Here is a 72,089-nt window from a genome sequence, read left to right as displayed (position 1 = left end):
GTGTACTTAGTAAAAATGGGGGTGCAAATAGCACCCAGGCCCACTTGGGCCCTCCAGAATATTCCTCCAGAAGGCTGTTGCTTCTGGAGGAAGCAACCTGGCTCGCCTGGGCGAGCTGGGCGGCAACCACCTCCCCTATTTTGCTATAAATAGGGGAGGAAGTGAAGAAGAAAAGGGTTCAGCCCCTTTGGCACTTCTCTCTCTTTCGAATTTGCTTGGGAAAATTGTTTCCGTGAAGAAAATCTAGGCCGAGGCGCTTCCGAAACGTTTCCGTAACGTTTTCCGTGAGGAATCTCGCAAAGGTTTCAACCGTTCTTCGACGTTCTTCATTCGTTCTTCATCGTTCTTCGATCTTCAACGGGTAAGTACCTCGAACCAAGCTTTTCGATCCATTCTATGTACCCGTAGTGGTCCACATTGTGTTTCGTGCATTTTTATTCTCGTTTTGTTTACTTTTTATACCCCCTGTTGACGTGCTTAAGCCATTTTACTTAAGTCATTTCTCGCTTAACTTAAAAATAAAATCAATTTCCACCGAACGTTTGAATTGTATTATCCATTAACTTCGGTTAAAATGAATTCCGACCGTTCGGTCGTGCCGTAACCACGTTGGAAATAAAAAAAAAAGAGGTAAAATAATAATATAATAATCATAAAAACATCTTTTAGTAAAATAAAGCGGAAAATCAATCGGACGTTTTCTCTTTGGGATTTCTCATTCTTAATCGAATTGATTAATAACTAAAGTGAAACTAAGGCTAAAATCAACTCGCCTAGTCAAGCTCGTCCACAAAAATAGGCTTTTGAAGTTTGTCATTTCAATTTCTCACTAAGTAAAATGGATCATTTTTAAGGTCCAATGCCTTAAAATGATCACCACTTAAGTAAAAAAGAATCACTTGATAAGAAAGAACTACGTAGGTCTGAGTTCCTCATTGAGGATACGTAGGAGCAAAAGCCCCGCTTTTGTCGACCACCCCAAGAGATCGTTAATGGTCCAATGCCTTAACGTTTCTCTCCTTTCAAAAACAAGAGATCGTTAATGGTCCAACGCCTTAACGTTTCTCATCTTTCAAAATCAAAAGACCGTTTAATGGTCCAACACCTTAAATGACCTTTTGTTCAAATAAAAACATATTTTGCAAAAAAGACAAAAAACAACTTAACCAAACACTTTGTTCCAAAAGAACTACGTAGGTCTGATTTTCTCATCCCAATTGAGGAATACGTAGGAGCAAAGGGAAACACCCTTGTCGACCACAAAAAGAGAAAAAATATAAAAAGGGTATAAAGGATATAAGGACATAAAAGGGAACGTAAAAATCAAAGTCATGTTTGCACATTCGATTAAAGGTTGTCGTCCCTTGTGACGGACGTGTGGGGTGCTAATACCTTCCCCGCGCGTAAATTCAACTCCCGAACCTTTCACTTAAAAGTTCGTAGATCGCGTCTTTTCCGGTTTTTCCGACGTTTTCCTCAAATAAACGTTGGTGGCGACTCCGCGCGTATTCCTTTCGTGGAACACGCATCCCGCGAGTCACGCGTCGCCATCCCACCGAAGGGTAGGTTGCGACAGTTGGCGACTCCACTGGGGACTATTTTTAAAGAGTTAGGCCATTTAATCTTGTGCAATGTTTTATCATGACTTTCTCCTTTGTTGGTTTCCCTTTATTTGTCTTATGTTCTTGTGTATATAAACTATTTGTTGCTTTTAGTGTGTTTTAGAATGTATGCATGAGGTAAAATATTTATTCATTTGATGCACACAAACACTAACACTATTTGCACACACTCTGAGTGAAAAAGGGCCCTATACCCGGGTTCGTGGGAACATAAGGAGTGGAGGTGAATCTGTGATCATGCTAGGTCTCCGACTTGCTTGATTACAGTGAACCCTCATCTAGAGCTTTTCTCTTTGAAAACTTATTGTTGCTAGTAGTCCCTACTGCTGCAATATGTTCTTCGAAGGGGATGATACCTCTAGAAACCATCAAGAGAGATATGACTACCTTGGGGATTATTGCTAAAAGCCTAGTTAGTTCTCTCCCTTATAGGTCCCTTAAATAGGGGCACAGAGCAAACACGCTGCGTGCCATTTTTCACACTGCCATGCATAAGTATCATATACCCGTTTGCTTATGTTCAGTGAATATTATCATACTATGTACATCCCCGTATTGTACCTTTCGCATGTGCATCATGTGTGGGTTCCGTCTTAATCCCCTCTCTTGGGCAAACCAACTGAGGGTCCGTGTCACCTTCTTAAATACATACGTTGGGCACTTTGCTACCCCAAGACGTTGTATCTAAGAAGGAGACAATTTCCCGAGCTCCCGTATTCATAAATTGCATCCGTGTCATATGCATTCCTTCATGCATTCATCCATTCCACCCATGATAGATGTCGGAGTTTTGATTCGCACTAGATTTTATTTCACTTTAGTAAAACATGGGATCAAGTCAAAAGCCTTCGCTTAAAAAGAGGTTTTATCAAGTCAAAATCAAGAGCTTAGAGGTCACCAGTTTACGAAAGTTGGGGCAATTAATGGGTCAACTTCAACGGCAAGCCTTCCGCAAAGCCTATGGTAAGCATTTGGGACCTAGCTAGTGTAGAAGTCTCCATGGAACCAATTGCCTCCCTCGCCCAGTATTATGATCAGCCGTTGAGGTGCTTCATCTTTGGGGACTTCCAGCTATCACCAATGGTGGAAGAATTTGAAGAGATCCTAGGATGTCCTCTAGGGGGAAGGAAACCATACCTCTTCTCAGGGTTCTACCCCTCATTGGCCAGAATTTCTAAAAAAGTCCAAATCTCGGCGTAGGAATTAGACCGCCAAAGGCAAGTCGAAAATGGGGTGGTCGGAATACCGAGAAAATATTTGGAGGTAAAAGCAAGAATCTTGGCAGATAAAGGCGAGTGGACCCCATTCATAGATATTCTCACACTGTTGGATTTCGAGGGAGTCCTCTTTCCAAATGTGGATGGGTTGGTGGACCTGGCAGCGATCGACGTTTTTCTCGCCTATCATAAAAAAAAGAAAAAAAAAAAAGTCTGGTTGTCGCTATGCTAGCCGACCTATATGACACCTTCGACTGAAGATGTGAAGAAAGCAATGCAAGGATTGTTTGCTGTACTCCAGCTCTCTATGTGGGGCTGGTTTCACACCTTTTTCTCCAAGAAGGTAGGCCCGTCTATCCGCTACAAGGTTACCACTCGTGCGTCGAAAAAGGAAAGGCGAATTGGGACCAACTCTTGGCTAGCATGGGGGGGGCGTCTGTTAATTGGTTCCCTCGCTAGAAGGAAGGAAGAATCAAGATTCTATCTTCATGCGAAGGATGTCCAAATGTTCCCTTGATGGGAACAAGGGGTTGTATTAATTATAATCCTGTTCTCGCCATAAGACAGCTTGGCTACCCCATGAGAGGAGCGCCATTAGACGAAAGCATCACGCCTTTCATCGCACGGGGTTTTAGTGACCACAACGCGAGGGTACTCCAAGGAGTTCGCAAGGCATGGGATGCGGCGTGAAGAAAGGACAGAGAGCTTAGGGGAAGCAGTAATGGGATCATCGGCGGCTATCATAAGTGGCTGAGAGTCCAAACACAAGGATTGGATTGGCTCCCAAATCTAAAGACTGTGAGGGACGATGAGGTTAAAGCTTCGGAAGAAAGTGATGAGGTACAAGCCCTAAAGGCAGAGCTTGAAAGAGCCCGAGTAGTCGAAGAGAAGTTCAAGTCCATAGCCATCAAAGTCTGAAAAGAGTATGATGAACTAAGGGACGTCAATATGGCCACCGCTGAAGCCTTGGAACGAGAAACCAAGAAGGCCCGAAAGGAAGAACACGTGCCAGCAAAGTTTTGAGGGGCTTTATAGGGCAGCAATAGTAAGCTCAAGCTCCGAAGAGGTGAAAGGAATCATCACGGGTCAAAGGCATGATCTTGAAGGACGAGCTAAAGGCTTACCTTAGGTCGAAAAGAAATTTGTCCCAACAGTTAAGCGAGACTGAAGGGAATATGTGGGCCATCATCGATAAGTGCAAAGAGAAGCTAAATCTAGCGGCGACTCACGAGCAAAGGCTAGAGGATGAGTACGCCAAGATATCAGCAGAAAGGGAAGCAAGGGAAAGGGTAATTGATTCATTGCACCAAGAGGCAACAATGTGGACGGACCGATTTGCTCTTACTTTGAACAGGAGTCAAGAACTTCCCCCATTGCTAGCCAAGGCCAAAGCAGTGGCGGACACCTACTCCGCCCCCGAGGAGATCCACGGACTTCTCAGCTATTGTCAGCATATGATAGACTTAATGGACCATATGATTAGAAACCGCTAGAAAGTTTGTATTGTCGCTCAGATCTTGACTAGTTATAACTTTTTGAAAAAAATGAGTTTATCCCACGTTTTTACTCCAAAAATCAGTGCGAATCAAGTCACTCCCACATTTTATCTCTAGCATGCATTGTATGTTGGTCTCGTCCTTTGTCACGGGAAGCCGGAAGGTCCATATCACCTTCTTAATTGTACACATGGGGCACTGCGCCCCCAAATGCGCAAGTAAGAAGAGATAATTTTCCGGGCTCTCGTGTCCGTAAAATGCATTCATATCATGCATCGCATAAGCATCTCTTCATAACATCATAATGAACATATCGTTCCTGCATTTGTCCGTTATCATATTCCAGCCTCACATTTTGCATGAGTCATGGCATCATCATGCATATGCGTTCAACAAACTTTTTGATCTGCAAAATTGCATACCATTTGTTTTCATGTTTGCTCATCCTTGTGTTTTCCTCTACAAAAACAAAAAAGGGGAAGCGTGAAACTTCACACTACATTCTTAGTTGCATGTGTTAGGCACCATGAGCCAACCATGTTGGGATCATAAACCCATTTCTAAAAAAAAAAACACACAACAACAAAACAAAATAATTGAACATGGTACCTAATGCATGGTTAACTAGGAAATGGTGTTTCTTCGGGCATCTCAATTTCATAATTACATTTTCCATGCATAGCTTAAAGTATGCCCGAGTCATTCATCCCTATGAGATGTTGTTGAAGTATTGGCGATCAGAATTGCCATTCCTTGGATTATAGGGTTGAACCAAGCTCATGCTTTTATAAAAAGGTTCATCAAGTCAAAATATGGAAGTAACCGTCTTGCAAAATTGGGGCAAAAGATGAATCGAGTCACATCACTGCTTCGTCTACTGCCAAACATATTTAGGATTGTTGATGTCCTTGTTACTTCCAGTTTCACCTTGACAAAGATGTCATGGACCATGTTAAAAATCTAAATTGATTCAACCCCATATCCTGCGTAAAAATTCGCAATCTTCAACTGTACATCATTCGCATACATCCATGCTTTTCATTGGTTGCATTGCTCATTGCATTCTTTCCTTGAAAAATAAAATAAAATAAAATAAAATGAACTTAATCATTGTTATAAAAAAAAACATGCTTTACGGCGTCCTCACCGAACTTGTGCTAGAGCTAGAGTAATGGGTGAAGTAGAGGAGATACAAGAGAAGATGAAGGCCGACATGGAGGCCATTAAAGAGAAAATGGCCACAATGATGGAGGCCATGATGAGCGTGAAGAAGATAATGGAAGCCAATGCGGTTGCAATTGCCGCTACCAGCGTTGTTGCTAAGGTGAACCTGATGTCCCCATCCGGCATCAACCAAATGAATCATCCAACCTCATATATGGTAGGCAAAGATTTGGGAAGTACGGGCAGCCCCCATAATGTACAAATTCAAAACGAGCACGCCTTCCCGCCATATGGCTTGCCTCTCAACTATACGCCACCCAAAGTGGCGTACACTCCCAATAAGAATGTCAATAACTCCACTCCTATACCCATTGAGAGCCAACAACCCCAAACTGATCATGCACATGTCTCTTAAACCGTGGGGGGGACACATGAAATTCCCCACCACAATCTAGCCGACTTCGAGCCTTGCCTCGGATATGCCACGGAAGGGCAAGCAGTTGGTGGTATACCCCTACAAAACCCTTTGGAAGGCCCTCAGTATCACCCACAACTACACCTCTTGCATTCCACGACAAGTAAAAACCCTCATGCTATGGCAGAAATGGGAAAGTTGGATCATCTAGAGGAAAGGCTCAGGGCCATTGAAGGAGGTGAAGATTATGCCTTTGCTAACCTAAAAGAGTTGTTCCTAGAACCCAATATCATCACCCCTCCCAAGTTCAAGGTGCTGGACCTTGACAAGTACAAGGGGACTACTTGTCCCAAGAACCATCTAAAGATGTATTGTCAGAAGATGGGGGAATACGCAAAAGATGAGGAATTGCTAATACATTCCTTCCAAGAAAGTCTTACTGGGGTAGCTGTTACCTGGTACACTAACTTGGAATCTTCCCGAGTCCATTCTTGGAAGGACCTAATGGTTGCCTTTGTTAGGCAGTATCAGTACAATTTTGATATGGTTCCGGATAGGATGCAACTACAGAACATTTGCAAAAAGGGGGACGGATCTTTCAAAGAACACGCCCAAAAGGTGGAGGGATCTGGCGGCCCAGGTGGTACCCCCAATGATGGAAAGGGAGACGATGATCGTGATGGTAGACACATTATCGATACTCTACTATGAAAAGATGGTGGGCTATGAACCCTCAAAGCTTTGCGGATTTGGTCTTCGCCAGTGAAAGGATCGATGTGGGTCCGAAAAGAGGAAAATTTGATCATCCTACTAGGACGACTGAGAAAACTGGGGCAAATGAAGAGGGTGAGAAAGAGGGAGAAACCCATGCTGTGACTGCCATTCCTATACGGCCAAGTTTCCCACCAAACCCAACAATGTCATTACTCAGTCAATAACAAACCTCCTCCTTACCCACCACCCAGTTATCCACAAAGGCCATCCCTAAATCAACCACAAAGTCTGTCTACCGCACTTCCAATGACGAAGACCACCTTTAGCATAAACCAAAAAAAAAACACACCAACAAAAAGGAATTTTGCAGCAAAAAGCTTGTAGGGTTCACCCCAAATTCCGTTGTCATATGCTAAACTTGATCCCATATCTACTTGATAATTCAATGGTAGCCATAACCCTAGCCAAGGTTCATCAACCTCCATTTCTCTGAGAATACGACTCGAACGCAACGTGTGCTTGTCACGGAGAAGCCCCGGGGCGTTCCATTGAGCATTGTAGGGCTCTGAAGCGTAAGGTGCAAGGTCTAATTGATACGGGCTGGCTGAAATTTGAGGAGAATCGCTTGTTGAATCCTAACATTAACAAGCAACACCATACATGGGGCAATTCTGGAAGCTGTTGTTATGACTCATCAGGATTTTCAAGTTTATGCCATAAACCACAGTTACAATGTTAAATGATATAGATAAAATGGACATCCTCTCACGAACACATCTTGCTTATTCAACTTCCACCGGAATGTGAGTGTAAGCCATTGGTCTGTTTGCTCAAGCAACCTGCACTCCTGAGTGTTGACTTCCAAGACCGTTCAATCAGAGATTACTCATCTTGCACGTTGGTGGGGGTGCCGTAAAACAACGAGCAAAGTTCAAAACAAATAAGTTTCAAAATAAAAAATAAAAAGGCATTTGATTGACTGTGTTTTCAAGTAAAAATATAGACGTTCATGTGACCTCATTTTGTCTTTTTAGAGAGAAGTGAGTTATCAAGAATAGGATGTTGGACAAATGGCCTCAGTTACCTTGAGAAGAAGAGGGGATTGAATTAAGATACGAATATTATTCCCCAATTAAACTTTCACTCTCTCTTTTCGGATTAACAATGCACATAGGGACAACCCTTCCCTTGTGTTCAAGAATCCTCTACTACAAGAGACCCATGGTCTCTTAATCCCTTTTCAGAAATAAGAAGAAGAAATCTCTCTTAAAAGGGATAGATTGTACAATGAAGACCAATCAAAATTCATTATTGAATATGCAAGTGGTTGACCAAGGAATCTTTTTGAGAGGATAAGACATTTCAGTTCAGAAAAACTCTTGATCTTTCGAGAGGATAAAACTGTTTGGGCAATGAAAACTCTCTTTAAAACATTTGAATGGCCGTTCATAAAACATTTGAATAGATATGTCTCTTGGAAATTATTTTCTGAAAATCCTCTCTGGTAATCAATTACAAGACTTACGTAATCGATTACAGGTTTTAAAAATTTGAATAAAAACATTTTTAACTACTGGTAATCGATTACCAGAGAGCAAATCTCAAATTGAAATGATAGAATTCTTTGGTCAAACCTTTGTTTGTTTCAATTTGGAAACTTCTTCCTAAAGATTCTAAAGAGATCAAACTTGATCACATATCTTGATTTTCTTGGATAAGACTTAGAAGCACTTGATCCTTTAGCATCATCAAGACATCAAAACATCTTGCTTCTACATAGGAGTCATTTGACTTAATCCATCAACTGAAAGATCCTTCAATTATTTCTCGTCCTTGGAAAATTCTTTTTTGCAAGAATCAACTGCTTCTTTCATTCTTCCTCACTACGAGGTCGTGAAAACAAGACAACAATTGGTACCTCTAAGCCCTACACTGGGGCAACGAAAGGCACCATGCAAAAACTTCAAGCGAACCTAGGGGCAGATTAGAAGTTCTCACCCAATAGGTTCCCTCCTACAAGGTCATGACGAAAGGCAACGATTGATACCTCAAAGCCTTACACTGGGGCAATGAGGGGCACCATGCACGAGCCTCAAGTGAACATAGGGGCCGATCAAAAGTTCTCACCCATCGATGTTTTTAAAAAAAAAAAGGGGACAAACCCTAGGATTTCAATGGATTGATCAAACATCAAACGACTCCATTGCCGTCACTCCAAAATGGTCAAGTGACTAAATCAAACAGAACACACACTCTGAGGGAGTTCCCGGAGAGATTTGCAAAAAAGATAGGATGAGGTTGCATGAATTATCACCTCTTTCAAAAGGACAGTCAATCTGTGTTTTCCAAAAAAATTAAATCAAAATCAAAATCACAAAATAGGGAAAGAATGTCATGAACATTGTACAACTTTCCATTACATTGCATTGTTTCATATGAAGTCCGCATTTACCAAATTTCACGACAAAGGTTGCATGCATCTGCATCCCTAAAAATCATGTTAACTGCATAGATTTCCTACATCTAATGTCCAAATCTTGTGGATTTGGGATGACCAGCCCTCTAGATGAGTCGATCTCTTGCTTTCTCATAAGGGTGGACCCTTGGGTACTTGTACCTATCACCTTGAGAGGACTACATGTCCTCACCATCAGAGGGCTGAACGCCCTCACCTCCAGAGGACTACATGTCCTCGCCTTGAGAGGGCTACACGCCCTCACCTTGGGTACTAGTTACCCTCACCGTTGAGAGGACTACACGTCCTCGCCTTGAGAGGACTACACGTCCTCACCATCAGAGGGCTGCACGCCCTCACCTCCAGAGGACTACATGTCCTCGCCTTGAGAGGGCTACACGCCCTCACCTTGGGTACTAGTTACCCTCACCGTCAGAGGACTACACGTCCTCGCCTTGAGAGGACTACACGTCCTCACCATCAGAGGGCTGCACGCCCTTACCTCCAGAGGACTACATGTCCTCGCAATGAGAGGGTTACACGCCCTCACCTTGGGTACTAGTTACCCTCACCGTCAGAGGACTACACGTCCTCGCCTTGAGAGGACTACACGTCCTCACCACCAGAGGGCTGCACGCCCTCACCTCCAGAGGACTATAAGTCCTCGCCTTGAGAGGGCTACACGCCCTCACCTTGGGTACTAGTTACCTTCACCTTCAGAGGACTACACGTCCTCGCCTTCAAAGGGTCATGTACCTTCAACTTCAGAGGACTACACGTCCTCGCCGTCAAAGGGTCATGTGCCTTCACCTTTGTAGGGCTACACGCCCTCACCTTCAGAGGACTACACGTCCTCACCTTTAGAGGACTACACGTCCTCGCCATCAGAGGACTACATGTTCCCCATTTTCAAAGGGGGGCATGCCCTCACCTTTAGAGGATTGCACGTCCTCGCCAACAGAGGGCTCCACGCCCTCACCTTCAGAGGACTACATGTCCTCGCCTTGAGAGGGTTACACGCCCTCACCTTGGGTACTAGTTACCCTCACCATTGAGAGGACTACACGTCCTCGCCTTGAGAGGACTACACGTCCTCACCATCAGAGGGCTAAACGCCCTCACCTCCAGAGGACTACATGTCCTCGCCTTGAGAGGGCTACACGCCCTCACCTTGGGTACTAGTTACCCTCATCGTTGAGAGGACTACACGTCCTCGCCTTGAGAGGGCTACACGCCCTCACCTTGGGTACTAGTTACCCTCACCGTTGAGAGGACTACACGTCCTCGCCTTGAGAGGACTACACGTCCTCACCATCAGAGGGCTGAACGCCCTCACCTCCAGAGGACTACATGTCCTCGCCTTGAGAGGGCTACACGCCCTCACCTTGGGTACTAGTTACCCTCACCGTTGAGAGGACTACACGTCCTCGCCTTGAGAGGACTACACGTCCTCACCATCAGAGGGCTGCACGCCCTCACCTCCAGAGGACTACATGTCCTCGCCTTAAGAGGGCTACACGCCCTCACCTTGGGTACTAGTTACCCTCACCGTCAAAGGACTACACGTCCTCGCCTTGAGAGGACTACACGTCCTCACCATCAGAGGGCTGCACGCCCTTACCTCCAGAGGACTACATGTCCTCACCTTGAGAGGGCTACACGCCCTCACCTTGGGTACTAGTTACCCTCACCGTCAGAGGACTACACGTCCTCGCCTTGAGAGGACTACACGTCCTCACCACCAGAGGGCTGCACGCCCTCACCTCCAGAGGACTATAAGTCCTCGCCTTGAGAGGGCTACACGCCCTCACCTTGGGTACTAGTTACCTTCACCTTCAGAGGACTACACGTCCTCGCCTTCAAAGGGTCATGTACCTTCAACTTCAGAGGACTACACGTCCTCGCCGTCAAAGGGTCATGTGCCTTCACCTTTGTAGGGCTACACGCCCTCACCTTCAGAGGACTACACGTCCTTACCTTTAGAGGACTACACGTCCTCGCCATCAGAGGACTACATGTTCCCCATTTTCAAAGGGGGGCATGCCCTCACCTTTAGAGGATTGCACGTCCTTGCCATTAGAGGGCTGCACGCCCTCACCTCCAGAGGAGTACACATCCTCGCCTTGAGAGGGCTGCACGCCCTCACCTTTAGAGGCCTACGTGTCCTCATTTTCAGTGTGCTCCACATCCACACCTTAAGAGAATTTAAGGTCCTCTGCCCTTATATGCTTAACCGAGACTTGCACTCCCGGTTAAGGGGCCAGTAGTTTCCTTTTAACAGTTCCTGGGCCACCCCCTGATATTGGAGGAGGGCCAACTGTGCGAGCACAACCAGAGAGGGAGGCTATTACAGTGCTACTATGCATACTGGGGCAAGATTTCACCTGTGCCGCTGCAAAGAGAAGAGTGTGGACCATGCGCACCAACATGACCACTCTTACACAGATATAGATGACATTGCTACTTAGCAACATTCTGCCCAGCGACCGCAATGCCAATCTCCCCCTGCGGAAGTATCAGTTGGTATGTGCCGTCCCGACATGGGTAAGTATGCATATGGTTCAACTGATTTCTGATACCATTTATTTGTTTGCAGGGATCGCACCCACAAAGACACCCAGTGAACCTGAAGAAGTCCAACAGGGCCCTGGGGTTTCCAGCTCTGGTTACGGGCCTCTATCAGTCCTACAGGGTGCCCGTACCCCCCCGGCAAGGTCACGTCATCATAGGTAAGTATGCACATCGCTCAACTGATTTCTGATTTCATCTATTGTTTGCAGGGATCGCGACTGCAAGACACCTAGTGGACCCGAAGAAGTCCAACAGGGTCTTGGAATTGTCAAGCTCTAATTACGGGTCTCTGTCAGTTCTACGGAGTACTTGTCACCTCCAGCAAGGGCATCAGGCCCCCTACTAATCGAGCTTTCATCAAGAAGTACTGCGCCCCAGACAGGCACAGGGCGAAACACCACAGCAGCATTGGGATGGTCGGCAGCGGGAAACAGACGCACCGCCATCACCTCTAGAGTTCACCTCTGCTCATCCACAAAAAGGTTTGAGTATTGCCTACACAACATGGCCCACCAATAGGCGACCAAGTCCAAAGCCAAATGTAAGAAAGGTACTAGGTCAGTGACCGACAAGTCATAAGGCGTCCAGCTAAAGACGTTAAAGAAGCGCTACTAGGAGGCAACCTAGTACCTTTTGAATCTATGCTTGTTATTTGATCACTTTTTATAGTAGGATGCACCTAGTTGCTCATGATCCTGGGGATTTAAATAAAACAAGCGCAAGCTCGGAAGGTAGTCATACCTCACAAAATATATATATGTATGTTTAGGTAGTGAAAATACCTTAGATATGCATGTATGTAAACAAAAAAACACTTCACAAAATATATATATATGTATGTTTAGGTAGTGAAAATACCTTAGATATGCATGTATGTAAACAAAAAAACACTTCACAAAATATATATATGTATGTTTAGGTAGAAAGATACCTTAGATATGCATGTATGTAAACAAAAAAAATACTTCACAAAATATATATATGTATGTTTAGGTAGAGAGATACCTTAGATGTGCGTGTATGTAGCAAAAAATACCTCACAAAACATATATATGTATGTTTAGGTAGCAAGATACCTTGGATATGCATGTATATAGCAAAAATACCTCACAAAAATATACACATGTTTAGGTAGCAAAATACCTCATGAAAAAAAAAAAAACAAACAAGAAAAAGAAATAAACAAATGATAAAAAAGGAAAAGAAAAAATAAGTTATCTAGCTAAAAAACCAACATGCTTTTGAAAGAGATCACTTCCAACTTTTCTTTGAAAAAATTCGCTGATCATAGCTAGTTTTTAAAAAAAAAAATGTGTATACACCTGAAGGGTGAATGCTGTGAAGATTTTCCCGGACGCCCAAAATGGACTCGAATGAATGCACAAATTGATAAAAGAACATATTTTGGAAACATTGGGTTGATTTAAAATAGAGGAAATAAATCCTGAGCCCTAGCATCACATGACCATAAAAATTTGACACTTGAGTGTCCGCATAGGTGCATGCATAACCAGTTTTGCATAAAATTTCCAAATCATCATTTTTGCATTTGTGTCATGGAAATAATGTGGGGCATCCCTTTTTATCCTTGAACCAAACCAAACCCTGACATGCATCATGTCTAGCCATTCTACAAGCCTTGAGCCAAAATCCTGACTCACCATAAACCTTACCCTCGGAAGCAAAAAAAAAAGAAGGAAAGGAAATTTCCAATCAAAGAGAAAGCAAAAAAGGAAGGAAAGGAAATTCCCAATCAAAGAGAAAGCAAAAAAGGAAGGAAAGGAAATTCCCAATCAAAGAGTGGGAGAAAGAGAAAAAAGAAAAGAAAGGAAATTCCCAATCAAAGAGTGGGAGAAAGAAAAAAGAAAAGAAAGAAAATTCCCAACCAAAGAATGGGAGAAAGTAAAAAAGAAGGAAGCTCCTGGTCAAAGAAACCAGAAGGAATATGCAGAGAGGTCTTTGGACCAGACAATATCTGAACAGTACAGAATTGTCATCAAATGAACAAAAGAAAGAAAAGGAAACCATGACCTAAAGTGGTCTTCTCCCTTTGATTACCAACCAAAATCCTGTGCGTCGGTGACTTGTTCGCCTCGCGCAAAACCAAAACAGAAAAGGAAAAGGCAAAAAAATAATCAAAAGCCGAAAAACTCCCCAAAAGAACCCATTCCCAAGGGAAGTCCTATTTGATCCATGATCACGCATGTAATTTTTGATTTGATAGGAAATAATTTGCAAAGTCAAGTCATGACATATCTATGGTTCGGAATTAGGATGAAACACTTACCTGTGCGAGATTGATACACTTTGAGTGGATTTCTTCTATTTTTGTCGAACCCAGTGTTTCCTCTAAATGGTCATTTAGAAACGAAATGCTAACATCCAAAATCTCATTTATGGTTATGGGAGATTTCATCAGCAGACTCTCCTTCCCCGGTAGACGCATTGTTTTTCACTCAAAAAAGCATATGCTGCTCTAAATCAGTTGGAATATTTGTCTCTTTGCTAAAGCATGTTTGCATTTTAGTGGAGAAAACATCGAGACTTTTTCAAGTCTCACAAGTTATCCAGAACTACGTAGGTCTGAGTTCCTCATTGGAGGATACGTAGGAGCAAGAGCCTCGCTTTTGTCGACCACACCGCCTTTTGTTGCCATGACTCAAGAGCTGGTAGCCCGCGGAGACACCTTACGGTTATCCGCACCTCGTCATTCAGTGACCCCAAGTGTGATTCACGAGCAGAGACCAATATGGTCATCTGCGCCCTTTCCGGAGATGTCAGCATTTTCCGATGGAGACTTTTCAAGTCTCACAAGTTATCCAGAACTACGTAGGTCTGAGTTCCTCATTGGAGGATACGTAGGAGCAAGAGCCTTGCTTTTGTCGGCCGCCCCATAATCTTTGTCATACTGACCCTGAGGTCATGTGACGTGCACCCTTGTATCATCCAGAGGCGGCGGGCCCGATGATACGTGGAGATACCTTACGGTTATCCGCACCCTTTTGTCATCCAGAGGCGGCGGGCCCGATGGCAAGCAGAGACCAAGTTTGGTCATTCTGCACCCTTGTATCATCCAGAGGCGGCGGGCCCGATGATACGCGGAGATACCTTACGGTTATCCGCACCCTTTTGTCATCCAGAGGCGGCGGGCCCGATGACAAGCAGAGACCAAGTTTGGTCATTCTGCACCCTTGTATCATCCAGAGGTGGCGGGCCCGATGATACGCGGAGATACCTTACGGTTATCCGCACCCTTTTGTCATCCAGAGGCGGCGGGCCCGATGGCAAGCAGAGACCAAGTTTGGTCATTCTGCACCCTTGTATCATCCAGAGGCGGCGGGCCCGATGATACGCGGAGATACCTTACGGTTATCCGCACCCTTTTGTCATCCAGAGGCGGCGGGCCCGATGGCAAGCAGAGACCAAGTTTGGTCATTCTGCACCCTTGTATCATCCAGAGGCGGCGGGCCCGATGATACGCGGAGATACCTTACGGTTATCCGCACCCTTTTGTCATCCAGAGGCGGCGGGCCCGATGACAAGCAGAGACCAAGTTTGGTCATTCTGCACCCTTGTATCATCCAGAGGCGGCGGGCCCGATGATACGCGGAGATACCTTATGGTTATCCGCACCCTTTTGTCATCCAGAGGCGGCGGGCCCGATGACAAGCAAAGACCAAGTTTGGTCATTCTGCACCCTTGTATCATCCAGAGGCGGCGGGCCCGATGATACGCGGAGATACCTTACGGTTATCCGCATCCTTTTGTCATCCAAAGGCGGCGGGCCCGATGACAAGCAGAGACCAAGTTTGGTCATTCTGCACCCTTGTATCATCCAGAGGCGGCGGGCCCGATGATACGCGGAAATACCCGAGTGGTTATCCGTATAAACATTCTTTTGCTATCTGTAAGACAGAACGCTTGATAGCATGCAGAGGCTGACACAGTCTTCTGCACCTTTTGTTCCTCCGGGAACAACAAGTCATTTACATGCGGAAATTTCAGGGTCACCCGCGACTCTCGTCAACCGAGAGGAGCGAAATTAGTGTCATACACTGATTTTCGTCCGGGGACCTTTGCTTGATGACATGCGACCATTCTTTGGTCCTTGTGAGGTGCTTGGCATCCATCATTAGGCAATTTGTGAAAATCCGGGAACGACAAGTCATGGTCACCCGCGACTCTCGTCAACCGAGAGGAGCGAAATTAGTGTCGTACACTAATTTTCGTCCGGGTACCTTTGCTTGATGACATGCGACCATTCTTTGGTCCTTGTGAGGTGCTTGGCATCCATCATTAGGCAATTTGTGAAAATCCGGGAACGACAAGTCATGGTCACCCGCGACTCTCGTCAACCGAGAGGAGCGAAATTAGTGTCGTACACTAATTTTCGTCCGGGTACCTTTGCTTGATGACAGGCGACCTTTCTTTGGTCCTTGTGAGGTGCTTGGCACCCATCATTAGGCAATTTGTGAAATTCTGGGAACAACAAGTCATTTGCATGTGGAGATTTTATGGTCACCCGCGACTCTCGTCAAATCGAGAGGAACGAAATTAGTGTCTTATCTTTACTTTCCTTTTATCTCCAATAAAAGAAAAGTAAAGAGGGGCAACTGTAATACCCTAATTTCGTCCGGGGACCTTTGCTTGATGACATGCGACCTTTCTTTGGTCCTTGTGAGGTGCTTGGTACCCATCATTAGGCAATTTGTGAAATTCCAGGACATGCCGGAAAACCAAAAAAATATTGATGCACAATCCGTAAGTTTCCGTGACACACCGGAAATCAAATGGAAGCATCGTTGCATAATTAAGTGAGGTTCCGTAACATTCCGTAAGTCAAAAAGGGGATGATTATGTAATCCACAAGGTTCCGTAACATTACGGAAAGAAAACAAGTATCGTTACGAAATTCGTAAGTTTCCGTAACTTTACGAAAAAAGAATCACCAAAAAACAACAGAGGGGGTGTACTTAGTAAAAATGGGGGTGCAAATAGCACCCAGGCCCACTTGGGCCCTCCAGAATATTCCTCCAGAAGGCTGTTGCTTCTGGAGGAAGCAACCTGGCTCGCCTGGGCGAGCTGGGCGGCAACCACCTCCCCTATTTTGCTATAAATAGGGGAGGAAGTGAAGAAGAAAAGGGTTCAGCCCCTTTGGCACTTCTCTCTCTTTCGAATTTGCTTGGGAAAATTGTTTCCGTGAAGAAAATCTAGGCCGAGGCGCTTCCGAAACGTTTCCGTAACGTTTTCCGTGAGGAATCTCGCAAAGGTTTCAACCGTTCTTCGACGTTCTTCATTCGTTCTTCATCGTTCTTCGATCTTCAACGGGTAAGTACCTCGAACCAAGCTTTTCGATCCATTCTATGTACCCGTAGTGGTCCACATTGTGTTTCGTGCATTTTTATTCTCGTTTTGTTTACTTTTTATACCCCCTGTTGACGTGCTTAAGCCATTTTACTTAAGTCATTTCTCGCTTAACTTAAAAATAAAATCAATTTCCACCGAACGTTTGAATTGTATTATCCATTAACTTCGGTTAAAATGAATTCCGACCGTTCGGTCGTGCCGTAACCACGTTGGAAATAAAAAAAAAAGAGGTAAAATAATAATATAATAATCATAAAAACATCTTTTAGTAAAATAAAGCGGAAAATCAATCGGACGTTTTCTCTTTGGGATTTCTCATTCTTAATCGAATTGATTAATAACTAAAGTGAAACTAAGGCTAAAATCAACTCGCCTAGTCAAGCTCGTCCACAAAAATAGGCTTTTGAAGTTTGTCATTTCAATTTCTCACTAAGTAAAATGGATCATTTTTAAGGTCCAATGCCTTAAAATGATCACCACTTAAGTAAAAAAGAATCACTTGATAAGAAAGAACTACGTAGGTCTGAGTTCCTCATTGAGGATACGTAGGAGCAAAAGCCCCGCTTTTGTCGACCACCCCAAGAGATCGTTAATGGTCCAATGCCTTAACGTTTCTCTCCTTTCAAAAACAAGAGATCGTTAATGGTCCAACGCCTTAACGTTTCTCATCTTTCAAAATCAAAAGACCGTTTAATGGTCCAACACCTTAAATGACCTTTTGTTCAAATAAAAACATATTTTGCAAAAAAGACAAAAAACAACTTAACCAAACACTTTGTTCCGAAAGAACTATGTAGGTCTGATTTTCTCATCCCAATTGAGGAATACGTAGGAGCAAAGGGAAACACCCTTGTCGACCACAAAAAGAGAAAAAATATAAAAAGGGTATAAAGGATATGAGGACATAAAAGGGAACGTAAAAATCAAAGTCATGTTTGCACATTCGATTAAAGGCTGTCGTCCCTTGTGACGGACGTGTGGGGTGCTAATACCTTCCCCGCGCGTAAATTCAACTCCCGAACCTTTCACTTAAAAGTTCGTAGATCGCGTCTTTTCCGGTTTTTCCGACGTTTTCCTCAAATAAACGTTGGTGGCGACTCCGCGCGTATTCCTTTCGTGGAACACGCATCCCACGAGTCACGCGTCGCCTTCCCACCGAAGGGTAGGTTGCGACAAGTCTCAAACGGGAATCTATGGTTCACTCGGCATTAACAACAATTGTTTATATAGCAATTACATTGATGACGTACAAGAACGTACAAATATCAATATCAACAGTTGTGAGACTAGTCATAAAAACACAAGCAAAAGCAAGATGCTAACCAACATGTAAATATCATTATAAAGTTATAATAATACAAGCAAAAGCAACATGCTAACCAAGATCCAATGTTAGGATCCAACAGGGTATGACACTAGTCCTACATTAGAAGTATGGGATTCTAGTGTGAGTAGTAAAAGAGAAATCCTTCCCACTGGTAGTGAGAAGGTGGTCTTTGTGTTCCCTTAAACCACAATGATAGTATTTAATCAAGGTTATACATGCTCTAGGGGTTACAACCTGTGATGCTAGTAAATTATCTTGTTCAACCACTATTTTTTCTCTAACACTTTTGAAGCCATATCAACAACAAACTAAAACAAAACACCAAAGTTGGACAACTTGTCGTTACTCCCTCAAATGAATTTCTCTATGCATGAACAGACTGTAATAATTTTTAACTTGGGCAACTAGCCCTCACCCCCATGATCAACAAACTCTATGAATTTAACAAAGACTGAAATCATTACTGTGTTGTGCCACTTGCCCTCACTTCCTTGAACAAGCTCTGTGATTAAATCAAGCCACAGCCAAGGGAATACTATGTGACATGATGATACAATCATTTTCTTGTAATGATTTGAGGTGGATTATAGGCTTGTAGCATCATATTTTTAATTTCTGGTTTTTACTTCTATTTTATCTTTTAGTAGTTTATTCTTCTAACATTGATTAAAGGGATGATTGTGGTTACTCATTTCTCAGCTTTTTCTTTTAATCTTTGTCTAGTGTCATCACTTCTTCCACACCTTGCATCTTTGTGCATTTTCATATTATTCTAGTTTATATTGAATGAAAATTGCAAAATTATATTCTTGAAAATTTGCAAGAGCATGAGAAGAAGCAGGCTATTGTTGGAGGAGGCATGGTTGGCATGGCTTTATCTTGTTTCTTGGGTAGGTAATAATTATTTATGTCTGTACTTTGTATTCTGTAATTTGTCATGAAGCGGGCTAAGCATGATAATGGTGATGAAGGGAAGTATTAAAAAATGAATGAGAGAGAGAGAGAGAGAGAGAGAGAGTGTGGAAAATAGTAAAAAAATACATGATGTCTGGGAACACTTTTATCTAGAAAATCGTTTTTTTTTTCTTTCCTTTTTTCAAAACAACTCCCTAGAAGCTGTCAACAAAAGTGATTATTTCCTTATAATAAGCTTTTATCCGAACATGCATTAAGAGAAGCATACAATGAACACAAATAATAACCTAATTTATGATGCTGCTGTTGTAGAGTAATGTTATAACCTCTTAATCTGGCTAATATTTTTTTATTCCAGCAAGTAATCCAATGACAAAGCAGTTGAGTGTTGCAATTATTGATAGCAATCCAGCTCTTGGTAGTAGCTTGCACATCAAGAAGGAAGATCCCCCTGATCCAAGAGTCAGTACAGTAACTCTTGCTTCTATTTCTTTTCTCCAAGGTATCAAATCCTTAAGGTTTGTTAGTCATTAATTACTATCATTGTGGTTTCAATTTCAAATTCTCTTTTTCTGGGTTGTCTCTTTAGTAGAAAAGGAAAACTTTTCCAAGAGAAAAGGAGGAAAGTCCTACTATGAAGGATGAGTTATTATCCAAAATAGAGTAAACAAGGTACAGCAAGAATATAACATGGCTGCTAAGTTCTTCTACATAGTAGAAATGGAAACTCCCCTGAAACAACAATAAACAGAACTGCAACAATAAGCCACAATCATTATCCTTTCCAATTAAATTTTACAGGAATGGGGACATCCTCAAATATGAGGGTGTTTCACTAGCCAAATATAAATACACAAAAGAGCTGTATAAACTGCACATTTCCAGAAGCAATTGGAAGGAATAAGAAGATTCTATAGTGTTACAAACTACAACAGAAGAATTGGAGGCAACTAGGAAAAAATTAGCTTTGGTTAGAGAAGAAGGTTTCCAGTTTATGGCCTCTTTGGATGTCATAAGAAATGAGTTGAAGCATGTCACTGCTGAGACAGATAGGTTGAAGAAGAAGAAAGGGAAAGTAGACCCAACCGTTCAAAATCTCAATTTCAAGATTTTGAGAGCAAAGTCTAAATTAGAACCTGTGTCTGCTACTAAGGAAAAGGCCAAATCCATAGTCATGAGTCAATCTCATACTCTTGAAAAGCTGAAGACAGAAACAGAAGAAGCAAAAAAGGAAAATGAGGATGTAAGCCAGGAGGTTGTAAGGCAAGAGCTAGAAGTAGGCAAAGCATCTGAAGCTCTAGCCTTAGAGAAGCTGAAAACTCTTACTGAGAGTACCATGAGAGAATGAGCTTTAACAGCACAGCATAGTTCCATGATCACAATCTCAAAATTTGAGTATGAGTGTCATACCCTAATTTCGTCCGGGGACCATTCGTGGTTGGGATGCGACCCTCGTTTGACCACTTCGAGGTACTTGGCACCCATCGTTAGGCAATTCGTGAAGTTTTGTGACGTACCGGAAGTCAAAAAAAGGCATTGTAGCACAATCCGTGAAGTTTCGCGACATGTCGGAAATTAAAAGGAAGTGTTAGTGCGCAATCCACAAAGTTCCGTAACATTCCGAAAGGCAAAGAAGGGATGATTACGTAATCCGCAAGGTTTCGTAACATTACGGAAAGAAAACAAGCATCATTACGAAATTCGTAAAGTTTCGTAACGTTACGGAAAAAGAATCACCAAAAAAAAGGCAGGGGTGTACTTAGAAAAAATGGGGGTGCAAATAGCAACCAGGCCCACTTGGGCCTTCCAGAAAATTCCTCCAGAAGGTGGTTGCTTCTGGAGGAAGCAACCTAGCTCGCCTGGGCGAGCTGGGTGGCAAGCATCTCCCCCATTTTCCTATAAATAGGGGGAGAAGTGAAGAGGAAAGTTGTTCAGTCCTCCTGGTAATTCGAGAATCACTTGAAATTAGTGGAAAAAATTGGTTTCGTGAAGAATATCCGAGCCGAGGCGCTTCCGTAACGTTTCCGTGGGGATTTTCGCGAAGATTTTCAGCCGTTCTTCGACGTTCTTCATTCGTTCTTCACCGTTCTTCGGTCTTCAACCGATAAGTTCTCGAAATCGAACTTTTCAATTCATTCTATGTATCCTTAGTGGTCCTCATTTGTTTTCATTTACTTTTATTTTCATTTCATTTACTTTTCGTACCCCCTTTTGACATGTTTAAGTCATTTACTTAAGTCATTTTCTCGCCTAAATCAAAAATAAAATAAATTTCCACCGATCATTTGAATTGTAATATCCGTTAATTTCGTTTAAAATGAAATCCGACCGTTCGGTCATGCCGTAACCACGTTGGAAACCAAAAAGAGGTAAAATAATAATAATATAATAAAAAATATATTTTAGCAAAATAAAACAAAAAAATCAATCGGATGTTTCTCTTTGGGATTTTTCTTTCTTAATCGAATCGACTAATAACTAAAGTGAAATTAAGGCTAAAATCAATTCATAAACCAAACATTTGTCAAACGCCTAAAAAGCCATTTTTAAAAGGCCCAACGCCTTGAAATGGTCTTTTCCGCTTTTATTGGTTAAGGGTAGATTCCTAAAGGCCTAAAACCAACATGTAACTTTATTACCTCTTTCAAAAATAAATAGATCATTAATGGTCCAATGCCTTAATGTCTTCTCTCCTTCCAAAAGAATCGAAAGTTTGTTTAATGGTCCAACGCCTTAAATGACCTTTCATTTAATAAAAACATGTCTTGCAAAAAGGATAAAAACAACTTAACCAAACACTTTGTTCACAAAGAACTACGTAGGTCTTATTTCCTTATCGCAATTAAGGAATACGTAGGAGCAAGGGAAACACCCTCATCAACCGCAAAAAGATAAAAAAAATATAAAAAGTACAAAAAGAAATAAAAACGTAAAAGGGAACATAAAAATTGAAGTCATGTTTGCACATTTGATTAAAGGTTGTCGTCTCTTGTGATGGACGCGTGGGGTGCTAATACCTTCCCCGTGCGTAAATACAACTCCTGAACCTTTCGCTTTAAGTTCGTAGATCACGTCTTTTCCAGTTTTTCCGACGTTTTCCTCAAATAAATGTTGGTGGCAACTCCGCGCGTATTCCTTTCTTGGAACACGCACCCGCGAGTCATGCGTCGCCCTCCCTCCGAAGGGTAGGTTGCGACAATGAGTATCTAAGAAATCATGCAGCCTCAGCAGAAGGTAAGTTAAGAAACTGGCTGATTGATCATGAACAAGTCAGGTGTCTTAGCTTGAGTGAGCAAGAGCTTGAAGATATCGCCAAAAATCATGAAACTGACATTGTCAGGTGATTTCAATATTTTTCTTAGACATACTGAACCTAAGTATTTTTTTTTGTGGTAGAATTTAAGCTCATACATGTTTTTTTGTTAGCTTAAAATTAAACTTAAGTAGCTCTCTTTTACTCTGGCGCCAAGACATGTAGAAAACACTAAACATGATTTTCTAAAATTACATGGATTACATGTTAGTCTTTTAATTTAAAAGTATAATGATGGTACTCAAATCTCGCTCACATTTATCTACTAATGAAGTCACTTGAAAGTGGATATGTAAGTTGGAATAGCGTCTTTTCGATTAACATTTTTATTTTCCATATTGGTGCATGCTACTATGCTGGTATCTACCGGTGCTAGCAATTTTCCCTCGTTCTGACCGATTCTTGCATGTGATCTGGTGGAACAGGTCATAGTGACTCCGCTGTCTATTTCTCCTCATATTGAGACTGTTATTCAAATGGCAGCTTCTGATTGGATTTCTGTTGTGCTTCCTGGTGAACAATAAATTTGGTATGATTGTGTACATTTGAGATTTATGATGATTCTTTTTTATTTTTTTCTTAAAGCAATGATGGAGCAGAAGCGTTAGTCACACCAATTCAATAGTGGATTTCCACTTGTAGTATTTTTCTTTTTCTATATTTTTTGTTCCCTTCTTCATTGTTTCAATTCCTTTTGGTGACTTAGTTGTTTCTTATTTGAAGCAAATGCTTCTTGTAATTTCTGGGGCATATCTTGTGAAAAATGAGGACATTTGGAAAACAAAGAATCTTGGGCATATTTTAGAATCCTGTGGCTGTCCTATAAATTCTAGTGCAGATCCTGTGGCAACAATAGAACGAGAGTAATTGAAGTTTGTTTAACTTTTGAAGGGAAGAATTTGGAAAAGGAAGGAAGAGTTTTCAGAATTGCTTGGAGCAAAGTTTGCTTAAAGGGAAGAATTGGTTGAAACCTAAGTGCTGAGCAAAATAATAAAGCTCCAAAAAGAGCTATTCTGAGGTGGAAATTGTAGTTGAGAAGGAGAGGGACAAAAATAGCCACCTAGGGACACCAAAATAGGTGATTTGACAAATGGAACCACTTCATGTCCAGAAATCTTCTTTTTTTTTTGGCATTTCATGTCCAATAACCAATTCTTTATTTGGAAAGTGCCAAAATCCTTAATGTAACATAATCAAACACACTTCAAAAACTATAACATGCCTAATTCAATCCACAACATTTATGGATGACAACCCAGAAACAACAGCTAATGTAAATAAACAGTTACAACTTGCATTTGAAATTACCTAGATGATTGTCTTTGATACAACAAATGATTCAATCTTTTTCCAGTCACTGTCAAATCTGATACAGAATGAAGAAACAAAAAAAAAAATGAGATAATGCAAAAAGGATGGTACTAAGGCAATAAAAGGGAAAAACAAACAAATAACTTACATATCCTAAAATATCAATTAGATATCCTAAAGCTTCTTAGATATAGGCAAACATGGAATAAGCTTTACTTCTTGGATATGTTTTATGTTATTGTGAGATGTTCAAGCAGGTTAAATACAGCACATCCACAAAGTTGTTAATCTTGTGACCTGTTAAAGAGCCTGTACTTTGAGGATCATTATAGTTGTAGTTTATTTAGTTTGATAGCAACTATAGGATACTTGGGAATTGTTTAGTTGTGCTCATTTAGGTTGGGGGTGGTTCTTTTTAATTTATGGGATGTAAGTGTTTTTTATTTGCTTAACTTCGAGGTTGAAGCTGTATGATGTCCTTTTTGATTTGCTTAACCTCTCAAAAATCAATTTCCAGAATTATATCAAATTTCTTCCCAAAGATAACATATTGTGGCAGACATGGGCTCTTTCTCTAAAAATGGATGGGAATGGAATCTCTCTTGGAGATGAAATTTGTTTGACAATGAGATGGGGATAGCTTCAAAATTTATTGATCAAATTACAGCAATCAGCCTAAGTGCTAATCTGAAGGACACTTGGGTGTGGAGAGCTGAATCTAATGGGATCTTTTCTACCAAATCTGCATACCACTTTATTAAAGTTGAGCAGTCTTCTGAAGTCTAGTGTCTGGGTTTCCAACAACTGTGGGATATTAAAATCCCTCCTAGAGACTTATCATTTGCCTGGAGATTGCTTTGGGATAGACTTTCTACTAAGGATAACTTATCTAGGAGACAAATTGAGACTGATAATGATCTATGTCCATTCTGCCAAAGCCAACCTGAGTCTGCCTCTCACCTGTTCTTCACATGTGATAAAGTTTTGCCTTTGTGGTGGGATTTCAATTCATGGATTAGGGAAGACAGAGTCCTCCACTGTAGGGCGATGGATAACTTTCTCCAGCATTCAACTACAGCAGAAAGGATGGCTACTAATAGAAGATGGAAAATTTGGTGGTTGGCAGCTACAAAGTCAACCTGGAAGCTTAGAAATGACATGGTCTTTCATAATCAGCCTTTTGATATCTCTAAGCTGGTAGACAGTACAATTTTCCTCACGTGGTCTTCGCTGAAGGGTTGGGAAAGGGATTTCAATGTTCCTTTTCACCAATGGTCCTCAGTAATGTCTATAGCTTTTATATAGAGTTTGCTTTGTAGGGTTGGGTTTGTGGTGGTTTTGTTGGGCTGCTGTTCTTTTGTTATTTTACATGAGAGCTACTATCCTGTGTCGTTATGTAGTACCCCTGGTACTCTTTATCTATTAATATAATATATCTTTGCAGTTCAAAAAAAATATAGGAGAATAAAATAAGAAGGAAAAAAGTTTCTTCAGAAAACTAAAATTAACTTATGCATTAGTTAAAATCAGCTTTTTTTTCAAAAAGTTGATTTTAACTTATGTTAAGTTAATTGTAGGTTATGGGAGAAAATTTATTTCATCTTTTTTCTTTTTATTTTCTTCTCTTATAAGTGCTTATGGAGAAACTTATCCAAACATGGTCTTAATCAATGACATTTCGTTTGATTGGAAGACAATATTAGATGTACATGATCTGATTAAAATTGGGTAGTTAATAGGATGGTTGGTAATTGCAATCACTATCCTCTCTCTCTCTCTCTCTCTTATATATATGTGTGTGTGTGTGTGTGTTTTCTTGTTTTTGATCTTGAAGAGGTGTCTACCCACTACTCAATGACCATTCTCAATTCCTATGGCTGAGTCTTGGGTGAAATCAAGTTAACATGAAATATGTTCAAATTTGGTTGGATTTGGTTTGCTTGAAGGGTTGATCCTGCACTAAAGGAGCTCTGTCCAAAATGGGTGACCTGATATTGAACTTCATTTGTTGCCTTGAATGAAATCTACGATCTATAAATTGTAAATAAACTATGTTTGTAATACAAATTTGGGCATAAAATGTTGGCCATAACAAGATAAGGAAGAAAGTGTAGAGATTTTTTGACAAACATCTAGAGCTAATATTGATAACGTATTCAACACTAAAAATGTTAACACTGCAATGAGAACTGACTGATGTTTGCACTTTCAGTTGTCCAGCCTTATAACATAACTGGCATCAGCAGCAACAAGTGAAAAGGGGTTAACATTTGAAGAAGCCATGGAAGAGCGCTTATGTGCATATTCTCGAGCTGTAGCCCACTTTCCCATGACAGTTAAGGAGGTAAATGATAGGGTTAGTGGAATAAATATTGGATTCACTAGATATATAAGTTCTTATCTTGGTTATACTTGAACTTGCAGTTCAAATGGAGAAATGGTTGGTTTTGTTCTCTCTCTAAGAAGGCTACTGCCCAAGGCAAGCCAGACCCATGCCCTTTGCATTCCCCATGGCTAAAAGAGTTGAGAATTGTATGAAGCTTGAACTCTAGTGTGTGTGTGTGTGTGTGTGTGGGGTAGGTTAACAGCTTCTAAGAGTTATGTAGACTTAGGGTGTGTTTGACCTATTCAACTCTCCCCTTCCTTTTATTTTATTGCTTTGAAATGTGTAAAACCTCCGTCCAGTCATGCTGAAACGGGTTTCCATACACACACTTAGCCACTAACAAGTGATATAGTTTCCTGAGTGTAAGTTTAATTTAGTTAATAAAGTTCAAATTTCACTTCCTTCCATTATATCGCTTCAAAACAATTTTGTTGATGTACACACTTGAATCCAAAAACAATTGTATTGACACATTTTTACATGTCTCTTTGAAAGGGAAATAAAGAGATCTTTCAACACTAAGGACGCGTTTGGTTGGGATAAATTTTTTTATATTCGAAAAATACGATTCGTGAGAAAGTCTATTTATGGGAATCTTACAATAAATTGTTTACATTATATTAGTACTTAGAATAACTAAAAGGATAATAAATTGTGTCTTAATTAGTTTAATAAAATAGTGTTGTTACTAGTAAAAGTGGCCTGTCATACATAAGTGGCTTAGATTAAATATAGAATTGAACCAAAGTGACTCTAGTTTAATTAGTTGGGGGTTTCTAGTCTCACCCCCAAATCTCATCCCCCAGCATTGGTAATATTACCTACCTACCATCTTCCCTCACAATCTTCTCTAACGACACTCCCACCATCTCTTCTCTCCTTTTTTTACAGCACATCCTAGGGGCAGGAGGTTAACATCTGTAAAGGAAAAGCCCTTCGTCCTCTCCTCTCCCCAATTTCATTCACTACTCTACCATTAGGGTTTTCCTACTACTACTGCTACTACCTTCATGATGGATACATAGACTTCTCTCTTTCTCTCTAATTGATTATGCTAGAGTGGACAACAAGTAAGAAAATAATGATCAAATTAGTTATTTTGGGAGCCTCGAGCAAATGCTTTACTTCCCTCATGCTTGGGTGGATATGAACATGATCAGAGGAACCAAAAATTAATGTGTCATATCTAGTCTTAAAAGTAAAAAATAAAAAAATATTGTTACACTACTTTACTGATCATTTGTTCTATAAAATTACGAAAACAGAACAAATAAATATTATCGTCTCAAGCTACAAATGCTATCCATTTTGATATAAAAGTTTTAGATTCTTTCAATTTGAACAAGAAAAAATAATGATACACAAATCATTTTTTATTTTAAACACCCAAGATAAAGAGAAATGAAAAATATTTGTAGGATGTTTTGAAATAAAATAATAATAATTTGTATATTATTACTCTTGAAAGAATTTCAAACTTGAAAACAAAGAAAAGAAAACTTACCATTTTGGTCTGTTTGATTTTGTTAAACTATTTTGTAAAACAAGTTTAAAGAATAATATAAACAAAAGAAATTTTTTTTTGGTAATACTAATTTCAAAACAGTTTTAAAAATGAGAAAACAGTCTGAATCTAACAAATCATCCACCACCCCCACCTACTAGTTCAGCAGACCCATGGACCTCGTCTCTTTCAGCAAGAGACACTCAGAACCTTAAGACTAAAGAAAGAAGCGAAAACGAGACACTACATGAAAAGTCGAAGGATATATATTTCAAGTACATCTGGATTCAAGTCATCACTTATCATACCTATATTTCAAGTAATTTTTTACTTGCTATATAAGACTAGATATGACACAGTACTTTGCTACCACTTACTTAATAAAGAAAAGGAAAATGATATATCTTTGGGTACAATAATTTATTAAACAATAATTATTTATCAAAATTTGTGGTTCTAAATAATAAGGAGTTAAATAGGTTTAAATTCAACATAAATAATACAAATATTGAGAAAATTTTAGGTCCATTATTTATTCAAGTTTTAGGTTAGTTAGAAGAAGTTGAGCAAAATAAAAATAATAAGGAGTTCAACATAGCCTTATATTATTAGGTTAGTTAAAAGAAGTTGAGCAAAATAAAAATTAGGTTAATAAGAATATTAGCTGGGTTAATTTAATGACTCAATAATTACTTATTAATTTATTATCTTTTCCTAGTATGTAAGTCACTTATATACCTACCTTCTCTAGTCTTTGGCTTGTTTGCCAAATTTTATAAAGTTACACTTTTAATTAGTTTTTATAAAATGTAAATTTTATCAATTTAGTGATTAAAATAAATCAAGGATTTTACCTCTTATGGACCAACGCTTGTTATGGACCAATTCTTAAGGCCTCACCTAGCCTATTTCAAAGCCCAGGCTGGTCTGATAAGCCAAAAATTAACTTTGTCACCTCATTCTCAGTCTCGCCAATGAACGAATAACAGTCCCAAATTTTCCATCAATCTAATTCTATTTTAATTTTTTTTTATTTCTAGCCATGATTGTTTTTGTTTGTTTGGATTCAGCTCTAGTCTTTTGTGTTGGAAATAGTTTCTTGTTCCGATTCAGCTCTAGTTTTGTGTTTGACAGTAAATTAAAAAGACAAAAGAAATCACAAAGTGCATACAATGGGGGAACACATGAATGCATCATATAAAAAGTCATCAATGACATAAGAAGAAAAAGGGCTTCAGGCTTGATATAACTCTTGTGCTAATCAATGTTATTTGGGTGCTTTTAATTCAGAGGAGTTGCTGTTAAGGATCCATCTGCTCCCCATGGAGTTAGACTTTTGATCGAGGACTATCCTTATGCTTCTGATGGGCTAGAGATATGGGATGCTATCAAGTCTTGGGTGGAAGAATATGTCTCATTCTACTACAAGTCAGCTGAGGAACTTCAGAAAGACCCCGAGCTCCAAGCTTGGTGGAAAGAACTTGTAGAGGTGGGTCATGGGGATTTGAAGGATAAGCCATGGTGGCAAAAGATACTAACTCGTGAAGAGTTGGTTGAAGCTTCCACTACCCTCATATGGATTGCTTCAGCTCTTCATGCTGATGTTAAATTAGGACAGTATCCATACGGAGGTTTAATCCTGAGAAGGAATTTTTTAAGACTATTACTGGCAAGAAAAAGACCCTCATTGACCTTACAGTTATAGAAATTTTATCAAGGCACGAATCTGATGAGTTTTACCTTGGGCAGAGAGATGGTGGTGACTACTGGACTTCTGATGCCGGGCCATTAGAGGCCTTTAAGAGGTTTGGAAAGAATCTTGAAGAGATTGAAAAGAAGCTTATAGAGAAGAACAATGATGAGACATTGAGAAACTGCTATGGGCCGACTAAAATGCCTTAGACTTTACTCTATCCTTCTAGTGAGGAGGGATTGACTTTCAGAGGAATTCCCAATAGTATCTCTATTTAAGGGCTCTATGGTTGCTGAAGTACTGTCCCTGGCTTTAAATAAATGTGAAATAGAAGGAATTTGATTCCTTCATCACTTGTGTATGTTTAAGTTATGTATTTGGAGTGGCTGAATGTACTTTACTTGCCATATATCTTATTTTGGGATAACTGAAGGACCCTAATTAGTAAAACCAACACTATTCAATGACATATAAAACAACAACAACCAAGCTTTTCCCCACTAGGTTGAGTTCACTACATGAATCAGACAATGCCATAATGTTCCATTGTATCTCTAAATGTTTTTTAATTCTTTTGCTTATGGTTTTTCTTACTCTCCCTCTGCCTCTAGTGACTAGGCTATCCTCCATCTGATCTACTCTCCTTACTAAGGCTTATAAGATCATCCTCACACATGCTTAACCCTCTAAGGCAAGAATCTACCATCTTTCTTACAACAGGTGCTACCCTAACTTTTTACCCAATGCATTCATTTGTGTGTGTGTGTGTGTGTGTGTGTGTGTGTGTGTGTGTGTGTGTGTGTGTGTGTGTCTATGTGTGTGTGTGTGTCTGTGTGTGTGTGTGTGTGCGTGTCTCTGTGTATCAGCTATCGACTTTACGCCATATAGAGGGCAGTAGTGTGTCAAATAGTGGTGAGGACAAAAGATGGCAGAGAGAGACAGAAAGACAGAGAGAGAGTAGCAGTGTGTCACACAACATTTTAGTCGTCTTTCTAAAAGCTATACTTCAGGTGAACATGCTTCTATTTTTTTAACAATTGAATTCTATTTGAATGTAAATGTTTCCACTTAAAATACGTATCTCTACATGCAGCAGATAGTTGGACTTCTAAAGGATATTGAACCTACAAACTAGTTAGTCAACATGATGACAAAGAGTCAAGCATTTTCTTTGCATTTCTTTAGTATTCATCAATTGACTACAACTCTAATATACACAATTGACCAAAAGACTCAAGCAATTGACCAGACGAACAAAAGCAGCAAAGTAGGTAGCCTTACCGGAGTTATTGCTATCCTAGAAATTACATCAAAACATTCAAACATTGCAGCAACACCAACGATCAATGCATTGCCGTTCACACACGTAAACTAGTATCAAAGATTCAAAAATTGAAGAAATGGGATACCTGAAAATTGTCGAAGAAACTAGAAAAAACAACGCAGACAATATATGGACCAGCTTTCTGCTTAGACCCTGCCCAATCAATTTTCATTAACCCAATTAGTCACATCATACATAACCACTATTTACAACATTGAACAAAAAAGTACAGGACAAATTAGTAAACTATATTACTTTTACACACAGTGACAATGGCAGTGACAATGAAAAAGAGTGAACACCCACTGAAATAGAGACAATGGCAGTGAAAAAGAGTAAACTATACTACAAATGAAAAAGAGACCAAGCTTACCTCGAACCCAAACAGTAGCAATGGCAGTGAGATCTAACAAAATGGCACGAAACTTAAAGCTTTCCTCGTACCTCAATCAACAATACTGCAATTGAAGACGTATTATTATTATTATGATCAATAAAACATGAACACCCACTCAAACTTAGCATACACGAAGTTGACCTACGTACCTCGCGGAGAAAGCTTTGACCACCCACGAGTGTTTCAGCACCCTAGTACCTAACGGAGGAGTGTATGTAGGGTTTTCTTCGAGCCACAGTTCCAAGAGCACTATAGGGGGTTCTATGGGTTTGAGCGAGGGGTTTCCGAGAGTATTCAAAACAATGTGGGACAATGTGGGTGTCGAGGGAGCGATTTTCGGCAGATTTCAGGCAAGAGGAGAAAGAGAAGAGGGAGTGCAAGGTTTTCGAGCACGCGGGTTGTGAAATGTCAAGTTTTAACTTATAAACATAACAAAATCGGTTTTTTAAGGATAATCGATGTTAACTGAATATAGTTAACATCAGTTTTGTAAAAACCGATGTTAACATCAAATAGATTACATTGGTTTTTTAAAAAACCGATGTTATGATCAACTCCTTAACATCGGCTTTCTCAAAACCGATGTTAACTCTATGAAGTTAACATCAGTTTTGCCTAAATCGATGTTACCATATTCATCTTAACATCATGTTAACATCGGTTTTTTAAATAACCGATGTTAACATGAAGTAGTGAACATCGGTTTTGCTAAAACCGATGTTAAGTAACTCCATTTAATTACAAAAATGTCACCGCGCTTTCATTAACATCGGTTTTCGCAATAACCGATGTTAATGGAGTGATGTAGAAAGCCTTTTTTTTAGTAGTGTTCCAATTATACAAGGCACTGAGTGTTAGAGATAAAGGGAGCAACATGAACATTAAGCTTTGGAGCTTGAAGAAGTTTTGTCTTTTTACATGTCCAACTCTTTGAGTGGTATTTGTATTGATTGTTGCATCTTAGTCTCTAACTTTTCATATGTACATCATGCATCATCATGTAGAGGTAGGAAGATTGTTTCTTAAGATAGAAACTTCTTCAATGCATAAAACTCTATTTTAATCGATTACGAGGTTGATCATAATCGATTACACAAGTATTTATAGCTTGTAGAGAGATTCTAGTTTCGGTTTAAGTTAATCGTAATTGATTACATAGTTCGGTTGAGACCATGTCCGATTTTTCATGAGTCTCTGCTTTAATCGATTACCAGGTGATCAAAATCGATTACTTTGCTCTTAAAGGTTTTCCCATAAGTGATCGAGAACACTTTAATTTATTACATCAAGAATTTAATCGATTACATTATTCTTGAAAATTTTCCAGATGTTGGGAATAACACTTTAATTGATTGAAGTGATAATATAATCGATTACTTCTTCGAAATAATTGATTACATTGGATATTTAATCGATTACAAGCGGTTATAACTATTTTCTCTATAATTCAGTTTGGATTAGATGACTAGAGTAGCTTCTCTAGAGATAGAGAGTGAACTAATATAAAAATTGGTGTACATCTTCTCTTGATCTTATTTTTCTTTCTCATTGTATTATTGATCAATTTGCTGAAGTTTAAATAAAAACATCTTCTTGAATAAGAACTTTAACAAAAGGATTTTGTGTTAAGGGTGATTGGTTTTAACAAAAGTTTGTGATACGATCCTTGAAAAATAAAGTTTTTCAAAACTCTATGTTTTTTTTGTTTGATTTGATTTAGAACCAATTCACCCCCCCCCCCCCCCCCATCTTGGTTTGTGAGTTCCATCATCTTTTTTCACTGAGAAACTATCTGAGTCCTTAAGCTTAGTGGGAAGCTTTTGTTGGACTAGGGTCACAGTTTCTTTCTCCTTTACTTTCCTTCTATTAGCCAAGATAACTTTCAAGAATTTTTCATAGTTAGGCATTTGTTGCAAAGCCTTAACAAAAGGAATATTCACATACAATTGCTTAATCATATCAAGAAATTTTGCAAACTGTTAATCCAATTTAAACCTAGCTAAACTTTGAGGGAAAGGAATAGGAGGTTGATAAGTAGTCAAGGAAGCTAGTGAAACAAGCTTTCCTTTTTCTAAAACAACTAAATTTTATTTTTCAACATCAATGGTGTTTCCACTTCCACTTCCTCACTACTCACCTGATCCTTCTTAGACACATGCTTAGGCATAGGGTTATCTAATTCCTTACCATTCCTTAGTGTAAAAGCATTCACATGTTCAATAGGGTTAGTTTCATTTTACCTCGAAACTTACCTGGATTCCGGCTTGGAGTCGGAAGGAATTAAGCTATCTAAGAAATCTAGTTCTCCAAATTTTTGTTGTGTAATGCCATGTCATCCATATGAGTTGTCAACTCCTTGATGGAATTACCAACTGTCAAGTTCACTTGCTTTTGGCTATCCAACCCCCCCTCCCCCCCCCCCATTAGGTTTTCTAATTATGACATTCATTGTTGGGAGCCTTAGGGTTGTTGTTAGTTTTGTGTTGACACACTTTGATGATTCAATCCTTCAAAGAAAAAATGGATTGTCAATGGTTCACTCAACCCATGTTGTTGACATTCTTCCAAGTAACCTTTGTATTGCTCTTATGCTTCATATATTGATTCGACATCTTGTTGGAAGTTGGTGATCTTCTTCCTCAACCTTTTAGTCCATGATAGATTTAGATTTTTTGTTATTCCATAATTGAAGCTTTGGGCAACTTTATGAAAAGCATTTGTAGTAGCCACCAAATCTCATGGGAGACACGATAGTGGGAAATAGAAAAGGAGCTTTTGTGTTATTCCATAATTTACATTTTTTAAATAAAATAAAATTATACAAGTATCCTTTAATACATGCTAATCTACATAGAAAAAAAAGGTAATTTTTTTGTCCAACATAAAAGGTGTTGAATGCTAACATACGTCTTCTGATTTTTGTTAGCTAATATACACCTTTTGATTTTTAAGTGTGTGTATGTGTTTGTGTTAAAGCATTTTCATTTCTACTCTGTATTGAATTCCAAGTTGCAAAGATTTTACTGGCTCAAAACAAGCTTTAATCAGGCCAACCACTTGAACACTTTCCATAACTGTTAGTGTCTCAAAATTCTAGCTTGTTTTGCTTCTGGGATAAAGAACAAGATTGAGAAGAGAGAATTATGCTATTGTTGCAGTGGAGCTCAAATGATGATGAATCGAATGACAAAAGTTACATTTGTTTTGTTTAATTATAAGTGAAAACTTAAAACGATGGGGAGATCGAGTTATCATTAAAGAGGGCTAGGGAAACATAATGTTCTCCCACACCCATAGAACTGTGAATTGGTTTGTGTGTACCAATTCGAGGTTCGTTTTCGAATCGATTCGCCAGAATTCCTCAATGAATTCGTGGAGAAGAAGAACCGAATGAAAAAAAAATCAAAGGTAGAAACTACAACGAAATAGATCACTTGGGAAATAAGGAGGAAAATAGTGAAAACAAAAAAGAAAATGCTAAAATTTGCAGAATGAAGACATAAGATTGGAAAAGAATAGTTAAATTAGAACTCCAAAAATTAAAAGAATGAAATAGGCTGAAGACTTGAAATGGAAAAACCAAAGAGACAAACGTTTTTTTTTCTTTTATAGTGGAGGTTTTGAGAAGTGTTCGAGCTGATTTATATATATTATTAATTTATTTGTATAAATTATTGCCCTCTTGACTTTTTCAACTCATGTTTCATCCCCCTTCTCCTTTTGCCTGCCACTTTTCTTGGGAAAAGTCACATAGGTAATTGAAATTTTAATTAAGAAATACCAAATCACCTATAAAAATATGTAATGTATCTATAGAAACTTTAAAAAAATAATAAATCAAACTAAAAATAAATTTATATTAGTTAACAGATTTTAATAAAAAAATATATCATAAATTCAATTAAACAATATTAAACTCAATTTCCAATAAAAATTAATTAATTGCTTCAATATTTTATGAGAATTAAAATTTTATTGGTAGCATAGAACCTACTATAAATTTAATCAACGTACCGAAATGTATCACATAAGTGTACCCCCCATGTACCAATTTTTTTGTAAGATCGAGTACCACGTACCCGAACTCGTACCACGTACCGAGATGAATTGTGAATTATGTGACTACGGATTTTAGAGTTTGGTAGAATTCTAAATTCTATTTTTGATAATGAAATACCTATTAAAATTCTATAGAATTTACAAAATGATTATGTCAAATATCCAAACAGAGAGAGAATTTAAATCCTTGTCAAAAAAAGTTCCATTTGTAAATTCCAGTATCCAAACATACTAATGTTGGGGGAGTGTGCAGCTGGCAACCTAGTTTTTTTTTAATTTATATTTGAGTCAATTTTTAGGGAAATATGGCATTCGAAACATAATTTCCACTAAATTTAAGGTTTTGTTTTTTAATTTTCACTTATCTAGTAATTAGAATATTACATATGGAATTATTCTAATTTAGAAAGGAAAAAAAATCTGATTTTGAGGATGTTACCTCTAGTCTAGAAAGGAGGTTTATATGAAGTAGTTGGGGGCATGATCCTGGTCACACCCATGATAAAAAGCTAAACAAAAGGATATACGACAATCGAAAAAGATCATGTCAAGAGAGGGGTGATTCTGGTCATGCCCATGAACATGACCTGCGAGTTTAATTATTATTTTATCTGATTTTTTTATTAGGTTTGAAAACTCTTTTTGATCCACTTCTTTAAATAGACATTTTAGGCTCTAGCCTAGGGTTTGAGCTTTAGTTTTATGACGACTTAGAAAGAGAATAAGATCTTGATTTGTCTTTCTCTTTGTTATTTTTGTTGATTTTCCATGACTACATGTGAGTAGTCCTCTTTATTTTGGAATTGGGGCTAGCCCTTGACAACTATTGATGATAATCCATTTATTTTGATGTTCTTTTATTTCTTCTCTCGATTTTTCTTTTATTGCTTTACATATGCGAAATGCTTAGCTACCATTTTTCATAATCTGAAACGGTTAGGGAATTATTGAAAGGTGAACCTAACGTGTTGGACATATAGGAGAAAAACTTAGTCTTTTAGTCATGAAAATGGAATTAATCCTAAGAGGGTAAAGCGAATTAGCAGAGAACTCAATAGATATGTTTCTATATCTTGAAAGAAAGTAGAATTGCCTATGGTTAATTTGCCTTCGTTAAAATGTAGGATGGATATTGAAATAAAGGATTAGGTCAATAAGAAGTCGTGGAGAGAAAATCTCAATCCTAGAAGTTTGTAGACAATTAAAAGAAATGCAAAAACATAAACAAAAGTGCATAATCTAAAATAGAAATAGAGTTTTGAAAGCATAATATGAAACATATTTAATAACATCAATCTAGTTCACCAAATCCAAGCAATTCGAATTATCATAGTTACTACAAATAATGATCATATTGTGAAAGTTCAGTCAATGTCATTAGAGATAGTTCAATCAAAGTAATCCCTAAATTCATTGAGATCACAAATCAGATTGAAATATCATCCTATCAATCTCTGATTAAATATGAAAATTAAGAAATTAATCCATAACCTAATTTTTTCCAATCCTAAACACATTCATAATCATGAAAATCAAAAATAGAATTGGAGAAGAAGATGAACACTCACATAGAATTTGAAACACTTGACCATAACTCAAATTATTTAATGCTTTGACTGGATCCTTGGATTGATTAGTTGTTTAGCCTTCCATGATCATCACTAGTGGAAGACCAATGAAATTTGTGCGAGAAAAAAGAAGAACAGAGTTAAAGAGAGGAAGAAAAATGAAGAGCAGTTTGGAGCAAAAGAGATATAAGAGTTTGATCTTAAAACTTGCACAAGAAAAATCTAAATTCTATTTTGTACAAAATGAAACTAACTAACTAACTACACTAATATATGATATGACTAATAGAAGGAATGGATAGGCCTTGATTAGGCCCAACTAATCTATCTAATTAAACTAAGAGTACTACTAGGTGCACCCAGCATTTTTGCTGGTACACCCAGCAAAATTTCTAAATGCCTAAAATGCCCCTGGGTTTTTTTTCCTTATAAAAGCTTGTTTTTTTTCCAGCGCTTCACAGCCCCTATTTTTGTTCTCTTTTTTTCTCTGTTTTTGTGGTTTTCGTGCGGCATTGTCTTCGGTTCGTTGGTTCATTGTGAACGGTTAGGTGCGGTGAAGGTGAAGGTGCGTTGCGGTGGTCAGCGGCGGCAAACAAGGTACGCAGAAGGTGGTTCCTTTGTCGCGGACGTACGGATCAACTTGATCTGTAAGTTGGTGTGTCACTGTTACGGATCAAGTTGATCCGTAAGTCTCTTACGGATCAACTTGATCCGTAAAAGTGACACACCAACTTATGGATAAAGTTGATCCATAAGAGACTTATTTTTTGTATTTGATGTTTTTTGAATTTAGTTTCCTTTTTTCTTTTAAATTACTATTTTTTTGTATGGCCATTTTTTGTTTGATTTGGTTAGATGGACGAAGATGAGTGGATGTATGAAATAATGTCTGAACGAGCGGATATGGATTATGAAAATGCAAAAGCATGTGGTGCGAATGAATCACATGTTGATTGTTCATATTCGTTCAACACTTCTCAGGTTATAATGTTAATGTTTGTCGCAGATTTAATAAAATGAATACTGGTAGAAAACTTAAATTATATGGATTTCTTTGTAGGTGTTTGAGTGCCGAGAGGATGTTTTGCGGTGGGCTCGATCCGTGGCTCGTGAAAATGGATTTGTGGTGGTGATTTTAAGGTCGGACACAAACACAGGTAGTAGAGGAAGGACTAAGTTTGTGTTAATTGGCTGTGAAAGGAGTGGCGAGTATAGGTGAAGGAAAAAAAATTTATTAGAAGAGACTTTCGGACTAGGAAATGTAGGTGTCCCTTCAAGCTTCGTTGCAAGCTAGTGGTTGGAGGAGAAGGCTGGATGGTGAAGTTGATTTGTGGAGTGCATAATCATGAATTGGCCAAGTCCATATGCGGGGCGATTGACTAAAGCTGAAAAAACACTTATTGATGATATGACGAAGTCCATGGTGAAGCCAAGAAACATGCTGCTAACTCTGAAGGAACACAATGCCAATAGTTGTACGACCATTAAACAGATATACAATGCAAGAAGTGCATTCCGTTCTTCCATAAGAGGAAGTGATCTTGAAATGTAACATCTGATGAAGCTTTCTGAACGTAATCAGTATATTCATTGGCACAGAATAAAGGATGAAGACGTGGTTCGTGATATCTTTTGGTGTCACCCTGATTCAGTGAAGTTAGTCAACGCATGTAATTTGGTGTTTTTGATAGACAACACCTACAAAACAAACCGGTATAGACTCCCACTACTCAATTTTGTTGGGGTGACACTGACTGGGATGACATTCTCTGCCGATTTTGCATATGTGGAGGGTGAACGCATTAATAATTTGGTCTGGGCTTTACAACGCTTCCGAGGCCTTTTTTTAAAGCATGATGCCCTCCCTGGAGTTATTGTCACTGACAGAGACCAAACATTGATGAATGCAGTGAAGGATGTATTCCCTGAATGCACAAATTTGTTGTGCAGCTTTCACATAAAGAACAATGTGAAGGCCAAATGTAAATCACTAATTGCGCAAAAAGATGCTTGGGATTATGTCATGGATTGCTGGGGATGTTTGACTGATTGTCCTTCAGAACAGCAGTTTGATGAATGCCTGAAGAAGTTTGAAATGGCTTGCACACCTTGGCCAATGTTTGTTGACTATGTCAAGGAAACATGGATAATACCACACAAGGAAAAATTTGTTTCCGCCTGGACTAATAAGGTGATGCACTTAGGAAACACAACAACAAACAGGTATGAAACTGTTCAACTATTTCTATTAACGTTGATGAATTTATGGAATTGTATTATTGTATATGTTTATTTTTATTTGTGTATTTGAAATGTAGGGTTGAATCTGCCCACTCGTCTTTAAAAAGACTGTTACAAAATAGTATTGGAGACTTATGCAGTGTGTGAGATGCCATAAAAAACATGATTACATTGCAGCACACGCAGATTAAAGAATCATTTGAAACAAGTACACATGTCGTTGGACATGTGTTCAAAAAAACCTTATACAGAAGGCTGCTTGGAATGGTTTCAAGGTATGCTTTAAATCAGATTGCTACTGAATTAGAGTGTGTTGACTATGCTGGCAAGAATCCCTCAAGTTGTGGTTACGTGGTGAGAACCACACTTGGTCTTCCTTGTGCTTGTGAGCTATCCAAATATGTTGGTGGTTGCATCCCACTGGATTCAATCCATATGTTCTGGAGGAGACTCAGTTTTTCAGACCAAGGGTTATCTGAGCCCGGGGTGAGCATCAAGGACGTAATGGAAATAATATCCAAAAGATTCAGAGAACTTGATGTTTGTGGTAAGTTTACTCTAAGGACTAAACATTGGGAAATTGCATACCCTGATCAGAATTCGATGTGTCCTCCTCCAGCAAAGGTTAACACAAAGGGGGCATCGAAGAAAGCTATGAGCAGGAACCCAAGGTCAACAAAGCGCGATCCATCTTACTGGGAGTATGTAGATGCCTTTGAATCTATGCAAAATAGCAATTCGTCGGTGAGGCGTACTGCATCATCCTCTGAGCAACCAAATTGAAGAACGATGATGCCCATGTTGGACCAGTTTCAGCCATTTATGCACGACTTCATTGATAAGATTGTTGATGTCAAAGCTAATAGTAACTGTGGATATCGGTCGGTTGCCGGTTTATTAGGTATGGGTCAAGACTCTTGGTCGGTGGTCCGCAACCATCTACTTAAAGAACTTGCCAAATTCTCAGAAGACTATATCAAGCTCTTTGGTGGCATGGAGAGATTTGAGGAATTAAGGATGTCACTACTTGTTGATGGGTTAACCAAGGTATGTAATTTATGTATTTGATTTTTAAGACTTTACTTTGAAATTAAGTTTGACGTGTATATATTTGTTTCATTCAGGTGAATACGGATTAGTGGATGGATATAACGGACATGGGACATGTCATTGCAACAAGGTATAACGTAATCGTTGTATCCTTGTCTAAACAACAAAGCACGACATTCTTTCCTCTTAGAAGTCAACCATTGGCAAATTCTTCATTGCATCGTATAATTTGTATCAGTCATGTGTATGACAATCATTTTGTTGAGGTATAATGTAGATATGAAGTGTTTATTTTTATATTTATGCAATGAGTTTTGTAGGATTGAGTTAACACTTTTTTCGCATATACAACAGGTTTATTTAAAAGAACGTTGTCCCTTATCACCTGTAGCATTGTTATGGTCTAGCAATTGTCATCCACAGGCAAAGTCGTGGCCAAATCCAAATATTAGCAGAATGCAACATTACAAGAGCTTCGTGATGTTCAAGAGAGACTATGTTGACATAAATGATGATTGAACATGTAATTTATAATGACTGATCGCTTTGAATTGGATATTCACATTTATTTGTTATGTCCTCAACAAAATTATTACTTAATTCTAAAAAAGCATGTATGATATATTGTTGTCTAAGTTGACAACGCTCTGTGAAAAAACGTGTATGATAAATTGTTGTCTGCATTAACATAAAGAGCGTGAAAGGACCCTGCACAGCATGACTACACATGCAGATCTGATGCAAGCTAAAGCATGTCACGTCATTAGTGTAGTTGACAACACATACAGAAAGCATGTGCATGCGTATTTTTAATCTTTAAAAAATGCAGTACTGATATTAAAACCCATCTATATATATGACACAGCCTAACACTGTAAGAAAGCACAAGTTTCAGTCTCAACCCAACTCTTACAAAAAACTATTGCATTCTTGGGAGAGACAAGCAGTCAGACAGTTGTGAACTCCACATTAGGTTTTATTTTTCCAAATGGATCCATTGTTCACAACGACAGTGGTGTTTCCTTTCAAGCTTCCACTCCAGTTCACATTCGAGTACCTAACGGGTGTGATTTTCAAACGTTAAAAACCAGAATACACAATACCCTTAAGCTAACTGACAAGCAATTTTTGGATGAAATTTACTACCGGCAGTCTTTCACGTATGCAGGTAATCAATTTCGGTTTCAATGTATGCAACTAAAAGATGATGCTGATGTTAACACAATGTTAATGTGTAATCATGAATTTTCATTTTTTGGTCCGATTGAGTTATTATGTAGCATTGCTAGAATCCCAGATGGTATTTTAAACTTACTTGAAGCTACTATGACCCCTACTCATGATGCCCTGCTATATTACAATAGGAGGTGAAACATGTCACGCCAAAATGAGTTTGTTGGTTACTCGTTCACAGGAAAAAATCCCAAAAACTTTGACATTCCCACCGGATGTACCATGGATGAACTGAAGGATTTGATCAAACAAGTTGCGCCTCATGGGATTCCCCCTTATGGTATTAATGAAACACAAATGGTAAGGCGATTATTTTTTCGGAAACCAAGTCACCATGAGTATTCATAAAAAGTTATACAATTTGAAATAATTGAACTCAAAACCAACGACGACGTGATGAAGGTGGTGATTGAGTCTAACTACTGGAAAAATATTGGACCAATAGAAATTTTAGCTGTTTTTAGTAAACCTGTACCAGAAATGGAAGACGAGTTGTCTTGTCGCAAAATTAGCATGAGTTACTTATAGTATTTGATGCAAATTTAATTTCGTTCGACTATGTTGAAGTTAATGTACTGTTTGAATTCATGTATCACATAATCGTTTTTTTTTTCTGGAAATGGAAGACCCCTCGAGTCAAGATATGGAGGAATTTCAGTCAAAATACACATATGGAGGAATTTTTAATTTACTGTTTGAAATAAAGAAGTTGAAAAGGGTGTAGACATATGGAGGAATTTCAGTCAAAATACACATATGTAACGATAATAAATAGGCCCATCAAGTCAATCCAAAGCCCCCTATTTCTTACTTTGCTCAAAATAATCTAAATAACTTGCAATTACTAACCCACCACCACTTTCCAATCAAACCCTACAACACACCCCTTCTTGACTTTCAAACCCCCCACCCCATATTTATTCCTCCAACAACCTATTCCGTTAGAATAATCCAACACTTATTTCCTTCCCCTCTCTTCACCCTCCCATTAATTCACTGTTGGCAAATACAAAGTCACCAAGAAATTCCCCCTTTCTCTTTCCCTTGTCTTTTCTCTATACAAATCTGGATATATATAGAAACTGATCATAACTCACCTTATGCCCCTATACTTTGTGACTCTTCAAAGACCTAGCATCCATATTCCCATTGCGTTTAAAGAACCTCAACACTCATATGCACACAAATATTTATTTGGCTACTGATGCAAAAGTAAGTGTAAGCAAAAGCTAGCTATATACATATAGTGCTTCAAAAGGCTATATAAGAAGAAATATGTTGAAGCCCAAACAACAAAAAGCAACAAAAGGGTTTCTTCTCTGATTGTCTATTTCTCGAGGGGCCTATTTGTTTAATTTATTCTTTTCTACACCCTTTTCAACTTCTTTATTTCAATTATATTTAAAGTTATATTAAAAATTACTTTTTATTAGTTGGTAAATTAAGTTAACTACACCATTTATAATAATTTACATATTCTATAACTAAATTAACTAGACCATTTTAATAACACGTGTGTCACAAATGTAAAATATGAGATACGATTCTAGGTTTTTAGGCAAAGGGAATACACAATCAATGAAAATAAATAAAACTAACATTACTAATGGAAATAAATAAAACCAACATTACTAATGAAATGGGTTCATGTACAATATCTGTATATACATCAAATATCAATATAAAATATGTAAATAAACTAAGCCTAATCCGTGCGCCGCCTGCGTCGAGACCTAACATATACTAGCTAGTCTTGTGTGACACTCCTGGCCATCCTGAGACATTCTTCGATCACCTCATGTGTCGATGAGCCTGGTGTGACCACCCCTAGGCTCAAATGGCGCTCCAACCTCTCAGCAATCCCATGGCAAACTTTCTGTTAAATACAAAACAAACAGATTACACAAATTATTATGAAAATATTGATGTAAATGACGTAAATTATTAGTATTACTTACCACTGCATGTCTAGGCTCCTCAGCGAGCCTCGCAGATGTCGACGGTGCTCCTGGCTCCGACACGTGAGGGATATCTGTCTGTGGGGCCTGAGGGATGACTCGGGGCTGCGGAGGATCTGATGTGTGGCTTGGTGTCTTGAAAGGATGCGAGATGCGGAAGAACCAATCTATGTAGTCACTAGCACACTGACCTGGCACAGTGCACACCTCACCTACTGGAACGATATGATTCGAGTAGTGCATCCACCTGTCGTGTATATCATCATACATGAATCGACAACCAAAGCAAGAATGGTCTGTGTGTATCCAAACTGCCGCACGACCCTCTCTGGTTGGTAATAAACAGCAACAAGCCCCCAGCGCAGGAGACCGGAATAGCATGAAATCAAATGGAAGTCCTGGACCGGTCGGTGCTCCCCATACAGGATCCAACAGACATCTGGAATCCAGAGTCGGTCTAGGCGCTCCCTGTACGCCTGTGTACGTATGCTCTTCATGGTCTTCTTCGTCGCAATCCAGCTACATGCACGCGAGGAATCCTCGTCGTAGTCCTGATCAGCAGTGGACTCCGCGACTGAGGGAAAGTGCTCGTAAATCTAGCACTACAAAGGTAACATCAAAATGAGAAACATTAATAATGAAGGTCTAACAAAATTTAAAGTTGAACATTGTTGAACCTCAACGAATGAAAAACATGTTTGTTACCTGCAGCAGTGTGATGTAACCGCCAAGCTGTTAGCTGCTACTGATAGAGACATCGTTTAGCTGGTCATACATATGCACCAGAGCAGCCACTCCCCAGGCATACCTCCCGGTCTAACTGAGGTCACGAAGGGCCTCCAAATACACAACATGCACATTGGTTGCACTCTTCTTAGCAAACAGAGTGCAACCCAGAAGATATGCACGAGCCGAAGCTGTCCAATGACCTGCCTAGCATCAGCGCTCGTATATATCACGTACCAATTGCAGGCGTACGTACGGTCCACGACACTGCCCTGTCTCAGCCCTGGCAGCCTCTACAGAGACCATCAATAAGTCCACCAGCATCTGAACCGCATCATCCACGTGCAAGGGCTGAAAGGCGTGCAAGTCGCCAACCACGGGCAGATGTAGAATCGAGGAGATGTCGTCCAGCGTGATCGTGAGCTCTCCCACAGGGAGATGGAAACTAGACGTCTCTCAGTGCCACCACTCGACAAACGAGGACAACAGTCCCCGATCGTCGGTGTCTACCGAACACACGATCAGAGGACTTAGTCCTGTCCTAGCAATTAGTCCCTCAATGGCAGGGACAGGCCTGCCTAAACTATGGGCCTTCCTCCCATGAAAGGATAACTTCAACTCAGGACGCTCCTGAATTGAAGTATAAAGGAACACAAAATTCGTTAAAATCATCATTTAAAGGAAAACTAATTTCAATCATAAAGTATAATTAACAAGTAACTAAAAATAAATATTATAAATACCTCTCCCGTACATACACTGCAAGCAACGTGATCCGCATACTGGGTCAGCACGGATGGGTCGCTTGGAGCACCCGGAAATCCCTCATGCTCATCCTCAGCAGCCTGCGCGCCTGTGTCTGCAGGAATGTCTGCCCCAGTGTCCTCTACATCAGCTGGTGCCATCGGGACCTCCGGAAATACGTCAACCTCTACATCGGGCGCAGGGACCACTGGCTTATTGTGTGCCGCAGTCTCTGCCAGTAATGTGACCTAAGGCACGACCTAATCCTCTGGTCCTAACCATGATCTGGAAATGAGTACCGCAAATTCCATCACTGATTTCATTCACTAAAATTTCATTGGTCTAACGCAAATTTCATTGACTCAAAGTCACGCAAGTTGTCAGGCTTTCATTGATTGTAGGGCTGTCATTCAGTCTATTATTTATTTGCAAAGTTGTCGGGATTACAATTATATACAGATTTAAAATGTATTTGTTAAAATTTGTTTAAGCTCATTAGAAGAATGTTTCGGCTCGGAAAGCCAAATTGTTGGCTTAAGCGAAGCAGAAGGAGAAAGATTCTCCTAGATCACAACATCAAAATGGTGAAGATCTGAGTTGTAACACTTGTTGGACTGATGCAGAATGTGATGATACTCAAGGTTCTATGGAAGGGGTTAAGGTTAAGCAAGAAACCAATTCAATTGGTGAGATTGTTAGGACCGATGAGAGTAATTTGGAGGAGGATGTTGCAGTTTCAAGAGATTATCAAGGTTCATCTGTTGAAGGAGAGAAAGACAATGAAGAGCTAGAAAGCAGATCACGTAGTTCCCAGATAGAGAAACTTCAAGAAGTTGTTTGTGTTGAACGAGGGGGAAGTAAAGAAGAAAGTCCTAACGTTGAAGCTGAAGATGTTAAAGAAATTCCACGCAATGTAAACAAAGAGCCTGCACAGGCTTCATAAATTGAAGCAAAATATGTGACATTGGATCATCCAAAGGTATCTAAGAAGGTATGGTTTAATTCATGTATTCAACAAATTTTGATCACTGGATCATCCTCTAATATTATTTACCTATAATTGAGGGTAATCAGATAAATACGAAGGCTTACTTACATGTGACTATAGCTTGTGAGCTTCTTTATACTGTTTTCAGGTATCAATAAATCTAACAAGGAATGCATTTCACATGGATAGGGATTTGTAACAGCTTTTGGGTACCCATGGTACCATGATAATATATATTTTGTTTGCTGTTTTTTTATATAAAAAATATCTATTTATCCACATTTCACTAAAAATGTTTTATGCATACATGTTTGTCCTAATCATGTTACTTTTGAACTTAATTTGCTGAGGTTGTCTGGACATTTGATACAGTTTTTCGATACAACATTCAGTTCTAAGTGGCAATTACATAAAAGACAATTACATATTTGCATTAAATCAAATTGAAACAATTGATATTCTCCAAAATGACACTATTTATCAAATATTTAGCATACACTCAGAGGTGATCCTAATAACCAAAATTCCTAATTTAAAAAAAAAAACTCACAATGTATCAAAATATTTGGCAATTTTTAAAATGAAGTTGTGAGTGTTACGAATCAAGTGATCCGTAACATGCTTACGGATCAAGTTGATCCGGAATATGCTTACGGATCAAGTGATCCGTAACTATGTTTGAGTAGTTTCCGGATCAACTTAATCCGTAACATGCTTACGGATCACTTGATCCGTAAACTACTCAAAGCTTCCCTACTCCGACAACAATGGCGGAAACATGGTTACAGCGCTTACCTCGACGGTGGACGGTGGCGTAGCTCTTCACGGAAACCTCCTCAATGCACCTCGCAACCTCTTCGCAGCAAGCTCCTCTTCACAGCAACAATGGTTCGTGGCTGAATACGAAAATGGTGAACTAGAGTTAGCAAGAGGGAGAGAGGTCGGAGAGGTCAGCAACAAAATACAAAAATGGCTGAGGTGAGGAAGAAGAAGAATGAAACGGTCTGAGGAAGAAGAAGAAGCTGTGTGAGGAAGAAGAAATTGAAACAGAGAGACAGAGTAGCGGGAGAGAGAGAGTCATGCGTTTTTTTTTTAAATTAAGCCTGGGGTATTACGGACTTTTCACCTCAAGTGCTGGGTGCACCAGCAAAAATGCTGGGTGCACCTAGCAGCACTCTTAAACTAATTATACAGTTGCAAAACCCAATTTCACAGCCCAAAATCTAAGTGCAGAGGCTCTAACTTCCAAGTCTAAATGACCCTAGAAACGGCAAAATTGGCCCACACTTATTTCTGACAAAAATTGTAGCTTTTTTCCTTGGCTTTCCATGGACTACTCATATGCTCCATTTGGAATTCTGTAGCGTCATATAGGTCCTGCACGAGGCAGGTAGGTCAAGTAAGCACAAAATCTGAAAATAAGCAACAATTATCAATTAAGCAACAATTATCAATTAAGCCCAATTATCTAAGACCAAAACTGAGTTAAGGTGAAAAAATAAGAGTCAAAGAAAGGTCAAATAAGCTAAGAAGAATAGGAAAATACTAAACTAAAAAAAGGTTCAATCATCCATGTTTAATCATTTTCCAATTGTTTAATTTCTATTAAATGTGATAACCACAAATCCAAAAACGCAGTCCCTGGAAGAGAACAATAATTTTATTACTAGAATGATACAGTGCACTCGGGCTAACCTATCAAGTTTTTGACACCATTGTCGGGGACTGTTGTCTCTTAGCTTGGTGCTTATTTGCATTTTTTAAATAAAGATTAAATAATTTTTCTCATCTTATTTCTTCTTTTATTTTATTTTCCTTTTTAAACAACACAGTTTTAACTTTTCTCATCTTATTTCTTCTCTTTTGTTGGAATCTCTTCCTTTCTATGCCCAAACTGCTATGACTTGGAGGACCAGTTAAAGGAGATCCTAAGATAGAAAAAAACAACCTTCCACAAAAGGAAGAACAAGCAAAGAAAAAGAGTAGTAGAACCTGTAGAAGAGACAACCGCCATGGTTGATGATTATAGAAATATACCCTTGAAGGAATATTTTGTGCCTATAGCATGCAAGTTTATGCAGCTCAAAATGCAAGAGTTGGAACTGTAACATTGTGATTTTCATAATACTTAATTAACTGTTTTAATTAAATTACAAAAGTAATTAAATTAAATTAAGTGTTTCTCATCTTATTTATAATGATTTTTTATTTATGATATCGAATTTAAATAATTTTTTTTTAAAAATAATTATATTTTTTATTTGAGATTAATAAAATTAAATAACATTAATTAATTTTTTTATAAATGTATACTCATCTTATCTTTCAAAACATTTTTACTCAAGTCATATGACAATTAAGCTTACAATAGATTTTTTTTTTTTTTGTGCTGAATAGCTTACAATAGATGTTACCTAACTAAAATTAATCTTGGTGCTGGCATGGGTACACTTCCCCCCGCCCCCAAGTATATATTAATCTTCATATAATATGCAATCAAGTATTATTATTTTTTTCCTCATAAATTTAAAAACTTGAATATAATATATATATATCTTATAAAAAGTGATGATCATCAACAAGTGATAGTCCTAGTCCTGTGGCACCTAAAAAAGCATGGAGATCCTCTCCTCCTTGTCCTACTCTCTCCTCTGCATTTTTCGCTTTCTCCTCGTAAAGCTTATCCTCCAAGCCAGAAAGTTCCAAAACCTCCCACCAGGTCCACCCTCTCTCGCCATAATCGGCAACCTCCACTGCGCCCCCTCCATCGCACCTTCAAAGCCCTCTCCAACAAGTACGGCCACGTCATCTCCCTATGGTTCAGCTCCCGCCTCGTCGTCGTCATCTCCTCCCAAACCCTATTCCAAGAATGCTTCACCAAAAATGACGTCGTCCTCGCCAACCGCCCTCGCTTCCTCTCCGGAAAACACATCTTCTACAACTACACAACCTTAGGGTCCTCCCCCTATGGCAAGCACTAGCGCGTGAGGGGGAGGAGGACGGAGGGTGGCGAAGGAGGAGGGAAAAGGGGAGGCTTCGAAGTAGCGGCGCGAAAAACTGCTCCAAAACCCGTGCCACCGCGATAGCGGCCGCTCCAAACGCGACACGAAACTGCTCTGCTACAGAGGTGCCCGTCGTGGATGGGGGCCGCTCCACCGCTATAGCGGCCACTGTTGACAACTATGCTTATGACCATCCATATGAAGGATTAGCTATGGCCTTTGAGAAGGTATTTGTTGAAATGAAAATGCTATACTTGGGAGGGTGAGCTCCATGCTAAAACTTCACCTCACTAAAGCAACCCAAGGTCTCGCTTAGTGAGGTATCTTTCCAAGTACCACTCTTAGGTTATGACTTTGAATGACGTGTCGAAGTGGTGAGAACTACTTCCCAAGATGTTTAGTGACTTTTCAATGTATGTGGGATGAATTGTTGTTAATGGTAAAACTTGGATACTCAAGACCAACAATGAGTGAGATGGTGGGTATGGATGTGTTGTACCAAAAACTCTCAAGTAATCTAAGTGTAGTTGTCGTTGTGAGTAGGCACGTAAGTTGGAAGTGCTTAGTGGGTCCTCAACCTAATGTTGGAGGTTATCAACGATGGCTAATGGGAATGAGCCTATAGATAGGGGTGGGTAAACGGGCCTAGGTCCATGGACTAGCCCGCGGGGTCCGCAGTCCGCGCGAGTTACTAACCAATTTTTTTAAATGGTCCATAGTTATGTCATATTTTTGGGCCCACCCCGATTAACCCGCAAACTACGCGGGTTTGGCCCACGAGATCCGCGGGTTGCCCGCAACCCGCATTATGTTTGATTTGTGTGATCCTGACCCAATTATATTAGGTTTGATTTTCTCTTTTTCACTTTAAACTTTTCTTTTAAAATAACAGATAAAGAAATATATTAGATAAGATAAAGATTTAAAGATAAAATAAAAGATTTAAATTAAAAGATGATAAAGATAAAAGATTTAAATTAAAAGATGATAACAGAAATAAAAAATTAAGATAAAAAAGATAAGTGATAACATGTTAAAAAATTTTCTTTTTGATATTTTCTCGATCTTTTTTTCTTTTTATCTATCCTTTTCATATTTGCAAGCCATAAATAATAAAAATATCAATTCTTATCATTTAAGTTAAAAATAATTGTTAAATAAATATTTTTAAAGATATTTCAATATATTTTTATTATAAAAAATAGCTCACAATCACATCATATTTAGCAGTTATTATTGTAGCAGGCTAAGAACACTTTTTTCTCCACCACGCAGTCACGCACGCGCACAAGTCATCCGACTCTTCCCCTTACAAGGAAAACAAAACGCGACTTACATTCGCGCAATCACGCGACACACCACAGCGGCACAGCCTCGGCCCACCACCGCACCACCACGCAAAGTACATCTCTTCTCTCTCTAGAATTTGTTTTTATCCTATTTTTGTTGGGACTGATTCATTGTTGTTGTACTCATAAATGTGGAGATGGAGAAGGCTCAAGCTACTTCAAATATGAAATCATTTGTTGTTGGAGATGTTTAAATTTCATATTTTAGATTTATTGCTTGGATTTTCTTTTGTAAAGACATTATTTATTTTATTGATGTAATTGACTAATTATTGAGATTTTATTTACATCTGTATTAAACTTAATTTGATTGTATTGTATTTTTATTAAAATTGAAATTATTTTAAAACTAGACCCGCAGACCGGCCCGTTTGACCCACAGGGTCCGCGGGATGGGGGTGCACTAATTTATTTGGTCCGTGTAAGAAGCGAGGCGGACTGGTCTGATTCGCTGCCAATGCGGGCTTATGCGGGCGAGCCTTACACGGGGTGGGCCGGCCCGCTTACCCACCCCTACCTATAGAATAGATGGTGGATGAATCCCTAAATAGGTTAAGGTCTTTGCAAGCCTTACCAACATAAGTCACTATCCATGCTCATCCATTTTTTATAGAACCACACTTCCTTCATAGGATTAATTTGAGTATCCCCAAATGCTTAAAGTGTTACTATGTTAAGGAATACACTTGGGCTAATCGCTCAAAAGGTAAAATCTCCATTGAATCAAGTCTGACTTTGGTGTCGATGATTGATGAACTAGTGATGATGATATTTGATGGATAAATCATGGTGGTGATGGTTGATTGATTGATGAGGATGATGGTGTATGATGATTGATGAACTGATGATTATGATATTCTTGTTATGTGGATTCTAAGATTTATGTTTTATGTACGATTTCTACATATTATGTTATATATTCGATGATGGTAGATGTTAGACAAATGGCCTCAATTATCTTAAGAAGGGGGGTTGAATTAAGATAACAAGAACTATTCCCCAATTTAAAATTCCGCTCTCTCTTTTTAGATTAACAATGCACCCTTAACATGAATTACTCAAAAGACAATTCATAATAAACTTCTTTAAAGGCAAAAGATAAATAGCAATAAATAAAAGAAGTTTAAGGGAAGAGAGAAATGCAAACTTCATTTATACTGGTTCGGTCACTTCCTGTGCCTACGTCCAGTCCTCAAGCAACCCACTTGAGATTTTCCACTCTTTGTAAAATCCTTTTACAAAGTCTGAATCACACAGGGACAACCCTTCCCTTGTGTTCAGGAATCCTTTACAACAAGAGACCCTCGGTCTCTTAACCCCTTTTCAGAAGTAAAAAGAAAAGAAGAAGAAATCTCTCTTGAAAGAGACAGATTGTACAATGAAGATCAATCACAATTCCTTATTTGAATATGCAAGTGTTTGACCAAGGAATTCTTTGAAAGGATACGACATTTCAATTTAGAAAAACTCTCTTAATCTTTTGAGAGGATAAAACTTTTTGGGCAATCAAAAACTCTCTCTTGATTCGTGTTTCCAAGTCACATATAAATAGAACTTTGATGGTCATTCATAAACCATTTGAATAGATGTGACTCTTGAAAGTTATTTTCTGAAAATCTCCTCTGGTAATCGATTACAATAATTGTGTAATCGATTACAGGTTTTAATATTTGAATTAAAACGTTTATTAACTGCTGGTAATCGATTACCAATATGGTGTAATCGATTACACAATCTAAAATTTGAATTCAAATATTTAGTAGCTGTTGTAAACCATTTTTGGCCACTGGTAATCGATTACATCCTCTGGTAATCGATTACCAAAGAGTAAATCTCTTGAAAAACACTTTTTAACTCAAATTACTTGGCCAAACCTTTGCTAAATCAATTAGGAATTCCCTTCCTAAAATACTAGTGATCATCTTGATGTTGTGGCTTGTATTCTTGAATCATTTGCATCAAATCATCATGATCATCATCAAAACATCAAAGTCATTTGCTTCTACAGTAGATCATGCTTTAATTGTTAAGTTTTATCTCATTTTAGTATGTGAGTTTTTTGTAAGTTTACTCTTCCATTGTTGTATGTGTGATTTGTGCCTATGATGATCATGTATCTGATGTATATGGGAAATAGATGGCTAGGAGGTGACTTCGTGTCTTTGGAGACTTCATGGATATGTATACCGAGATGTGAACATGTGTTTTTGTCTATGGTTCCTTTATTAGCAACTGATATAGTGTTGATTGGCTCAGAGTCTAGAAAGCTTACCTTTATGGAGTTGTATATGTTTATATGCATGTTCTTAGGAGTTATGAAATGCACCGATGTTATAGAAGTTTATGTCATGATGGAGTGTCATAAGACACATAGTTATTTGATTATATAGTTATGTCACGTGATGTTTTATCTTGATATCTTGAGTTTTAGCTTTTGGCCTTTGAAATCTGAAAAGTTCACAAGTATTTTCATAACTAAATTAGTAGAAAAGTTTTAAATGAATTAATATAAAGCCCTCCAGTTGAGCTAGTTCCTAGTTTCATGTAACAGCGACAGGTCATTATAGGAACTACTATACCAACAACTTTGGTCACTGTACTGAAGCAAAATCAATTTGGTAGTTCACCCTCGAAGGACCCAAATGACCATCTTGAAGAGTTCTTGGAAAATTTATGGAACCCAAATTTCGTAGTAGAGGTCACCAAGGCAATGAAGATTCACTTATTTTCTCTCACTCTCCAAGATAAAGCAAAGAAATGGCGGAGTACTACACCAGGTGACTTACCTAGGCTTCATGTCAACAAGCCTTCTTGGATAAATTCTTCCCACCCTCACAAGAGGCGCTTATTTAAAACGTCGGGGTTCCCTACGACTTTGTGATTGTTGCTTGTTGCAAATCTTCAAAACCTCCGTGGATGAGACCTCTAGGTGGCAAACGTGGAAGAAGAGCCATTGTCGGATTTCATTGAAGTTGGGGGAGGAAGTCTAAGTTTTTAATTTTATTTGTATTTGATGTTATATAAATCATTTTAATACATTTTTAGTCCTTACAATTAACCATTTTTTATTTTTCGCCCTTCAAAAAAATACTTTTAGTCCTTGCAATTTTTTTTTTGTTTTTCGTCCTTAAAATGCTTTAGATAGAGCTTTTTCACTATTCAAAGTGTTATTTAAAACGCTTTAAGAACGAAAAACAAAAATACACTAAATTACATGGACTAAAAAAGTATTTAAGCCTATGTAAATTTATGTCAAACTTTTGTCTCCTTCCTTTACATGCAACATTGTCGGGAAAGAGAGATGACCTTACATATGACAAGGAGAAGAAAGAGACTAGATGGGAAAGAGAAGAAAAGGGAATATTAAATTATTTACTTTAAAAAAACAAAAATAAAGAAAATTACATGATTATCCTTTAATTTATGTCAATTTAAAAAAAAAAGTGGTTTTTTTCCAACATAAAAGATGTTGAATGCTAACATACAACTAATTTTTAAATTCTACATCCAAACTCAATATATACAAATTCCAGTGGTTTAATCATATGACACTGTAACTAGTCACAAAATGTTATCTAGCTTTGTTCCTTGATTCTAATTTCATAAGAAATTATTTTGCTTTCCCAAAAATGCAATGGTCCACAAATAAATGGAATTGAAATATGAGATCAAGAATCAAACTGGATTCTGGAAGGTCTTCATTCAAAGGATTGCAAGAAAAATTTACTATAAGGATACTGAAGGTCAACAAGGGTAGCCATTGCCTTCTAAGATCGTTTCAATCAAACATCAATATAGATTAGGTGATAATTCCTATATAAGACTAAACAGGTACCAATCCTAATCATCCCTCAACCTATAAATAGGTGTTTAGCCCCCGGAACTGTCTTGCATAACCTCGGCTAATTTGGACAAGAACAATAACCATCCAACCTTTCAAAGCAATTAAAAAAAACTAAATCCCAGTTTTATCATTATATGTAGAAAAGAAAAAGATAAAGAAAAAAATCACAAGAATAAAGGAACCTTTGCACAAACAATTCCTCATTGCATACAAACTTTATCATTTGAAACAACATAATTGGGGAATAAAACAAGATAGCAATTTCAAAGAAAATATAAGAAAGTTGCATTAGCAAAGTGTAATCTGAACGAAAATAAGAAGAGCAGCAATGGAGCAGCAACGAAAGAGTACCTGAGGGCAGCAAAAAATATTACAGTGGAATGCCAAGAAACTTAAATTGAAACCATTATCCGAGCAGTTGATACATTGATTTTACCAGATTTAATCTTAGCAAGGCACAAAGAAAAACAACATTTTTGTTAATTTTCCTTTTATTTTTACAAAAAATTTCTTGTATCTTATGAGTTATCAATGATTCATCTTTGGAACTGTTTAATTGCCTAATGCACTACCTAAATCCTAGCCAAGAAGCCAGTTATCAATCAAGTAGGTTCATCTAATTTGTTTACATTTTATAAAATACAGGTTTGCAGAAAAATAGAAATGGCAATGATTAAACAGATAAAGACATTTTATTTTAAAGTTCCATTGATTTAAAGTTCGTTCTTTCCGACAAACTACAAAAATGTAAGCAAACTATAGCATGTATAACCCTCCAACAAAATAATCTGCTCCATTTCATTTCTTCATGGAATTGCTTTACTTTCTCAACACGAAATTATCCAGAAGAAGAAAAAAAATGGAAGAGCAATTTCAATAGTTAAAACCCATTACATTATCCATTTGGATTCTGGAAGGTTCTTATTTTCATTAGAAGAATGTTTTAACAAAAACCATCGAATACTTAAAAATCTATTCATACAAACTTCTCAAATAACTTTTCATTATACAGAGAAAAGCACACAAAGAAAAGGAACAAAATGCAACTGAACCACAGAATAGCAGAATTACATATGAACTTCATTCTATTGAATGACATAATTGACAAACAAAATCAAATAAAAGTTCTAGAGAAAGCATAAGAGAAAAACAAAATGCATTGACCAATGGAATGATGAAGAAAAGAATAAATTAGAGAAGGGTGATGAAATGGAAAACAAAAAGAACAGCAACAGCTATGCAAAATTAATCAACTCTCCATTACATATAAAGTATCAACATTCTTAGAAATTGAGATTTGGGTCTAACTCAACCTACAAAACCGGCTTCTAAGGTGTGGATTGCTCCCCACTTATGTACTCTATCATGACACTATCTCTAGTTGATGTGGGACTTCAACGCACCCTTCTTTGCCCACGACTAAGGTGGGCTAGGGGTAACCACAATTAAGGCAGCTTTCTAACAAACATCATTCTAAAATGCTGCATAACTATTAACTAATTAAAACAGAAACAATAAATAACAATTCCAACCCACAAACATAAACACAACATAAAGAAAGCATTCTATAAACAAGGCTAGAAGCAATTCAGAGAAGGGTAACTACAAGTTAATAATGAGAGCACCCAAAAGAACAACAGCAGCTATGTTAAACCCAACTAGTCAATTCTTCATCACACTACACACAAACATCATCATAACTAACACCATAACTGGTAAACAAAAAAAAAGGAGAGAGAAGGATGTCCAATGGTGGTGGAGGTGAAGATGAAGATGAAGAGGAACTAGAACCAATTCAAAGAAAGGGGAATGACAAATTAATAAAGAAAATACCCACAACAATAGCAGTTATGCTACACCCAACTAATCAATTCTCAATCACATTACACACTAACATCGTCATATCAAACACCATAACCGGTAAACAAAACAAACAACAACCCCAACCCGCAATTACAAATATATGCAAATATGCACACACACACAAAAAAAATCAAAATTGCAGTGTCCATTGGTGGTGAATGGTGAAGATGATGGTCAAGAAGAACTAGAAGCAATATAAAGAAGGGTAAATTAATAGTGAAAACACCCACAAGAACAACAGCAGCTATGATACTCCGAACTAATCAATTCTCCACCACATTACACATGAATATCATCCTATCAAACACCATAAGTGGTAAACAAATTCTCCATCACATTACACACAAACACCACCATATCAAACACCATCACTTGTAAACAAAATAAAAAAACACTCCCAACCCACAATTACAAATATATGCAAAAAAAAGGGAATGCTAATGAATAATGATTACAACAAGACATAGAAACAAATTACTGCCAATATGGTAGGTGATCCTGAGAATAAAGGTTCAATTCAGTCTATTAAGATATAATCAGAATTTTCCTGATTATTATCCTATCAAATACCACAACCGGTAAACATATTCTCCATCACATTACACATGAACACCATCCTATCAAACACCATAACCGGTAAACAAAATCTAAAAACATCCCAACCCGCAATTACAAATATATATACGCATATATGCAAAAACTAAAAAACCAAAAATTTCATTATCCAATGATGGTAGACCCGACGATGAAGAGGAACTAAGAAGCAATTCAAAGAAAAGTAAACAACTCTATGTACAGACAGTATAAACCAATTTTACATTGTCATATTGTCATTCAATCACAAATAGTCATATATGATAAAAAAAATTGTCCACTTTTTAACGATAACTATCTTACCATATATCTACCATGATTTGTGACTAGTAGACCGTGATAGAAATTAAACCTCTTTAAAGAAGGGCAATGAGAATGAAAACAAGAAGAGCGGCGATGAAAGAGTACTTGATGGCAGCAACAAAAATTGCCAAGGAGATGAACAAGAGCTGCCAGAGGACTTGCACACTTGCCCAAGTGAGAATACCGGTTAATCCAAGTGCAAGGACGTTGTCGGGGTCAGGGTCCAAAAGGGTCCTCCAATTGAACCCCAAAATGGGTCGTCTTTGATTGCTCCAATCGTTGACCTTTTCTTCTTGCTCGTTTGAACCATTGGGTGGTTGTTGCTGTTGTTGTTGTTGTTGTTGTTGTTGTTGTTGGGTGTTTCGCTGTTCCCTTAATTCATTGTTGTTGTTGTTGTTGTTTGCGAATGTGAGAAGTGGGTGTGGTTTTGGGGAGAGAAGGAGAGGGTGGGGTTTGAGAGAAAGGGGAGAAGAGGATGGAAAGGAATAAGAAAGAGGAATTGAAAGTGAGAGTGAGGGTCTCAACCCTACCATCGTATTAGTCATCGTCTGTGTTCTTCTCACATCCAAAATTTCTGGGCCTTGGGGAAATGCAAACGCAAGGAAGCAAATACGGGTGAAAAATGAAAAGTGAAATCAAATACGTTGATCCATTTCGTTATGTGGTCTACATGCCAGTACATGGACTATGGTTAGTGTCGCTACTTTTTTTGCAAGGGTTACATTTATCTGTATGGTCATTTTTTGTTTAATAAACATAGTTTAGTGCATGTGACTCTCTGAATAATCTTGTGTCAACTTCTGGTCAAATTAGCTTAACTTCTGATCAGCTTGAAAGTTATTAAAGTTTCTTACTAAATACATTCAAATAAAGGATTTGTTTATTGTTGGGACCTCCTTATGTCTCTCACGACGGGAAGGAAACGTGGTCAGTTAAAATACACAGATCCTATAATTAATGGCTAAAATAAGTGAGGAACAACCCTAAGAATATTGCACTAGAATATAATTAAAGAAAGAAACTAAAGTACTGAACACACTCCTTCCAATTCTCCTTCTTCATCGTTCCCCGTTACCATTGGCAATTCAGGATTTTATTTTAGTGGGCAAAGAAATCATTTATACTCTTTATTTTTGTTTATAAGTTAAATTATTCATTTAATCTTTATAGTTTCACAATTCTTACCTTTTTGGTCTATGTAGTTTGAAAGTGTTATTTTTAATCCTTATAGTTTACATTTTAATTCTCATCCATATAATTTTGAAAGTGATTTTTTTAATCCTTATAATTTTTATTCTAATTCTTTTTTAGTCCCTGCAATTTGAAAGTAGTCTTTTTAGTCTCTACATTGTATATTTTAATTCTATTTTAGTCCTTACCATCAAAATATGAGTAATATTATCAATTACAATTAAATACAAAAATATTAACAAGTAATTCGTAACTAATTTATTGTAAGATAATTTTTGCAGTAAAAAAATAATTGATAATTTATAACTAATTTGTAGCTAATTATTTTTATATTATTTTTTGAAGTAAGGACTAAAAGATAATTAAAATATAAATTATACGGACTAAAAATATCACTTTTAAACTATAGGGACTAAAAGAGAATTAAAATACAAACCATAAGACTAAAAAAACACTTTTAGAATGCAAGGACTAACAGAGAATTAAAATGTAAACTATAGGGACTAAAAAGGTAAGAATCATGAAACTATAGGAACCAAATAAGTAATTTAACCTTGTTTATAAGACCATTTTAAAAAAATATAATATTTTTCTCTAATTGTTTATTGTATAAATTATTTTTTCCTAAACTATTCTTAATTAATTAACATTTTTTAGTCAAAATAATAATGGTTAGAAATTAAGGAGATAAATTATTTCTATCTCTTATTTAAGATCAGAAAAAAATAAGTAGCAATTACTTGAAAAAAAAAAGTGGAAAGAGAAAGATGATTGATTTTAAAAAAATAAAAGTAATTTTGAAAGAATATTATAAATAATTAATAATTTTAATTTCACTAATTAAATTAACTACTTTTTTTAAAAGGGTGTTAATTAGTTGAGATAGTGTTATAAAAAAATGACCGAGGGAGTGATATTTTCGTAGAAAAAATATTATAAATTTTTATAATAGAGATAATGTCATGATAAAAAAAAATGTAAAATACTTGTATTTTTATAAATTATAATTTTGTGCTTGTACTTTAAAAAATAATAAGAAGAACTAAATTCACCTATTTTTTAAATTATAAAGACTAACTTAATTGATGGATATGAGATTATAGATATTAAAACTAAATTTGACTTGTATTACAAAGACTTAAAATATATTTTATCATTTTAATTGTTTGATTTTTTTATTATCAGTATTATCAAAATTTTAAAAAGATACAATGATAAAATTAATAACAATTTATTCTCTCTTTTATCATTTACAATTTTTTACATTTATTTTTAAACAAATACTACATGGGCAATACCAAAACTTTGATGGGAGCACTATTAAAAAATCATTTTTTTATGACACACTTTTTAAGGCAATTTCCTAAAATCATCTTAGAATGTGCGTCGGTGATATTTTTGTAATTAACGACAATATAACTACGACGGTCTATGACACTCATCTTTGTAGGTAGGGCGCAATGACATTTTAGTAATTTGAAGTATTCATTCTAAGACGGTTGTCATTAGAAAATCGTCTTTGTTAATTTAGAAAACAAAATTGTACGTATAATATATGCTTTTTAATTTGTTTTTGACAAAAAATATATCATGTTTCTCTTCACCATTTGAACATAGCTACACGTTCTGAACACGAAGCAAGCTGATCAACAACCTCGAAGTTGAAATCGTCTGCTGTGTCGCATCAACAGTGTGTCATCATTGACATCGTGGCACTGCTGCCCTGAAGTCAGCCTTAAATCCTGAACGAGCAACCTGTGCCTGCGCGCCCCGCCGTGCCCTAGCCTGCCCCCCAGTCGAAGGTGTGTGTGCTGTTTTTAATTTTTCGCAAAGCAAATGTTCCAATGCTGGAATTAAGTTGCCATGTTTACATTAGTTCCCATACCTAGTTGTTCAGAAAGCAAATGTTCCAATGCTGAGAAATAGGTCGAAACAGACAGAGATCAAAGTAGAAAAACTAACACCTAAACACAATCCTCTTTTGAAATTATTTTTAGGTCGTTGTTTGAGACTATTTGAATAAAAGCAAAACTAAGACCTCAACAAATCTTTATTATGAAAGAGGAAAATCTTATTCATAAATATGTGGCTCATGTGAAATGAAGTTATAACGAAAATATAAGTCAAACTAAACCTGAAATTTGAAATAGAATAGTCAAGCAAACCATTCTTTTGAACACACGATCTCACTTGGTGTTAATATCTGTTTTGAATCTTATATGCACCTAGTTATTGATATAGCTGGAAATCTTTTTTGAATCTGTTCCAAAAATTGATTACTCTATGTGGTCATGGCCTAAGGTCTTTCCTTTTTAAAACTCTGTTTAGCTATGCCTATGTGAAACTGCCATTTGGATGTAATGCTGCAACCTTAAATTCAAAGAAATGCATCAATTCATTTCAAGAGTTATCAAATTACTTCTATCAAAAGTGGACTACATTAAACATAATCTCATACTCTATTTAAATATGAGGCCAGTCACTGGCATGCATCAAGACAATCGAAGGAATGCATCAATTCATTTCAGACAGTGCTTAAGGAGCTACACATGAACTATGTTGAGTGATATTACTATCAACAAGTGAATTTAATAAACATATCTGGTTGTTTGGGTGGCTGGCTCATCTATATATAGTTTCATCTTCCCATGATTTATAAAAAATCAATTTTGGTGTGGCCATAAAATCAGTTCTCTATGTATATTCATCAAGTTTCATTAGTTCTGATATTCATAGCAAGATTATATTTCTTTGAATTTATGAGAAAACACATAAAGCAACTTGACAAATATAGTTTCATCTTCCAATGATTTATAAAAAATCAATTTTGGTGTGGCCATAAAATCAGTTCTCTATGGATATTCATCGAGCTTCATTTGTCCTGATATTTCATAGCAAGATTATATTTCTTTGAATTTATGAGAAAATACATAAAGCAACTTCAGATGAATTTTGCATTTTCTTTTTGTCAATAAACATGATCTCATAAATTTGAGGAAGGGACAATTCATCCTTTGGATGCTCCTATATCCTCTTGACAAATCATTTACTATGAGCCAATGTGTTAAATTGTGTTAAATTTTTAATGTTCGGTTTGATAATCTAATAAAATATATAATTACAAGCATAATTGAATAAATTAATAAGACATATTAAGTAAAAGAAGGGGATATTGAAAGAAGAAAATGTTATAAGAAGAAGGAGACATCGACAGATGAAGGTGTTATAGAAGAAGGGGATATAGGAAGGAGAAGAAGTCATTGAAAAAATCTATTCTATTGAAGAAAACAGAGATGGTTAAGAACATTGCACTAACCTGTCGATCCGTAAGTGTTGCGGGGACTTAGGATATGTGGGTGTTTACAAGTTTCAACCCTTATTACATAATATAAGTTGGATATTTATCGAGTACAAATGCTAACTACCCATTACCGCTACAAGTTTTCCCTTAATCTTCATCATTGATAGCTTTAGTCCTCAATCTCTACCATTGATAGTTTTGTCTTCAATCTTCACCATCGATGGCTTTGGCCTTCAATCTTCACCATTGATGTCTGATCTTGATCTTTTGATAATCATTACCCAAAGACCAATTTTTGATACAATTGAAAAATAGTGGTGTAAAAGCTCCCCTGTATTTATCTTTTGAGTGAAGTAGAAAAAGATAAATACTAATTGAGTAAACTAAATCCAACAACATTATTGAAGTTTCAATTTAGCCAAACATTTTCGACTTCAACCAAATTTAATGGTTCTACTTTCTTTTTGAGATCTCTTTACAAGGCCGGCCAATACTGAAAACCATTTTGTGCATAATTTGGAATAAAATTGGACATTCAAAGGGCCATTATGCATCATGATCAAAATGATCATTTTGAAGTTATCATTCTAAACCAAAATGAATTAGTAATCAAATCATCTAAGGATAACAAATTGCTATGGAAAACATGAACGGATCCATCCTTTAGGCCAGATTAATTCAAATCATATTGACAAGAGTATAGATGTAATGGATCTTGAATGCAATATTATTGGTCAACGGTAACCATAAATAAAAACTAAACACATGTTACCTACTTTCAGGGGGGCCCTGCCTAGCGCGTCATTTTGTTGACATTGAATTTTGCATTTTGTTTTTGTCAACAAACATAATTCCATAGAAATTTGAGGAAGGAGACAATTCTTCATTTGGAGGCCTTGTATCCTCTCGATAGTCCTTTTTCATGGGCCGATGTGTTAAATTTTTAATGTTCAATTCAATAATCTGAAATATATAATCACAAGCATAATTAAACAAATTATTCGAACATATTAAGTAAAAGACGAGAACATTGAAAGAAGAAAGAGATATCAAAAGAAGAAAATGTTATAGGAAGAAGAATGAGACATTGATAAATGAAGGTGTTATAGGAAGAAGAAGGAGATATAGGAAGGAGAAGATGTCATTGAAAGAATCTATTTTATTGAAGAAAAAAAGAAAAGATTGAGAGCATTGCACTAACCCGTTAATCTATAAACGTCGTGGGGACTTAGGATATGTGATTTACAAGTTTCAACCCTTATTACATAATACAAGTTTGATATTTATAGAGTACAAATGCTTAATACCCCTAACCGCCACAAACTTTCCCTAAATCTACACCGTTGATGGTTTAGTCTTTGATCTCTATCACTAATAGCTATGTCTTCAATCTTCACTACCAATGGCTTTGGTCCTCTATCTTCACCATTGATGTCTTCAATCTATACCTATTTGGTGTACACATTTTGTTAGACATTTTTGCCCTTGAATTATACTATAATGTGATCAAACTCTCTTTTATCTGCACTACATATCAGTTAATGTATAATTATTGAAGGATAAAATGGGAAAGATGACATGAACATGTGAAGTTAAATTGATAGGAAGGTAAAAAGTAGTTGCACACTAATCTATTGTAATTGCATACTAATCTGTTTCGCGTTTTTAACTTTCCGCAAATTAGAGTGTGAAGGATACTCTAAACTGTTCATAAAATGTATTTTATCTTCTGGATTCTTGTATAACCGGACATGTCCACACACTCTCCATGTCATTCCCTATGGATCCAAATCCAATGTCATGTCTCTGCCACTCCACATCTCTCACACTCTCTTGCATGGTAATCCCTTTCTCACACTTTTGTTCAACTTTATAAGAAGAGCAACAATGGAAAAATAATGTTGGTATAGTGATGGTGAAGGAGTGAAATTAAAACAATTGTTAAAAGGTTCGTATTTGTTAATTACTTGATGGATAAAGTAGATTTTTTTCTCCTTTTTAAGGATTAACAACGTCAATTTAAGATTTCTTACCACTCCACTATATATTATCTTAAATTTTTTTAAATAAATCTATTAAAAACTGCCAATTTTTTATTCTTAAAATTCCAAACTATCCTTTTTTGCTTTTTTAAATAGAGCATATAATAAATTGAAATTGGAGAATACACATTTAATATATACTATTAAATAGAAATTGTGAAATATGAAATCAAAACTTAAACGATATACTCAAATACCATTAGCATGTGGATTGTATTGTTAAAGGTTATTTTGTGATGATCTAGGTTTAAGATAATAGGCCAAATTAATGATGATAGTGTGGGTATTGGTCTTGTTTATTCTTAAATACAAGTAGAAATCTAAATCATATTTTTTTTTTAAAATACTAAATGTATAATTTATTGTTCATACCTCACAATTCAAAGATATTCTTACCTCATAATTCAAAGATTTTCTCACTTTGTTTACATAGAGAAAAGAAAAACTATCATGCCCAATGGAGCTGAATTGCTATATAGATCACGTATAACAAACAGAGAAAAACCCACAAGAGCTTTAGAAGAAAATATAATTGATGAGTTGCAATGATAAATTAAAGCATTTGACCTTTAAATCAATTCATTTGTTGGTTCTTCTACCTATCTAAGCTGTAGAACCTGCAGAAGATCAAAGAAAAGAAAAAAAAACAGCAAAGCAATAAGCAAGAATCTACACCATGAGTTTACATGGTTCAGCAATATGCCTACATCCACGGGAAATGCAGCTCATCATCATCACATTGATCATGAAACATTACAAGTTCAATACAAGCAACAACTAGCTTTGATCTCTCTCGGTTTCTTTCTTACAAAACCTCTCTCAATCACCTAGCTCTCTTTCTCTATGAAACTTATTCTGTTTTTCTGCAACAGCTCTAATCTTTTTCAACCTCTCTGTTTTTCAGCCAACCCCCCCCCCCCTTTTTACTGCATTACATGATCAAGAGTATATATACACTCTAACTATGCTTTGGTGCCAAGACCCATTCAGTTATTATAACTGAATTCAGTTATGACAGCACCTCTTAAAGCCTTCTCACTTGTGCCATTTTTTATTTTGAGTCATACACCACAAATCTCCACCTTGACTCCAAATCAACGAGTGTCTATCTTGCGATTCAGGGCTGCACTTCTACCAATTTGCTTTAGGCATCTTCAAAATTTATCAAGTCCAGGCAGTGCTTGAACTTGACACTAGAGAGGGACTTTGTGAACATATCAGTCGTGTTTTCTTCTGTTAAAACCTTCTCCACCTTCACCTTCTCAAATTGAATCACATCTCTGATGAAGTGTAGTTTCACATCTATGTGCTTTGTCCTCTCATGGTACATTTGGTGATTTGCTAAGTGAATGACACTTTGACTGTCACAGTGAATTGTGACACAAGCTTGTGCTATTCCAAGTTCAATTACCATACCTTTGTGTTCGACAAGTGGCCTCAGATATCTTAAGAAGGGGGGTTGAATTAAGATATTCCAAACTACTTCCCCAATTAAAAATCTATTTCACTTTTTATTCAAGTTATAAATTCCCTTAACAATGAACTTCTTAAATATTGATTCAAATAAAACAATTTGAATATGAATATAAAGCAATAATAAACAAAGGAGATTAAGGGAAGAGAAAGTGCAAACTCAGATTTATACTGGTTCGGCCACACCCTTGTGCCTACGTCCAGTCCCCAAGCAACCCGCTTGCGAGTTCCACTATCTTGTAAATTCCTTTTACAAGTTCTAAACACACAAGGACAATCCTTCCTTTGTGTTTAGAATTCCTTTACAACAAGAGACCCACGGTCTCTTAATCCCTTAGAGAATTAGGAGAAGAAGAAGAATGAATCTATCTAGAAAGAGATAGATTTTACAGATTGAGCACTCAAATAATTCCTTAATGAATTGCAATTGAATTGGCCAAGGAATTCTTAAGAGGATAAAATGATTTTGCTCTTTGAGAGGATAAACACTTGTTGTTCTGAAAAACTCTTGGCAAATTCGTGTTATAAGTCACATATATATAGACCATTGGTGGTCATGAATAAAGCCTTTGAAAAGTTGTGACTCTTAGAAATATTTTCTGAAAATCCTGTCTGGTAATCGATTACAGGAATTGTGTAATCGATTACAACTTTTAAATTTTGAATTAAAACGTTTATTAACTGTTGGTAATCGATTACCAAAATTGTGTAATCGATTACACAGTCTAAAATTTCGAATTCAAATTTTAATAGCTATTGTAAAACATATTTGGCCACTGGTAATCGATTACCAGAAAGTAAATCCTTTGAAAAACACTTTTTAATTTAAATTACTTGGCCAAACCTTTTGCTAATTCAATTAGGAATTCCTGTCCTAATATTCTAGTGATCATCTTGATGTTGCGACTTGTAATCTTGAAGTATTGTCTTGAATTTAATCTTGAAAAGCCCATTTGTATCAATTGCATCATATCATCATGATCATCATCAAAACACCAAAGGCATTTGCATCTACAATCTCCCCCTTTTTGATGATGACAATACAATACCTGAAATCAAGATTCAAGCAAGCAACAACCAATTATATATAGATAAAATGTGCGTTTACTCCCCCTATATTTCGGAATTTATGATCACTTGATTTCTAAGTTTGTTAAGCTTTTGCTACAACCTTTTCTCCCCCTTTGGCAACATCAAAAAGCCAAAGAACTCGGGAATCAACACAGATATAACAATGGAGTAGAAAGATATAAATATCAGAGTATAAGGCATAACCATCCAAACTCACAAATAATAAATAATCAAACCATAATCCAAATAAATCAAAACGTCAAAAACCACATAATGTCAAAGCAAAAAAGGCTGAAATCCAAATTCCACAAGAGAAATAAAGTACTTAACATAAGAATTTAAACTCTAAGAAACTGAATAGCCAAAATACACGGCTTATAAAAGACATATAACTAGAAACTAAAGTCTAAGAAGGCGGAGGTGGTGGTGGAAGATCGAAACTCTAACGAATGTATCCGACATCCTCTTCAAGCTGTGTGAGGCGAATGTCCATACCGGCGAAGCGTGTATCTAAAGAGTCGAAGCGGTCACCAACATAAGAACGAAGACCCCGTAATTCGGAGAGGACTTCATTCATGAGTGCGGAATCTTCGCGCGGAGGAGGAGGTGAAGGAGTACGTTCATCTTGAGGAGGGAGTGCATCCTTCTTCAGCCATTGACCATTCCGATCTTTACGGTACCCAAAGGAGGTCACTGCACCAGCACCAATTGCAAAGGAACGCTTGACTTGAACAAAGGGTTCATCATCAAGTGGAATTTGAAAATGACGCAAAAACAGAGTAATCAAATGTGGATAAGGAAGAGGTGCATTGGCCCGTAATGCCTTATGCATTCGGTACCGAACCAAATGGGCCCAGTCGATCTGACGACCGGTAAGAAAAGCCCACATAAGAATCAAATCCTCCTCAGAGGCCTGTGCTAAATTGGAAGACCGAGGAAGCAAAATTCTAACAATTATATAGTGCATGATGCGATTATCAAATGTTAATGACCCGGCCAACAATCTACCGGTCATTTCAGCCTGATCATTGCAGACCATACGGCGAGCATCATGACTCGAATAATCAAATTTCCAGTCATCAACAATGGTGCCCTCAAAAGGTGCACCATGCACCTCAGAGATAATAATGCCATCCTGAATTTTTAAATTGCAGTAGAAGACCTTTACAAGTTCAGGATAATATGGCAATTTTAATGACATGAAATCAACAAGGCCAGAATTTTGAAACACTTGATAGCAATCAAACGTTTCATCATTAAAGAATTCTACGTCTAGGTACTTAGGGTCTAAGATGATTCTAGAAGAAAACTGAGAAAGGTACCGTAGACGCTGATCATCGGACGAAAACAATGTTGATGATCTTGGAGATGACAAAGAAGGATAAATAGGTGTTGTGGGTGCTTCGGATGGGCTGTGGCGACGATGGGCAGCAGCAGCAGCGGTGGAGGATGATCCCTTTCTCTTCTTCGATGGCTCTACCATTTGATGAAGTTTTTGTGGATTTTGATCGGTGGAAGTGAAAGAGGAGTGAAAAAGAGGAAGATTGGGCTTTACGGGACGTGATTTGGTGAAGAATTGAGTGAGATTCGAAGATTTGAAGTTTTAGGTATGAAGGAAACGTGGAGGAGGCTTTGGCTGCGCAGCAGCTCTGATTTCATGAGTATTTATAGAAGAGGACGAATTGTAATCGATTACAGGGCCAATAAGCCTACTGGTAATCGATTACAGGATGTTGTAATCGATTATAGGCTGCCTGTTCATGTGTAATCGATTACACTGGATGGTAATCGATTACCAGAGCCTATCCTAGGCTAGTTTCTTAAGAGAATATCTATGTTTATGCTAAAACACATCCAATATGATTAATTATCACTACTAATGCACTTAATTCAATCATTCAATTATTACATACACAAGAAATCATAAATTCTATCATAATAATAAGAATTCAAACAAGATCAAACAAAATAAACAATCAATAAGAGTAGATCAATCAATCAATCAATCCCTATTTTTCTAAATCTCTTACATCTAAGAGGCCTAATTCTCTTCTAATAGAGAAGAACACTTCCTTGGGGAGAGGTTTTGTGAAAATATCAGCAAGTTGATTCTTAGTATCAACAAACTCTAATACACAATCTCCCTTTAGGACATGATCTCTAAGAAAATGATGTCTAATCTCTATATGTTTAGTTCTAGAGTGTTGAACTGAGTTTTTGGATAGATTTATGGCACTAGTATTATCACACTTAATAGGTATTCGATCAAGAATGATGCCATAGTCAGATAATTGTTGCTTCATCCATAAAATCTGTGCACAACAACTACCGGCAGAGATATACTCCGCTTCAGCAGTGGATAAAGCAACACTGTTTTATTTCTTACTATGCCATGAGACAAGAGCCGATCCAATGAATTGACAAGTTCCACTTGTGCTTTTTCTATCAGTTTTAGATCCGGCAAAATCAGAATCAGAATATCCTATTAAGTTACATGTTGAATTCTTAGGATACCATAATCCTAAATTGATTGTTCCTAATAGATATCTCATGATTCTCTTTACTGCACTTAAATGTGATTGTTTGGGGTTGGATTGAAACCTAGCACACATGCATACACTAAACATAATATCAAGTCTACTAGCAGATAAATAAAGAAGAGATCCGATCATACCTCGATATTGTTTTATGTCTATAGACTGACCAGATTCATCTTTATCTAAGTAACAACTAGTGCTCATCGGTGTAGACATGTGTTTTGCACTATCCATCCCAAATCTTTTGATCAATTCCTTGCAGTACTTGGATTGATTGATTAATATACCTTCTTGAGTTTGCTTGATTTGTAATCCCAGAAAGTACTTTAGTTCTCCCATCATTGACATTTCAAATTCACTTTGCATATCAAGGGAAAACTCCTTGCACAATGAATCATTAGTGGATCCAAAAATTATATGATCAACATATATTTGAACCAACAAAATATCATTATGCTTTCTCTTTATGAACAATGTGGTATCCACTTTACCTCTAGAGAATTCTTTTTCTAGAAGAAAATTGCTTAAGCGTTCATACCACGCCCTAGGGGCTTGTTTCAAACCATAAAGAGCCTTTTGTAATTTATAAACATGGTTTGGTTTATCAGGAATTTCAAAACCAGGGGGTTGTTCAACATATACCTCTTCTTGAATTAAACCATTTAGAAAGGCACTCTTAACATCCATTTGATAAAGTTTAAAATCCATTATGGATGCATATGCCAAAAGCATTCTAATGGCTTCTAATCTTGCAACAGGAGCATATGTTTCTTCATAGTCTATTCCTTCTTCTTGATTATACCCTTTTGCTACTAACATGGCTTTATTTCTAATAATTATACCATGTTCATCTAACTTGTTTCTAAAAACCCATTTTGTTCCTATAACAGGATAATTTTCAGGTTTTTCTACTAATTTCCATACATTGTTTCTTTCAAATTGGTTCAGTTCTTCTTGCATGGCAATGATCCAGTTATCATTTATTATGGCTTCTTTTATATTTTTAGGTTCAATCATAGATACAAAAGCCATATTATTGCACAAATCTTTAAGAGAATGTCTAGTTGTTACCCCTTTTGAGATATCACCAATAATATTGTCGAGGGGATGATCTCTTGAAGCTTTCCATTCTCTTGGAAGTTCATCATTGGATTTGACTTCTTCTGGAGGATCTTCATTGTTTCCTTTATCATTTCCTTTGAAATCTTGTTCATGAATATTCATATGTTCTAAAGAATCTGCAATATCATCTAGCATATTCTTTCTTGACAAGATAGCATTAGATTCATCAAAGGTAACATGAATGGATTCCTCGATATTCATAGTTCTTTTATTATGTATCCTATATGCTTTGCTTTGTGATGAATATCCAAGAAAAATACCTTCATCAGATTTTGCATCGAATTTTTCTAGATTATCTTTACCATTATTAAGCACAAAGCATTTGCAACCAAAAACATGTAGATGAGAAATATTAGGTTTTCTACCATTATATAACTCATGGGGTTTTCTTTAAAATGGGTCTTATTAAGGCCCTATTCATGATGTAACATGCAGTATTGACCGCTTCAGCCCAAAAATACTTTGGAAGAGAAGTATCATTTAATAAAGTTCTTGCAATTTCTTCCAATGACCTATTTTCCCTCTCAACAACTCCATTTTGTTGAGGGGTTCTAGGTGCAGAAAAATTGTGTTCAATACCATGTTCATCACAGAATAATTCAAAATCTTTATTTTCAAATTCACCCCCATGATCACTTCTAATGGAAGCAATCTTAAGATTTTTCTTGTTTTGTATGACTTTAGCAAGTTTTCTAAATGCTTGGAATGAATCACTTTTATGTGTAATAAATAATGTCCAAGTATATCTAGAGAAGTCATCAACTATAACTAGAGCATAGTAATTTCCTCCAAAACTCATGGTTCTAGATGGACCAAATAAATCCATATGCAATAATTGTAAGGGTTGAGTGGTTGAAACAACATTTTTAGGTTTGAATGAGACTCTTGTTTGTTTGCCCTTTTGACATGCATCGCATAGTTTATCTTTTTCAAATTTCAATTTAGGCAAACCAACTACTAAATCTTTTGAAATTAATTTATTTAAGTGATCCATGTTTATGTGAGCAATTCTTTTTTGCCATAACCATGGATCATCATCTTTACTAAGAAAGCAATGATTGTTTTCTTGTTTTATGCTTAAGTCTATTATGTAAACATTATTGACTCTATGTCCTACATGCTTTATATTAATGTCATGCTTATGTTCTATAAGACATTTCTGAGAATCAAATGATACTAGATAGCCTTTGTCGCATAATTGACTAACGCTAAGCAGGCTGTGCTTAAGTCCTTCAACAAGTAGAACATTTTCAATGGAGTTTGAAGAATTTGTACCTATTTTACCCACTCCAAGGATTCTACCTTTGTTGTTGTCACCATATGTTACATGCCCGCTTTTCTTTGGAGAGATATGTGTAAAATTTGATGCATCTCCAGTCATATGTTTTGAGCATCCGCTATCTATGTACCACTTCTTTCTCAAAGATACCTGCATAATTAAGTTTTTGACTTAGGTACCCAAATTTTATTGGGTCCTTGCATGTTAGTATAAACTGAGGATCCTTTTGGGACCCATATCATTTTAATGTTACTGTAATTTTTCTTGAAGTAGCAAGTTGATATGCCATGTCCTCTTCTTCCACAGTAAAAACAAGTGATAGAATTAGAATTACATTTTTGTGTGGAAGTGGAAAAGTTTTTATGAAACTTTTGTTGTTTTTCAGATTTATACCCTAGTCCATTTTTATTGGACACATATCTTTGTTTACTTAATATAACATCTAAATTATTTTTACTATAAGAAAATTTTGCAAGTGAATTTTTCAACTCTTTAATTTCTTTTACATATTTATCACAACAACTACAAGAATCTGATATTTTCTTGTCAGAAATAGTGGAGGTATTAATTTTTTCATTTGTTTTAGAAATTGAGACTTCATTTCTAAGAAGATCTAATTCTTTGTTTAACTTTGAAATTTCATTTTCAAAATTTGAAATTGTTTTCTTTGAAGATGAAACTAATTTTGCAAATGCTTCTTGCAATTCATCAAAAGAAATAGATAAGTTATTTGAAGACGTTACCTCTTCATCGCTTTCATAACTTTTAGCCATAAGGCAGAGATTTATCTCTTCATTTTCTGAATCTTCAGAAGATTCCATATCATTTTCATCCCATGTGATGTATGCTTTCTTCAGTTTCTTTTCACTATAATTTTTCTTTTCAGATTTCTCCATCTTTTTCTTGAATATGGGACAATCAACCCTCAGATGTCCAGGTTGATTACATTCAAAGCATTTTAAAGTAGAGGATGAAGTTTCTGTCCTTCTCTTTGATTTAAAATTGGGTCGCCTCTGATTTCCTCTTACTTTAAGAAATTTGTTGAACCTTTTTACAAAAAGACTTAGATCATCATCATCATTTGGATCATTATCCTGATAACTTTCTTCTTGAATTGAGGATGATGCTTTAAGAGCAATTCCTTTCTTTTTCTTGTCATTTTCTTCATGTTGGTGTAATCTCAATAGTTCCATCTCGTGTTCCTGCAACTTTCCAAATAAAGTGGCAAGGGACATGTTAGACAAATCTCTTGATTCAGTAATGGCCGTTACTTTGGGTTGTCATTCTCTACTTAAACATCTTAACACCTTGTTTATGAGATCCTCATTTTGAAATTCTTTACCTAAGGCTGCTAGATGAT

The 72,089-nt window shown here is 37.3% G+C and overlaps 2 protein-coding genes, 1 non-coding gene and 1 pseudogene across 4 annotated transcripts; 3 read left to right on the top strand and 1 right to left on the bottom strand.

Annotated features, from left to right (window-relative positions):
• Positions 1-22,479: 22,479 nt before the first annotated feature.
• Positions 22,480-29,679, top strand: LOC100813912 (linoleate 9S-lipoxygenase-4-like). The gene is made up of 5 exons (XM_006575881.1): positions 22,480-22,497; positions 23,002-23,089; positions 23,283-23,439; positions 29,068-29,298; positions 29,391-29,679. The coding sequence occupies exons 1-5, from the start codon at positions 22,480-22,482 to the stop codon at positions 29,677-29,679; spliced, it is 783 nt and encodes a 260-aa protein (XP_006575944.1).
• A 4,054-nt stretch (positions 29,680-33,733) lies between these two features.
• On the top strand, positions 33,734-33,837 carry LOC113001058 (small nucleolar RNA R71). Its single transcript, XR_003266389.1, has one exon. It is a non-coding gene; the product is annotated as a small nucleolar RNA R71 (small nucleolar RNA).
• An 11,224-nt stretch (positions 33,838-45,061) lies between these two features.
• LOC100814977 (uncharacterized) lies at positions 45,062-45,957 on the top strand (annotated as a pseudogene).
• An 870-nt stretch (positions 45,958-46,827) lies between these two features.
• LOC121173114 (putative uncharacterized protein DDB_G0282129) lies at positions 46,828-57,447 on the bottom strand. Of its 2 annotated transcripts, none has more exons than XM_041007125.1 (2): positions 56,714-57,403; positions 46,828-47,135 (listed from the first exon to the last, which is right to left on the bottom strand). In XM_041007125.1, exon 1 carries the CDS (start codon positions 57,256-57,258, stop codon positions 56,767-56,769), a length of 492 nt encoding a protein of 163 aa, XP_040863059.1. In that variant the 5' UTR covers positions 57,259-57,403; the 3' UTR covers positions 46,828-47,135; positions 56,714-56,766. The 2 variants fall into 2 exon arrangements, 1 of the variants encoding a protein (XP_040863059.1); XR_005887331.1 differs by lacking the exon at positions 46,828-47,135 and adding an exon at positions 53,785-54,304 and having other exon boundaries at positions 56,714-57,447.
• Between the last annotated feature and the right edge of the window lie 14,642 nt (positions 57,448-72,089).

The sequence above is a fragment of the Glycine max genome, chromosome 2 (assembly GCF_000004515.6).
Source record: "Glycine max cultivar Williams 82 chromosome 2, Glycine_max_v4.0, whole genome shotgun sequence".
NCBI classification, from domain to species: domain Eukaryota; kingdom Viridiplantae; phylum Streptophyta; class Magnoliopsida; order Fabales; family Fabaceae; genus Glycine; species Glycine max.
Note: the sequence above shows the minus strand (reverse complement) of the source record. Positions and strands in the feature narration are given on the sequence as shown.

What these genes read in the sequence shown, in the direction of transcription:
- LOC100813912 (XM_006575881.1), top strand. An exon ending in GATTTCTGTTGTGCTTCCTG is followed by an intron (nt 23,090 to 23,282) that starts GTGAACAATAAA and finishes TTGGTGACTTAG; the next exon opens with TTGTTTCTTATTTGAAGCAA. An exon ending in GATTTGAAGGATAAGCCATG is followed by an intron (nt 29,299 to 29,390) that starts GTGGCAAAAGAT and finishes ATGTTAAATTAG; the next exon opens with GACAGTATCCATACGGAGGT.
- LOC121173114 (XM_041007125.1), bottom strand. Translation starts at nt 57,258, where the DNA reads ATGACTAATACGATGGTAGGGTTGAGACCCTCACTCTCACTTTCAATT.